Here is a 72,089-nt window from a genome sequence, read left to right as displayed (position 1 = left end):
TACCCTTTTAAAGAATTTCTCCCTTTTCCTCTTCCCCCATCCTCCTAAATCCTAATCTACACACTCTTCTAACCTCACCGTCACTTATTTACTTCTTTATAAATTTAAAAGACTTTTATACCCTTCTAGATGTATATGTGGTTCCCTCTTTAACCCATATCTGATGAGAGAGTAGGGATCTAGCACTACCAGTCCTCCACTCCCATCTGATTTCTCTGTATCAGTTCTTCCTCTTGTGCCTCATTTGTATGAGACAACTGCTTTTTTACCTTTTCCTACACAATTTTGCTCTTTAGAATCACCCCATCATACTCAGCTCATCCCCAACCTTTCTTTCAAATTACCCAAGTACTAATGACAGTCTTAAGAATACCGATTACATTTCCACATATAAAAAGTGAACAGTTTGATCTTATTGAATGCCTCATAATTGGTCTTTGATGTTTACCTTATATTTCTCCTGGATCTTATATGTCAAGTTTTTCATTAAGTTCTGGTCTTTTCATGACAAAAACCTGAAAGTATGCCAATTTATTGAATATCCTTTTTTTTAAAATTTCAGGATTATACTTAACTTTGCTGGGTAAGTTGTTTTGCTCATTGATACAAAGTTTTCTAAGACCTGTGGTCTTCTAATGTAGCAGATGCTAGGTCTTGTGTAATTCTAATTGTGTCTCTGCAGTATTTGAATTTTTTTCTTGTTGTTCATAATATTTTCTCCTTAACCTGGGGTTTTTGAAATTTTGCTTTGATATTCCTGTAGGTTTTCCCCCTGGGATTTCTTTCAGCTGGTGATCAGTGGATTTTTTTTATGTTTCTATTTCTATTTCTACTTTCCCTTCTTGTTCTAAAACCCCAATTTTCTGTAATTATTTCTTGTAATATTGTATCAAGATTCTTTTTTGATCATAGCTTTCAGACAGTCTAATAATTCTTATATGTTCTCTTCTTGATCTGTTCTCCAGATCAATTGTTTTTCTTATGAGATGTTTCACATTTTCTTCTATTTTTTGGTAATGTCTTGATATTGTATAATGTCATTCACTTCCCCTTGCCCAATTCTAGTTTTCAAGGAGTCATTTTCTTCCTTAAGATTTAGGATCTCTTTTTCCAGTTGATTGTCTTTCTTTTCATAATTTTCTTGGTTTTCTTGGACTGTTTTTATTTTTTTTCTAATTTTTCCTCAATTTCTCTTGTTTGATTTTTAAGTTCTTTTTCAGTTCTTCTAAGAACTCTTTTGGGGCCTGTAATAATTTGACATTGTTCTTTGGAGTAGGACAGTCTTTTTTTTTTCCTTCAATATCTTCTTCTGAAAATGAACTGAACTCTATCCCCATAGTAGCTGTCTGTGGTTGGGCTCTTTCTCCTTTACTTACTCATTTTTATTTTATTTTGTTTTGTTTTTAATTTATAGCAGCTTGTTATTATAGTCACCTCTAGTTCTAGAGTGTGGGGGAATGGTGTCTCTGGCCTGAGGTCCTGCTTATTTTTATTTTCTGACTTTTGTCCAGGGCTCAAACTCAGCACTCCTCTCCCCATCCAAGCCACAGTTAGGGCCCCCAGCCACACTATGCTGGAAATACACTTGCTCCATGAGGACCCTATAGTGATGTAACCTTCAGTTCTCCCCTCTGGCCCGGAACCCAAATCAGGAACTCAGTTCTCCTATAATGCCCACATTCAGCAGTGTCATGGCCACAATCAGCAGCATCCTGTCCCACTGCTTCTGCACTGACCAGGCCTGTGCTAGTTCCTTCTTGCCTTCAGTCCTGGACTGCATCTTGGCAGTACAGTTGTGGCAGGTGACCTTCTGCAGCAAAGAGTCCTTCAATCTTCCACTGCTCATATGTCTGACCCCCTCCCTCCCCCCACACTGCTGTGTATTTCCAACAGCAGGCTCCTTAACCTATTTTACCTGGACCATTAGACCCATCCCCCACCCCATTTTACTCTCCCTGTCTTAAAAAAAAAAAGTGCTATCTTCAGCAAGTCAACCAGGATATTTTTTGAACACATTATCCTGATCTCCATTCTAGCATAAGTATTATAAGTATTAGCCTTTCATTCCTTTCTCCATAAAGCATCTCAAAATAGTCTATCACGTGGACAGATAAATATCATAATTCTCCTAAGTACACAGTTATACAGATCCAACAAATAATTTTTTTTTCTTTTACTGAAGATTGCTATTTGCTTAGTACTCAACATGATTTTGTCTAGGTGCTTGAATTTATCCAACTTCTCCCAGTCACAGAAATAATAGTTGAATTCAGATCCTAACTCCAAATATGGCTAGCCCTCTTTTTAATGTACCAGGCTGATTCCCATCTTGGAAGATCATGCATATCAATTTTTTTTTAAATCAGAGAATTGACATTTAACTTGAACCCCCTTTGTCTTCTATGCTTTTTTTACAAATCCCATACTTAAGTCAAGTCACTTACTCCCATGTTATAAAGTGTGCATTTTATCTAATATAATTAGATAAAGTGTGCATATTATCTAATGTAATACCTTGTATATTTCTACATTGAAACATTTTTAAAAATTCAAGGAATACTTAAATTCTAATTATAATAGCAGGCACAATAAAACTGTCCTAAATAATTCCATTGGCATTCTCAATAAATATACTCATTTTCATCCTTGTTTTCCTTAGTAAAAATATTTTCCTCTTCTGGGTCAGGACAGTTAATCAGATGGTTAATAAAGAATCATTCATTGAGTTAGTACTATGTGCCCTGCACAGCAGTGTGCAGTTGGGAAAACCAATGAACAGAATAACTTTATGTAAAACCAATCTACCTATGATTTCATTTCATAGAATCATGAATTTAGAAGTACAAATGACCTTAGAGGCCCAATCACTTTATTTTACAGATGAGATATTTGAAAAAGTAAACAATAGAGTTAGAATTTTAATGTAAAGTCCTCTGACTTCAAATACAGTGTTCTTTCTACCACATCATACTTTTTAAAAGCTATTTAAGCTATTTAAGCTATATAAATTAAGCTATTTTAAGCTATATTCCCTCTTTGAGCCAATACTGATGAGAGTAAGGTTCAAGTGATACCTATCAACCACCCTCCCATATTTCCCTCCACTGTAATAGATTTTTTGCACCTCTTCATGTGAAATAATTTACCCCATTCTCCCTCTCCTTCCTTTGGCACCCAGTGTACTCCTCTTTCTCCTCAATTTTTTGTCATTCCCTCTAATTTACCTTATAATCAGACTCTCTCTCTCTCTCTGTATGCATGTATATAGTATATATGTATATATATTGTATATATATATTTATATGTATATATGCTATAAACATATATATATATATATATATATTTCTTCTAGCTATACTATCAGTGCTACAATTTTTAAGAATTACAAGTATCATCTTCCCATGCAGGGATGTAAACAATTCAGCTCCATTGAATCCCTTATGTTTTCTTTTCCCCTTTTACCTTTTTATGCTTCCCTTGGCTCTTAATATTGAAAAGCAAATTTTTTGTTCAATTCTAATCTTCTCCTCATGAAATCTTGAAATCCTTCTATTTCATTGAATGATCATTTTTTCCTTTAAAGTATTCTGCTTAATTTTGCCAGGTAGGTGATTCTTAATTGTAGTTCTAGCTCCTTTACCTTCCAGAATATCATGTTCCATGACCTCTGATCTTTTAATGTTGCAGCTGCTAAGTCCTATGCAATCCTGATTGTGGCTCCCCAATATTTGAATTGTTTCTTTATGGTCACTTGCAAAACTGATAGTTTTGTAATTTGGCTATGATGTTCCTTGGAGTTTTTATTTTGGGATCTCTTTCCTGGATGGTTGGTAGACTCTTTCAATGCCTATTTTCCCCTCTGGTTCCAGAATATTAGGGCAGTTTTTCTTAAAAGATGCTGTCCAGGTCCTCCTTTTGATTATGACTTTCACCTAGGTAGTCCAATGATTCTGACATTGTCTCTCCTGAATCTATTTTTCAGATCAGTTGTTTTTCCCATGAGATATTTTACATTTTCTTCTATTTTTTCATTCTTTTTAATTTATTTGATTGATTCTTGATGTCTTATAGAGTCATTAGTTTCCACTTGCCCAATTCTAACTTAAAAGGAGTTGTTTTCCTCAGTTAGCTTTTGTATTTCCTTTTCCATTTGGCCAATTCTATTTTTTTAAATAGTTCTTTCCTTTTTCCAAGCTGTTGACTCTTTTTTCATGATTCCGTTGCATCACTCTCATTATTTTCCCCATTTTTTCTTCTACTTCTCTTATATTACTTTTAAGTTCATTTTTGAGCTCTTCCATGAGGTCTTTCTGGGCTTGAGACCACTTCCTGTTTTTCTTTGGGGTTTTCTCATATATGTTTTCACGCTGTTATCTTCTTCTGAGTTTGTGTCTTGATCTTCCCTGTCATCATAAGTTTCTATGGTCAGATTCTTTTTGTTTTTTACTCATCTTTTTTGACCTTTCTCCTTACTTTTAATTTGCAGCTCTGCTACAGAGGTGGAAGGGGCACTATCTCAGACTTCTTATGCCAGTGACTATAAGCACTATGGTGCTGCACTGATATTGTCCTGCGGCCCATGAGAGACTCTCACATCTGGGGTGTGCTGAGACTGATAAGATGTTTCTGCATTTCCCCAGGGCTACACCAAAATACAGTGGATGCCTGGCCCCTGGAGGTTTCCTGTTTGCCTGGGGTTATGCTGAAGCATGTGGCAGTTCTCAGAGGTAGAGTCTGCCAGTTCCCCTGGCTATGCTGAGACACGTGGGGGCAGAAAGTGTGTGGGGAGAGTGGTCCTGGTGTTGATATTTGCCTGTTTTACAACACTGGGGCTGAAGATCTCCCCTCCAGAGTTGTTTTTAAAAGACACTTACAAAGAGAAAACCTAACTCTATTGATTAGGAAGATAGGGAAGACCTATAGGAAAACATGTACAAGATGGCATAGTAATGAGGTGTGGAAGAGTTGCAATCTGCATCCCTGGTGGGATTCACCCATAAAAGCAAAGTTGTACCAAGATGCACACCAACATGTGTATAGGTATATATGTATGTATGTATATAAATATGCCCATCTATATTTAGTAGGCAAAATGAAAATATATATTTATTAATCCCAAAGTATCCCAAGCGCATATACACTTTGCATTTATTATATATGGTGTAAGTTAGTAGTCTCAGTCTAATTTCTGCTATACTTCTTTCCAGTTCTCCCAGCAATTCATGTGAAACATTGAGTTCTTTCCTGGGTAATTTTGGTATTCAGACTTATCAAACAAAAGATATTTAAGATAAATTATTTCTGATCCTTCCTTGTATAATCTATTCTGTTGATCTATTGTTTTAAGCAGTATCAAATAGTTTTGTTGATTTGTCTTTGATGCCTTGTCAGGTAATTTGGGCTTTTCAAGCACTTTCATTCCTTTTTTAAAATTATGTCTTTTCATAGTCTAGATCATTTGTTCCTCTTTTAAATTTTGTTATTATTTTATCTATCTCTGAAAAGTATCCCCTTGGTAGCTTGATTGGTATAATACTAAAATTACAAATTAATTTTAGTAGCATTGTCATTTTTATTCCATTGTTATGGCCTTGTCACAAACACAGAGTGTTTCCCTCCCCTCAATGATTTGATTTTTCTTTGTTTTTAAGCAGCATTTTGTAATTATCTCTCTAAAGGTGTTGAGTATACTTAAAGGCAACTAGATGATGTAATGGATAGAATGATTACTCTCAGGAATGATTACTCTAGTCAGGAAGACCAGATTTCAAATCTGGCCTTATAAACTTACTAGCTATGTGACCTTGGGCAAGTTGATTAACCTTTGTCTCCCTCAGTTTGCTTCCTCACATAATTGTGAGAATCAAAATGAGATTGTATTTGTAAAGTGCTTAGCATAGTGCCTGGCACATAGTGGGTGCTTAACAATGACTTATTACTTTCTCTTCTTTACTTCCTGTTTGTTAGATTGATCACCAGATATTTAATACCTTTCATTGATATTTTGAAAGGGACTTCTGAGTTTCATTACAGCAATAAGGAACTGTTAATGATTTGTGAGTGTATTTTGTGATCAGTCACTTTGCTGAAGCTATAAATTGCTTCAATTTCTTTACTATCCATTACTTCCTAAATAAATCAATATATTTTCAGTGAATAGGCATAGTTTTATAAGCCCATTGTCTTTCTATACCTTTTCTTTCTTTGTTTTATTGCTGTTGATAGAATTTTTACATCAATTTCAAATGACAGCAGGAATAGCCCTAGCTTAATCTTACATTTTGAGGAAAGTTTTAATATTTACACATTAAATATATTGCCAGCTTTTAGGTAAATATTTTCTATAACATTTTAAATAGGTATCTTTGCTTATGAAGTATGGTTTTATAGCATAAATGTATTTGCTTTATTAAAGACTTTTTTCTTCATACATATGTTGATTCAATCATAAAGTTCTAGAAATGTCTGTGTTTCATCACTTTAGTATTTTGTTTTTAATCCCTTTCCTCTTTTAAGTCATTACTTTGTTCTTACGATTTCTTTTGTTTGAATTAGTTTGATGCTCATTTATTCCAACAGGCTTTCTTTGCTCCCCCAGTTTCATTTACCTACTTTTGTTTAAATTTTTTTTCTTTACATTTTACAAAAATTATTAATTTGTTTTTCCTTATTTCTTAATATATTTCTATCCTTTTTTGTCTCATTTCTTTCTATTTCTTCACCATTTATTTTATTTTTGTACCTTTCTTTCTAACTTCTTTCTTTGCTTTTCCACCTTTTTCATTAGCTCTTTTTTTCCCTTTAGACTATTATAAATTTTGCTTTCTAATTTGTGGGAGAATAAATTAATAATTAACAGACTGGTTATTCATAATTTTATTTTTAAAAATAAATTAATACTTTTTGGCCTACACTTCTAGAACCATATTATTTTATCAATAGATGAGGAAAGAGGCTTTTAATAAACTAAAACATGCTTTAAAAAACTGCATCATAAGCAAAAATATATTTTTTGAAAAAGTTTAGAATATATTTATCTAAAACTAACATTATATTCTATACACCACCTGCCTCTAGGAACACATAAATTGCTTTTCTTGGAATGGTATACTTCCCATGGAGGCAGAATATCTTCTACAAGAAGATATCCTTCTAATATATAAACTTTTTCAAAAAAGGGAGTATAAGCTAGAATATAACTTTCTGAAAGTGGTCTGGAGTTTCCTATGAATACTCCACTCTCTCTAGAGAATACATTATGTCTTTAATAGACATTAATTGACTTCCCTAATACAGTGTTTTTAAAGAGACCTTTCTATTTGTCTGAGACTTTATTCCTTTCTTGCTTATGTGTTGGAATTTTCTTTTTTTTCTTTACTTTTTCTTTACATTTATATTCTTTACATTCTTTCCCTTTATATTTTCTTGTGTTTATTATGATCTTGACAAACATCAATACATATGAGTGTGTTATACACATATGAATGTCGATATACAAAGAACTGAAAAGAAGTATTATATGAAATTGTGACAATTTTTTAAGCAAACAATAATTTTAAGATAGTAATACTAACACACATGTTGTGTCCTTGAATTTTACACAAGATTTCTCTGAATCTTTCCATTTCTTCATTTTTAATAGTGCAATAGTATTACATCATATTTGTATATCATAATTTGTTTATTCATTCTCCTCCTAATGGATGCCCATTTTATTCTCAATTTTTAGACAAAACAAAAAGTGTTGCAATAAACATTTGGTACATATGGGACCTCCCAAAGTCTCTCCAACATTGTCATTTTCCTTTTTGTCACCTTTGCCAATCTGATGGTTTGAATTAGAATCTCAGCATTATTTTCAATTCAATTTCTTTTTTTATTATTGATTTGAAGATTTTTTTCATAGTTGTTCATAGTTTATATTTCTTCTTTTGAAAACTGCCTATTATATGCTTTGATCTTTTATTTATATGACCATTAGAGAATTTCTCTCATTCTTATATATTTATTTCTCTAGGTATCAGAAATTTAAAAAATTGCTGCAAAATTTTTTTTTGCAGTTCATTATTTTCTTTTGAATTTAAAGTGCTTTAATTTTGTGTGAATTTTTGAATGTGTGCAATCAAAGTTGTGCATTTTATATCCTATGATCATCACATTGTTTTGTAAAAACCTACCCACAGCTGTAAAGGATATTCCCTTCAATGTTGTTTAATTTTTTTCCTCTTATTAATGAATTTATTTTAGTTTTCAGCAATCACTTCCATAGACTTTTGAGTTTTAAATTTTCTCACCCTTCCTTTCTACCTCCCTCCCCAACATGGCATAAATTCTCATACAGGATCTACATACACATTCCTATTAAACATATTGTTGTAAAGAAGAAATAAAACCAATAGGCGGAATCACAAGAAAGAAGAAAATAGTATGCTTTGATCTGCATTCAAACTCCATAGTTCTTTCTCTGGATGTGGATAGTATTTCCCATCATGAGACTATTGGACATGTCTTATATCCTTGTATTGTTGAGAAGAGCTAAATCTATCAGGGTTAGTCATCACACAACATGGCTGTTACTGTGTACAATGTTCTCCTGGTTCTGTTCATTTCACTTTGTATCAGTTCATGTAAGTCTGTCCAGGTTTTTCTGAAGTCCGCCTGCTCATCATTTCTTACAGCACAATAGTATTCATTATATTCATATACCACAACTTGTTCAGCCATTCCCCAATTGATAAACATCTCCTCAATTTCCAATTCTTTGCCACCACAGAAACAGTTGCTATACATATTTTTGTATATGTGGGTCCTTTGCCCATTTGTATGATCTCAGTCCTAGAAGTGCTATTGCTGGGTATGCACATTTTTATAGCCCTTGGTACATAGCTCCAAATTGCTGTCCAAAATGGTTGGATCATTTCACAACTCCACCAATAATGCATTAGTGTTCCAATTTTCCCACATCTTCTCCAACATTTATCATTTTCCTGTTTTGTCATGTTAGCCAATCTGATAGGTGTGATGTGGTACCTCAGAGTCATTTTGATTTGCACTTCTCTAATCAATAAAGATTCAGAGTATTTTTTTCATATGACTATAGATAGCTCTAATTTCTTCATCTGAAAACTGCTTGTTCATATCCTTTGATCATTTATCAACCTGGGAATGACTTGTATTTTTTATAAATTTGACTGAGCTCTCTATATATTTTAGAAATGAGTCCCTTATCAGAGACATTGCTTGTAAAAAGCATTTCCCAGCTTTCTGCTTCCCTTCTAATCTTGGTTGCATTGACTTTGCAAAACTTTTGAATTTAATATAGTCAAAATTATCCATTTTGCATTTCATAATTTTCTCTATCTCTTGTTTGGTAGCTTGTTCAATTTCTTTTTCTTAGGTGGGGTTATTTAAGCATTTTACTTCATCTTCTGTTAATCTGGACAATTTATATTTGTTGTAAATATTCATCCGTTTCACTAATATTGTCAAATTTATTTGCATACAGTTGGGCAAAATAGTTCCTAATTATTGTTTTGATTTCTTCTTCCTTGGTGGTGGATTATCTCTTTTCATTTTTGATACTGGTAGTTTGGCTTTTTTCTTTCTTTTTTTTTAATTAAATTAACCAAAGGTTTATCTATTTTATTGTTTTTTTTTCCATAAAACCAGATCTTAGTTTCATTTATTAGTTCTATAGTTTTCTTAATTTCACTTTTATAAACCTCTCCTTTGATTTTCAGTATTTCTAATTTGGTATTTAATTGGTGATTTTTAATTTGTTCTTTTTCTAGTTTTTTTTAGCTGCATGCCCAATTCATTGATCTCCTCTTTCTCTATTTTATTCATGTAGTGGTATAAAACTTCCCCTAAGGCAGCTAGGTGACACAGTGGATAGAGCACCGGCCCTGGATTCAGAAGGACCTGAGTTCAAATCCGGTCTCAGACACATAACACTTACTAGCTGTGTGACCCTGGGCAAGTCACTTAAACCCATTGCCTAGCCAAAAACAAAACAAAACAAAACAAAAATTTCCCCTAAGAAATACTTTCACTGCATCCCATAAGTTTGGTATGTTGTCTCATTATTGTCATTCTCTTGGAAGAAGTTATTGATTGTTTCTGTGATTTGTTGTTTGACCCATTCATTCTTTAGGATTAGATTATTCAGTTTGCAATTAATTTTTAGTCTATCTTTCCATGGCCTTTTATTACACATAATTTTTATTTCATCATGTTCTAAAAAGGATGCATTTAACATTTCTGCCTCTCTGCATTAGATTGTGAGGTTTTTATGCCCTAGTACATGGTCAATTTTTGTGTATGTATCATGTACCACTGGGAAAAAAAATATATTCTTTTCTATCTCCATTCAATTTTCTCCAGAGGTCTACCATATCTAACTTTTCCAAAATTCTATTCACCTCTTTAATGTCTTTCTTACTTATTTTGTGGTTAGATTTATCTAGTTCAGAGAGGGAGACTGTCTATTTCTTTCTGTAACTCCCTGAACTCCTCTGAGAATTTGAATGTTATACCATTTGGTGCATATATGTTTAGTAATGATATTACTTAATTGTCTATGGTGCCTTTTAGCAGAATGTAGTTTCCTTCCTTATCTCTTTTGGTAAGATCTATTTTTACTTTTGCTTTGTCTGAGATCAGGATTGATACTCCTGCTTTTTTTTTTACTTCCGCTGAAGCATAATATATTCTACTCCAGCCTTTTACCTTTACCCGGTGTGTATCCCTCTCTTTCAAATATGTCTCTTGTAAACAATATATTGTAGGATTATAGTTTTTAATCCATTCTGCTATCTGCTTCCATTTTATGGGAGAGTTCATTCCATTCACATGCACAGTTATGATTACTATTTGGTCTTTCTCTCCCTCCCCTTCCCCCCCCCCCCCCCCCCCATTTATGCTTTCCTTTCTCCATTTCCCTCCTCACTAGTGTTTTGCTTTTGACCACCACCTTCCTTGGTTCCTCCCTTCTATTAGCCCCCTCCCTTTTCTTTCCCTTCACTTCCTTCTATGCACCCACTCCCATTCCCTTTTTTTTTGTTAGGCAATGGGTTTAGGTGACTTGCCAAGGGTCATACAGCTAGTAAGTGTCAAGTGTCTGGTCGGAGACTGAATTTGAACTCAGGTCCTCCTGACTCCAGGGCCTGTGCTCACCCCATCCCTTTTCTTTTCCTTCTCCCCTCCTACTTCCTGTAGGGTAAGTTAGATTTCCATACCTAACTGATTATGTTATTCCTTCTTTGAACCAAATCTGATGAGGGTAAGGTTCAAACAATGCTCATCTCCCTCCTTTCTTTCCCTCTACTGTAATAGGTTTTTGTACCTTTTCATGTAATATAATTTACCCTTGTCAGCCTCCTCCTTTCCTTTTCTCCCAGTACATTCCCTTAATTAGATCCATTTAATCCATTTATTTAGATGCACTTAACTCACTTAATTAAATTTTTATCATTACATCAAAGTCAACTTACACCTAGCCCCTCTGTCTAAGTACAACCCTTTTTAAATGGTGTAATAACAATACAATTCTCAAGAGTTACAAGTGTCATCTTCCCTTGTAGGGATATAAACAATGTGCCCTTATTAATAACATGGTATTTTTTGTGTTTGTTTTTTCTGTCCTGTTTACCTTTTTATGCCTCTCTTGAGTCTCGAATTTGAAGATTGAATTTTCTGTTGAGCTCTGGTCTTTTCATCAGGAAGGTCTGGAAGTCTCCTATTTCGCTGAATATCCATCTCCTCTCCTGAAAAACTATGCTCAATTTTGCTGAGTAGTTGATCCTTAGTTGTAATTCAAGCTTCTTTGCCTTACAGAATATTGAATTCCACTCCCTATGATCTTTTAATGTAGAAGCTACACGGTCCTGTGTAATCCTGACTGTGGTTCCATGATATTTATATTGTTTCTTTCTTGCTGCTTACATTATTTTCTCTTTGATCCAGTAATTTTGGAATTTGGCTACTAATTTCCTTGGCATTTTCAATTTGGCTCTCTTTCAGAAGGTGATTGCTGGATTCTTTCAATGACTATTTTACTCTCTGGTTCTAGGAACTCAGGGCAGTTTTTCTTGATGATTTCCTGAAAGATGCTGTCCAGGCTCTTTTTTTCATGGTTTTCAAGTAGATGAATGATTTTCAAATTGTCTCTCCTGGATCTATTTTCCAGGTCAGTTGTTTTACCAATGAGGTATTTTATGTTTTCATCTATTTTTCATTCTTTTGTTTCTGTTTGACTGATTCTCACTGTCTCATAGAGTCATTAGCTTCCACTTTCTCAATTCTAACTTTTAATGCATTATTTTCTTCTATTAGATTTTGTACTTCCTTTTCCATTTGGCCCAGTTAACTCTTTTTAAAGAGTTCTTTTCCTCAGTGAGTTTTTGTGCCTACTTTTCCATTTGGCCAATTCTGCTTTTTAAGGAGTTTTTTTTTTTCCTTCTTTGTACTTTTTTTTTTCCATTTGGCCAATTATATTTTTTATGGACTTGTTTTCTTCAGTGTACTTTTTTCCAATTTGGACAATTATATTTTTTAAGGATTTTTTTTCTACAGTTAATTTTTGTCCTTCCTTTTCCATGCTGTTGACTCTCTCTTGCATATCTCTCATTTCTTTTCCTAATTTTTCTTCTACCTCTCTTACTTGACTTTTAAAATCCTTCTTCAGCTCTTCTAAGAAGGCTTTTTAGGCTTTGGAGCGGTTCATATTCCCTTCTGAGGTTTTGGATGTGGATATATTAACAATGTTGTCCACTTCTGATTTTCGATCTTCCCTGTCCACATAATAAGAATCTATGGTCATTGTATGTTTCTTTTTGCTCATGGTGTTTGCTTATTTCCACCTTTAAAAAAAAATTGAGCTCTCCTAATGGAAAGTAGAGGGCACTGACTCAAGCTTCTTGTGCTGGGAACCCAGGGCCTGGTCATTGGCTTTGTGTGCTGGTTCCTCAAATACTGGTAATTGGAGGCTGTAGGGTTCTGGCAGCTTACCTGATGTTGGGCTGGAATCAGCAACACTGGAGCTCTAGGGGTATAGGTGGAAAGTCTGGCCCCTGGAGGATGCCTGCCCACCTGAGACTTGCACTCCTTTCATTGGCTCCTACTCAGTCAGACCTTGCACTCCTTTCTTTGGTTCCTCCACTCACCTGGGCCTTGCACAGGGATGTTTTGCTGCTGGAGAATGTCTTTCAGCCTGGAGTTTTACCTCTTGGAGGTGTGCTTCCCAGAGTTTTCCTGAGTCACTGGGACACTTGGGTTCCAGAGAACACCCATGGCACATGGTGGTTTTCCAAGCCAGTTTACACCAATTTTCCTGCCCATACTGAGGCACTTGGGGTCCTGGTGTTGGTACTTGCATGCTCCACCACCCTGGGGTTCAGGATCTTCTCCTGTTATGCTGAAGTGAAGCTTTCCACTAGCTTATTGGGATGCCTCTCATTCTGTACTGCTCCCCCTCTCCCAGAGCAAAAGGGGCCTTTCCTGTTAATCCTCCAAGCTTCCTAGGCAACAAGACTGCCTCACCCATCTTTCTGCTGGTTCAGCTTTTCCAGGGTCTTTCCTGGGGCAATATTTTCTGAGTTTTCAGAGGTCAATAAAGGAGTATGAGAGTGACTTACTTCTTACTCCACCATCTTGGCTCCCGGAAGTGGAACCAGTAGTGCTTTTTTTAAGATCAAGTTTGGTGAATCCCTTTAATTTGTATTGAATATAACCTTTTATATCTAGGTCAGGCATCAGTTTGGAGCTTATTATTGTACATGGTATGAAATTCTAAATCTAAATCATGCCAGGCTACTTTCCAGTTTACCCTGGAGTTTTTCCCCTAAAGAGTTAGTTCTATCCAGTCATTGGGATTCTTGAGTATATCACGCATTATATTACTTAATTGATTGCTTCTAGCTTTAAACAACTATTCTGTTCCAATGTTCCTTTTTTCTTTCTTTTTTTAACCTATGCCAAATAATTTTGGTGATTACTGTTTCCCAATATACTTCGAGAGCTACTGTCTGTCCCCCTTCCTTTAACTCTTTTTTTTCATTATCTCCCTTGAGATTATTGACCTGTTCCTCCAGATGAATTTTGTTATTATTTTACTTTTTATTTTACTTTTGTTATTATTTTTAAAAAATTTTTGTTAGTTTTATTGGCATGGAATGGAATCTATAAATTAAATTAGAAATATTTCATCTTATTATGCTTTTATGGACCAATAATGATCAATTAATATCACTTTTTTTGTCTTCTTAAATTTCTCTAAAAAATTGTGGGTTTTTTGGGAGGTTGTTATTTATGTATTGCTTGTGTGTGTACTGTTAAGTAGATTCCTAGTTATTTTACATATTCTATATTCATTTTTAATGAGATTTATTTTTATTTTGTTGGTACTATGTAAAAATGTTGGTAATTGTTGTTTATCTTATATTCTGCTACTGGATGGATGAAATCATTTCAGTTATGTCAGTTGAATATTTAGGGTACTCTGTGAAAAAAAAACAAGGGATAATGTTGTTTTCTTCTATGGCTATTCTATCAACTTCTTTTTTTCTTTTATTGACATATCTAGCATTTCTAGAACTATATCAAATAAAAATCATGACAATGGTAACAAAATCTTGCTATGCCCCTATCTTATTGGAAAGGCCTATAGAGTTTCTTCACCTAGTTCCTGATTTTAATTAAATACCATAGTAAGGAATGCTGCATTTATTCCAATGCTTATTCATGTTTTTAACAGAAATGTATGCTATATTTTATCAAAAAACTGTTTCTTCATCTCCTACCTGTCTAACCACTCCTAATTTGTCTCTTTTGCTAGATCTTTATCCAGGTCACTCTTGTTGACTGGGTATGTCTCTGAGGTCCTGTTCTGTGCTCTCTTCTCCTGCCATATGATTTGTTTGATGATTTCATTGTATTTGATGGATTTAATTATCATCTTTAAGCAGATGACTCTCAAATCTGTTTATACAGCCTTAACCTCTCTCCTGACCTCCATCACATCTCCAACTGCCTTCTCAAACTGGATATCCCAGAAATATCTTCAACTCAATATGTTTCAAAGCTCTTTTCACCAAAATCCTATCCTTTCTCAAACCTCCCTATCACTCTCGAGGGCACCTCTATCCAACCAGAGACAAGCTCAGAGACAATGTGTCATCCTGTTCTCCTCACTGTCATCTTCTACATGCAATCTATTGCCAACTTCTAGTGATTCTACCTGCAAAATATCTCTCATATCTGCCTCTTTCTTTCCTTTGACAGTGCCACCATCATGGTACAGGTCTTCATTAGCTCAGATCTAAACAAGCTAGAATTTTCTGCTTGGTTTCTGTGTTTATTTGTTTTCCTTCCCTTGCTCTGTTAGGCTCCAGTCAATTATTATAATTGACACTGCTCTCAGAATTCCTTCAGGGTCTTTTATAGCATATGTCTGTTCATTGAGCTGGGCTATCTCCTAGTGCGGCTCAAGTCTTCTGGGCCATATACTGGCCCACACAATCCCCCCACTCAATGCTCAGTGAAGTATGAGGGCTGGTTCTGTCTCCTGCCCATGTTGCAACAAACCAAGACTCTTACTGGAAAAATATCTTACTAAAGCCTTAGTTGATAGAGTCTACCTTGGCTTTAACCTCCTTCTCAGAGTGCCCATAGGCCTCTAATCTGTAAGACCAGGATGGTTTCAAGCCCCACTCAGAGGGCCTACAGATTTCAGCATGTAGTTCAATACAGGTTTCTGTCTCCCTTGTCCCACATCTTCTTTAAGCATAGGCTTCTAGTCATCTTCCTATGAAGTCCTGGATTAGATGCAGCCACTTACTATAATTTCTTTTTGGTGTTCTTGATCATTGCTTTCTGCTGCCCTTTCAGCTATATTTTCTGAGGTATATTTAGGGGACTTTTCATGTCACCATCTTAAGCAACAGTTCCATTCTAGTCTTTTCTTGATGCTTTTTATCTTGATATCTTTAGTATTTAAGACTTTTTCACATCCTTATTATTAATTTTCTTTCCTCTCCCTGTTTGTTGGCAATTACACATTCCTGAGGCTGGGCTACAAAGTTGCCTGAGCCTACTTGCTTTGAAGTTAAAAAGTTTGCTAGCCTGAATCTGTCCCAACCCTCAGTGGAGGAAAGGGAAAAGATTAGCTTCAATCTGTCAGATTGATTTCAGTTCTTTTTCCTTGAAGTCTGGCACTGCCAGCCACTCTGAAAGGCTACCTGGTTCCTTCTTCCTTTTATTAATAAGGCTGGTGAGAATTAATGCCTACCACTTCTTGTGGTATAAGTTGGAGTGCATGAGTTACTGAAATATTGAGGAAAGGGAGGGCCTACCCTAGGTTCAGGCCCAGAAAGAGGCAGCACATGATCCATCTTCCCATTTCCTCTACATTCCTTTACTTCTAGTACCAGAGCAGAACCAGTGACTGCCATCTAATGAAGAAAAAAGGGTGTAAGGGGCATTCATTCTGGGTCACTACAGAAGCAGGAGGACCCTTGGCTAAGCTCAAGCCCTATACAAGCCTGTGTTCGCTTTTGCTCTTGTTTCTAGCAAGTGAAGGATAGTAAAGAAGAGGTGCTAAGTGAGCTTTTGAAATATTAGAGTTCTCCAACATTAATTTGTCAATGACTTCTTTTTCTTATTAGGAAATTCATCTTCTATAGATTTAGCTATAATTGTTCTACAGATGACATATAATTCCTTTGGGGAAGATGGTTTGGATAAAAGGACTCATCTGCCGTCTTGTTGGTTATGTGATCTTGAAGTCAATTTTCATTTAATTTTGACTGTATTTGGGGAGGAAGTTTTTAGTCTGAGTTTTGCCAAATGACTGGTTTATTCATACCAGACCATCAGTCTTGGCTGTTGGAAAAGTTATGATTATCTCCTTGGCACAGACCTTCAGAAACTAGTCTACAGTAAATTCATAGCAAGAGCTAGGCCTGTCTTCCAGGCTTGCAGTAGAGCCCTTCCTATTTCAGAACAAGATGTACTTGTTTCTAAATAAATCTTATGCTGAAGAAATCCATATGCTGAAGATATCACTTCAAGAATTTGAATGAGGCATATGATTATTAGTACAACACTATAAAGAGGTGCCAAATAAGTATATCTTGAGGCAATTGTATTTCCAGACCGTTAGAGTCTAATGTTAGGTCCATACAGAATGTCTCCAAATCTTAGAAGAAACTCAATAGCTGAATCTTTGTGTTCTTTCACCTTTTTCTTCCCGAATCATTATAAAATCCACCCTGGAATTGTTAATACATTCTGTTAGGAACATAACTATGCCAATTTCTTCCTTTCAGACTGTGATATGTTATGAAAAGAATTTGTAGTAAGGTGATTTTTTTCCTACAAGAAATACCAGGAAACATAGTCACAAAGTTTTGAACCTGTCTATGCCTTGGGCTTTTTTTCTGATGACTGAAACATGTGTAAAAGCCCAAGAGCCTTTTAAATTTTTGTCACCTCTAGATCATAAACTCCAGCTCCTTCTCCTCCAAGAAAAATGCCATGAAATGATCATCATTGAGACCTGCTGTTTTCAAAATCTAAGGGTTTCCATTATTTTATATACATTGAACAACTAAAGTGCTAATGTTATGAGGTTAGAGAACATTTCAACAGGTCACAGAAAAGACTACATGCATTTAAGATATTTAATAATAATAATAATAATAGTAATAATAATATTTTCTTTAACATTTTAGACATATTAAGATTCCCACTCCTTAAAATACTATCTTAAAATTATTGGTCTCATTTGTGATGTAATATTGTTTTATATAAACATTTGTGTTAACCCCAAAGTAGCAGCAATTAAGTATGTGCATAAATTTTATAATGTATTTTGAGGTGAGAGATGCTATAAGCTGTACCAAAAGTCAAATCTAAAAGTTTAATTTGTTTTAAAATATTTCAGTAGTGTAGCATTGGCCCTGTGATTTCATTAGCATGGCAAACTCCTTGGTTGAGGAAACTCTTTCTTCTAATGAAGTTTGGAATCTGCAACTTTTAGTGTTAGAGAATTGCCTACAACACTGAGAGATTAAGTAAGCCCAAGAGTCACATATCCAGTTTATGTAAGAAGCTCGACTTGAATCCAGATCCTCTTCATTCCAAAGGTACCTTTTTTCCACTGTATCAAACTACCTCTCTCCATCAGTATAAAATGTTTTGATTTATTGGAATCTAATATGTGTTTCATTAAATCCACAGTTCTTTTCATTTCCTCTCTCCCTTATCTTTGACTAATATTTTGGAAAATCACTTAACCAAAATTTCATTGAAAATAAAACTTTTTTTATGACTAAATCACGTATTTAGGATATGTACCCATAAAGGCTTAAACTACTGTTAAGAAAGAAACACATGGTATGATATATTTACTTAACTAAAAAAAAGCAAAAAATATTAATATTTACTTTAAAAAATCTGTGCCTCACTAACAAACAAAAAGATAAAATTAAAACACCTTTAAGCTACTGTCTTATACTTGACAAATTTCTGGTGGAACTGCAAAGTAGCAGAATCTTTTAGAACATTCTTAGAGTTTTTCTGTAAAGGTGGCAAAAATAATTATGCACTTTGACCCAATAACACCACTACTGAGAATATGCTCTGAAAGCATTATTTTTAACATGGAAAAGCTAAATCACTGAAACAGAGAACCTGACACTTTTATAGGCAATTAATTTCTTTATAAGTTCAATGTTTGTCAAATATGATTAAATGCCTGCTATATGCAATGTCCTCTGCCTAGGCTATTAAGATATCCCGAGTAAGGTTAAATTTATTCATATAATACGTAGTTGTCATGTTTTATGTAAAATCATAAGGACACTTTAGCACACATCTATTCCTAATCTTATTTTATATGTAAGGAAAAGGATGCCCAGAAAGGTTAAAAAAAGAAAAAAAAGACCTGGAGAATCAAAAGAACTGGGTCAGAATTCTGGCTTTTCTGCTTTCTACTTTTGTGTAACTTTATCAGGTCACTCATATTCTCACTGGGCCCCAGTTTCCTTATCTGTAAAATGAATAAAATGAGGAAGTTGTACAATGTTTCATTAGCATCATATAATCCTAGATCTATCTACAGAAGGAAGGAACCTTATAACCCAGCTAGTCCAATTCCTATTATTTTACAAATGAGGAAGTGGGGAACCAGGGAATATAAATAACTTGTGCAAAATTATGCAGATAGTAAGCATCACAGGTGGGATTGGAACCTAAGTCTTCTGACTCAAGGGAAAAAAAAATGGTTCCTTGTAGCTCCAAAATCTATGATTCTGAGTGACATGAATACCAGAGGAAGGAATAGAATCTATTTTTCTTTATTACATAAATATAGACATATATGTACACACACACACACATATATGAACTTAGACCCATCCTCTGTGATTCCAACCCTAGAGATGAGTCTCTAGTTTATGTGCACTGATAGTGAATGTCTTTTCGGGCCACTAGATAGTGCTCTTGTTCTTGGCAACTTGTGATTCTATAGCCTCTATTTCTTAAAAAAAAAACAAGGAATGAATCTTTTCTTAAACCAATCAACTCTATTTGGGAATAATACAATTCAGTTTCTCCACCAGAGCCAGGACACAGATGCCTCGTGACATGGAGATGTCACTAAATTCTTGAAGGCAATACTAAAGAAAAACAGGCTTTTTTTTTTTTTTACAAATCATGGGACCATTGATTTAGAGCTAGAAGAGACCTTAGAAATTATAAATACCAAGTACCTCAATCTACAAAGAGGTCAGGTAGACCTGGGTTCAAATCCCATGTCAAATGTTTAATAGCTATGGGCAAGAAATCTGACATCTCTAAAATCAAGTTTCTTTACTTGTAACATTAGGACAATTATATCTTTAATTTCTAATATCTAATAATTATATCTCCATATTATTATTATATGTTACATACTTTACATTACATATATTTTATATGATATTATGCATATACATAATATTATATATTTTTATATCTTATAAGGAAATAACAAACCACTCCAATATTTTTGCCAAGAAAACCCCAAGTGCAGTCATGAAGAGGTCAGAAATGATTGAACAACAGTAGCTTATATCCAATAAGGCAATTAATAGAATCATATATTTAGAGCTAGAGCTTAAAAATAATTTAATCTAACATCCTCTTTTTACACATGAGGAAACTGACACCTAAGGATAACTGACTTAGCCAAAAATCACTAAGGTTGTATGAACCGGAATCTAAAGCCATATACTCTGATTATAAGTCAATATTTTTTCTCCTTCTCCAATAAGGGTTATAGGAGATGGACCTAAGTTTAAATCCCATATCAAATCATTTTAACATCTTTGGGTCTCAACTTCCTCATTTATAAAATGAAGGAGTTAGACTAACCATCCTGTAAAGTCCTTTCTAGCTCTAAATCCAAATCTAGGATTACTACATAATGAACAAAAGTGTAATAGCAAAGATAAGTAGAATGTATCTTAGGGAGAAATGAGTTGAATCTATAAGGCATGGGGCAGGCATAATGCCTAAGGTGTTTCATCCTGGTTCTCTTTTAGCTTGTGTCATTATGATTGTGAATAAGGGTGCATTATCATCTCTATTGATACGGATTCGTGTTTTGTGCTGCTCTAGAACTCACACAGCACAGACCAGAATTGAGGAAATAAATAACAGTGAGAATTGTGGTCAGATATAGCCTAATATCTCCAGTCGTTTTCCAGTCATGTCCAACTCTTCATGAATCCATTTGGGGTTTTCATGGCAAAGATACTGGAGTGGTTTGCAATTTCCTTCTCCAGCTCATTTTGCAAATGAGGAAACTGAGGCAAACAGCGTTAAGTGACTTGCCTAGGGCCACACAACTAGTAAGTGTCTGAGGCCAGATTTGAACTTAGGAAGATGAATCTTCCTGACTTCAAGCGTGCCACTTACCTGCCCTCTAACATGGGCTATCTGAATTGTACTTCCACTGCATTACCCTTTATAAAGTCAACAATACAGCTAACCTGGCCTATTTACTGTTCCCTGGACTCTGCTATCTATATCCTTTCTCTATCCTCTTTTCTCATGTTACCTCTCAGAATTTTTAGCCTGCTTCCTATGGAAATGTTTTCCTTATCTGCCTACTCTCTCCCTCCTCAAATGACTTTGTATTACCTTATCTATTTGCATAGGAGTCCAAAGGTGCCCTTAGGTAATACTGAAAAAATTTCCAGTGTATCTTGGCAATGGATTCTATGTCTATAGTTCCAGAATGAGCCTAATGAAATTAGGAGAGACTCATAGTTAGGGACATCGTCAAAACAATTTAGGGAATTCTACCCACTAAAGATTGTTGACAGCATCAGTGGAAGAAAACCTATTGATAAAAGTATCTATCTCTCAACATATTAAGGAAAGAAGCATGATTTTGTAAACTGGTTATAATAATTTTAATTATCAGTTCACCAATAAGGGCAGTGCATTAAAAATCAAAATATCTATGTTTTATCAGGATATTTTCTTCCTGACATAATTATATATACATTATTTAATATACTTTCAGATAACTGTATTAGTACCTATGATATCAGCTTCTTTATGCCAGAACTTTGCCTACAGTTGGTTCTGTCTCCTTGGCTGCCCCGCTACTACTTTGCGAAGTTTGAGACAGTGTCCATAACTAAATCTTTCAAACCTTCAGGCCAGAACTGTACATTAGCAAATTATTGCTTATTTTTCCCTCATCATAGGCTGGACTCATTGCTGAGAGAGTGAAAGAGACAGAGAAAGAAACAGAGAGAGAAGAGAAACAAATAGAAAGATGGAGGGAGGAGGAAGAGGGAGAGGAAGAGAAGTGGTAGAGAGGGAAGGAGAGAAAGAGAGAAAGAAAAAGAAAGAGAAAAGGGGGAAATAAAGACTTTTTTCATTGCCATTTCTACAACTAAAACAACCATTTGTGAGCCTTTAACTTCCTTTGCAGTATGTTCACCTTGATCCAGTCAAGAAAACAAATTATCTAGGACAAAATGTAGAATCATAGATTTTAAACCTGGAAGGAACCATCTAACTCCTTAAGCTCTTTTGCTTTGCACATGTTTGGACAAGTCCAAGGTGTTTAAATTAAGGGCACTCACTGTAGTAGTTGGAATGAGTCTCTGTATGTGAGTATGAAGTGTTTTAAAATGAGAAGGGAACTTATCCTACCCATTTCAATTTGGCAGCAAATGACTCTCTAGACAAGTGATTATGTGGTAACCCAGTATTCATACTAGAGAGGGGAAAAGGAGAAAAACCCCACACAAAAGACTTAGTTTTCAAAAAAGAAAAAAAGATTATTAGAGGATATTATTTATAATTGGCTAGAGATGAGAGGGCAGTGTCATAGTCCTCCAGGTTGGCTTCCAGATCAGGGTAATGACATGGCCATTCCCTCCAAGATGATTTCCTAGCTTTCCCTTTTGTATAGGAAAAATTCAGTGTCTGATTCATACTAGAGATACTTCTTCCCTTTCAGGAATTCCAGGCTGGTGATTCCTAGAGAACAAAATATTATTTACTATATTGGCTTCTATATCTATGTTTTAGAATCTTTTAGTATATAAGTAGGTTGAAAGAGATGAATTAGATAGATAGATAGATAGAGCATTTATTAAACACTGTTCCATGCATTTTATTAAGTTTTGTGGGTATAAACACATGCAAGCAAGACGGTTTCTGTGTTCAAGTTTGCATTTTAACAGGGGAATTCAATACAGAAAGTGTAGCTGGAACGAGGGGAGGGTATCTGTACACTGGCATATCTTGCAGTGGTCTAGGAAGTCACCTGTTGGCTTAGGCCCCAGCAAAATTAAGCAAAAACTGACCTATTAGGGTGCACCAAACCAGAGGCAGGGTCCAGGTGACTGGCGGGGAAGAGGTAAAGATGATGGTCAAAAGCATGACATGGGGTAGTCCTAGAAGATTAAAATGTAGAATTGGCATTTTTCCTTATTAACTCAACTGGCTAACAAGGGGGTTATGGAAGATCTAAACTATGATTCAGGTACTGTGGACTATTCAGGTCCAGAGAGATATTTATCTATGAAATTATATTTATAGAAACAAGAGAAGATCTTCTTAGCTGGTTTCAAAAGTGATTGCTAGAAGATATCAAAATTACATGGGCATATAAAGTGGTGGCCAATTAGGAATTGCTTGGGGAATTCCAGAAAGATAGTGTTGGTGCATCCTTTCAGTAAGAATAAAGTTACTTATAACTTTTTTCCTTGAAATTTTACATATGGATGCTAATAAGGTTTAGAGGAAGTGGGATGGGCAGGGCAAGTAGGGAAAATTTTCCCAAAATCCAAAATACTACCAAGGAGAGAAATCCCTTAGTTAAGAAATATAGCTCTGTATAAATATGCATAGACATTTATCTATTGTATAGCAAACAATGTAATTTAATTTAGATTCCCCAGAGAAAGTTTAGCACTTATAGTTTCAAAATTCTGAGAAAACCTATCCTTATACATATCATGAGAAAAGGCCATCGAAACCACAAACCAGACAATATGAAATGAACTGTGGTAATCATATTTGAGCATGCCCCACAACAATATTCTGCTGCAAAAATAATACATTTTGTTTATTTCAGCTGATTTGGAAACTGACTGTGAATATTAATACCTCCCAGTTTCTAAAATCAACAAAGTAAAAGTATGAATCATCATTTGAACAAATGACCAGATTTTCTTAAAATGAGTATAGCAACAGAACGATTCTGAAAATTTTCTGAATCTCATTTTTAGTAAGATTAATCAGTGCAATTAGAACTACCAATGAATTCAATTTTGTATTGGGACTCTATGTAAAGAAAAACAACAACAACAACAACAACAACAAAAATACCTTACCTGAAGTTGTTTTTAAATAAGTTCATGAGACATTTTACATCTGTACATGTAGATATGTATGCCCTCTAGGCTACACTTCTCTTCCCAACTCACACTAATAGATTGGCTCCAAGGGGGAATAATTCCTCCACATTCAGGGTATTTTGTGAGTCTGAACTCTTAAAATAATAAATCATGAGACCCCCCACTAGTATATTTACCTTTAATAATCAGTCAAAAGATGTAATTAATTCAAAGCAAAGACATTTACTGAGAACATCATATGAACAATACTTGTAAAATGCTTCCTTCTATAAGTCTGGAGTACATTCTTCCACAAACTCACAAAAGGAAAGGTACACATATAGAGTATACTAGTAGAGAGGTTCACACTTAGGGAATAAATTTGACCTATTCAAGGTTATTCTGACCTCTGATGATACAGGGCCTAATGTTCTTTCTCTTTTTGATAAGAAGAGGTCACAGTAATACTCATAAAGTGCTGCTCCAAGACCAGCATAGTCTATCCACTATCCTACCCCCCCACTCTTAAATAAGAATGATCCTTCCCTAAATTTTTATATAACATAGGTACAGGTTGTATGTACTTAATGAGTATCACAATGATCCTTAGGACATTACAGTAGTGCACTCAGCCCACTGTACCTGCATGCCATCTTCCTGAAGCCCATAGCTAGGCAGCTTGTTATTTTATTAACCATTTAGACAAGGTAAAATATAATTTGTCCACTGGTAGGGCTATACTCAAGCCACCAACTTGGTCTCATCAAAATCAATACACAAGAGTTCCCCTCTCACATCAAATACTATATCATGAAATGTGGACAGCCTGGTTTGGGAGAAAAATAAACAAATCAACCAACCCTACTATCCAGATTCAAAACTGGACAGGGACAGGGATTGGACCTTTGATTTCATTAGTAGAGGGAAATCCCAAGTGAGGAAACTCCCTTTTTACCAATTGTAAGTCAATACTTTCTCTTCAACTAATAGTCTTAGAAAGCTGTCTAGGATAATGAGAGGTTAAGTGATTTGCCCAAATCACACAGCAAGTACACGCCAGAGGCAGGGCAGAACTTGAACCCAGGTCTTCCTGGTTGCAAATACAAGTTTCTCCCATTGTGTCATAATGTCTCTAGCATATGGCTTCAGATTTTCTTTAAAAAAGAGAAGAGAAAGAAGAGGAAAGAGAAGGGAAGGGAAAGCAAGACCCGGCAATGCCTATATTGTTCATTGTACAAAATGATAAGTAACAGAAAATAGCCTCCAACCATCTTCCTACCTTATCCTTCTGAGCATTCCAAGATTTCCTGGGTTGTGGAAAGATTAGAAGAAGGATTTGTGTCAGATTAGGTTTTCAAAATCTTCCAGCTTCTTTCTCCCCACCCCTCCACCCTCACCTCTGAATTTCACCTTCAATCTTGAGTCGAATCTTCAAGATCAATCCCTGCTTTCTGGTCAAAGGAAGGAAGAGGAGATCCTCTTCGCCAACTTCTATTCCATATTTTCCTCTGGAGTTCTCACTCTCAGAAGAAGTCATCCTTCCCTGTCCTCTTTGAGAGCTTCTTGATGCTAATTTACACTCCCCCAAACTCAGGGAAAAGGGAAGGGTGATCTTTTCATTTTCCTCCAAGAGTTGTATTGTTTCATAGACACCTCAAATTCATTGTGTCCAAAATAGAACTCATCTCTCTCTTCCTGTTTGAAGGCATGACCAATTCTCCCAGGGATGTAGTCTCATGCATCTTTGACTCTTCCCTCTCCTTCACCCTCCTTATCCCATCAGTTGTCAAGTCTTATTAATTATAACTCACAGCAGCTTTTACTACATCCACCCCCTCTCTCTATTAACATGGCCACTATATTGATTCAGGGCTATTCAAATATTGCTTATATTAGCATATGCATAAGTAGAGTAGGGTGATCTAGCCTTTCCTTCCAGGCTGCTGAAATTTAGGGAGTGCTAAAAGCATATCAAAAGGTAAAAACAACTGAATTTAGCACCTAATTAATAAAATAATTAGCCCTGATCAGCAACTCTCCACTTGGTCCTATTCTTCTCTTTCCCTGGCCATCAACCTTCCCAAGAACAATCTCATACTGCCTCTAGTTTTCTATTTTCTACTTCACATGGTATCCAATACCTCTTCTGTTCTTTCAGTGATGTCTTATATCCTAATGTCTTAGGTCTCTTTCTGTGCTCTCTTCTTTCCCCTATCTGACCCACATCAACTTCATCTTTGATCTTGGAACTTTTTGTGTGCTTATACCAGGTCAAAGCATTTTTAGCTATCGATCCCTGGAATAGTCAACTAATTAATTGGTCTTCCTACCTCTAATATCTTTACCTTTCTGATTCATCTTCCGTGTAAATTTCAAAATTGTCTTCCTGAGATATGTCTGATCATGTGGCTACCCTACTCAAAACTCCTCAGTAGTTCCTATTTCTCCAAGGTTAAAATACAAATCCTTCAGTCTGGTATTTAAAGCCACTCATAGTTTACATTTAATTTAGCTTTCTGGACATTACTTTTTGGACTTGATATTTCTCCCTTTCCTACACTCCAAGCTTCAGTCAAACTGGGTTGTTTGCTCTTCCCTGAACTTTACTTCTAGCTTTCATTTCTATGCCTTCACATGCATAGGAGGCTTGGCATTGGCTCTATTATCATTTCTGCCTTTCAAAATCCTTATTTTGAAGGTTTAGATTAAATATCACCACTTATGTGAATCCTTTGTGAATCTCCTAGATCAAGGGTGGGGAACCTGCTGCCTCAAGGCCACATGTGGCCTTCTAGGTCCTTGGGTGTGGCTTTTTGTCTGAGTCCAAGTTCAACAGAACAAATCCCTTTATTAAGGGGATTTGTTTTGTGAAGTTTAGATTCCCTCAAAGTGCTGCACTTGAGAACCTAGAGGGTCACATGTGGCTTGGAGGCCACAGGTTGCCTACCCCTGTCTTATATACTGCCCTTCCCCTCAAGGTGCTTATGGTCTGGTCAGGAAACTAGTAACACATGAATCAATGGTAGACAATATAAGACATTATGTAATTAAGTATTAAAATGTAAATTACATATAATAAATGCTATAGCATTTTATATAAAGGAAAGATTAATGAGGGCTGGAATAATTAACAAATGCTGAATAGGGAAAGTGAAACCTGAGTTGTGCCTTGAGTGACATGTAGGATTTAAATAGGTGCAAGACCCTCCTACACTCATCTGAGTGGAGTACAAGAACATGTGACACAAGGGGACAAAATTGGATCATCAGGGCTCAGGGGTCCAGGAGGAGTGTATATGGTAACTATATTCCCCCATGTCTTCTTGTTTTCATGCCAGCCTGGTCACTGACCCACAAGTTGGATAATTAAATTCATTGATTGCTATGGTAACCTGGGAAAAAATGGCAACTTCTAGACCCAATCTCTTCACTGGAAATGAGCCAAGTTTCCAACACACAAGCCAACACTTGCCCCATGAGGGAGATGCTCAGGTTTCAAATCTATACAGGAAAGGGAACAAGGCTAGAGAGTAGTCATAGCTGAAGGAATGCAAAATGAGCCTCTGAATCTGTGACAAATTAGGTTGGCATATTGCCAACAGATAACATAATGATTGTGAAGGATGCTAATAAGCTTCACTGCAAACAAAATATGTACCTCATTGTACCAGGACTCATATCATCTGATCTACCATAGGATTCAAAATAGAAGTGCTTAGATGTGTGGTGTCATTCAGAAGAGCAGTAGAGTTTTAGAGATGTTTAGACAGGTGGGCATGTGTATTCCTGAAGCCATGAAAGGAAGCAGTTAAATTAAATTGGTGGTGTGAGGTAGCATATTTCTGGTGGAAAGAGGACCGCTGCAGCATAACTCTTCACAGTGTAATTGAGCTTTTCATGAACATCGTTTCCCTAAATCTTCCCAATTATAGATCCTAGAGGAAACTAGTGATGAACTTGCTGGACAAGGAAAGGAATTTACCCTTTTTGGAAAAAAGAAAGTAGTTATTTGACCAGTTATGAGTCATGAAATAAAACTACCCAGTTTAATTGGTAGAAATCCCAATATCTAAAGATAGTGAAACGCTTGAATGAACTGAAAATTACTCCTTTTCTATGCAGAGAATCCTATCAAAAGTTTTTCATCTATCCAGCAATATAGACATCTGTTAAACTGCTTGCCCTTTTTTCTAATTCAATAAACATTTATTAAACCCTTACCATGTGCCTGTGTGCAAAGCACTGCTCTGGCTGCTGAGAGTAGAAAAGCTAGATGCTCTCAAAAAAGTTTTATTTGACTGGGGCAATATAACTTGGATACTTTTAAAAAATATACAAAGTATAATCAGAGAAATTAAAGAGTGAGAAAATTAAATGATTAGGAGAATTTGGGAAAGGTCTTATGTAAGAAGTGCTACTAGTAAGTAACACTTTAAACAAAACTAGGGATTCTACCAGAGAAAGATGAGGAAGGTGCATACTAAACGTGATAGACAATTTTTGCAAAGGCACAAATGTAGAAGATGAAATTTCATGTATGTTTCTAAAACTCTAACAAGTTGGTATTAAATACCTGGTCTTTGCTTATATCAGGCAAAACTATATAGTGACAAGAGTGGAAATAAGAGCTAACATTTATATAGATAACAATAAGGTGTGTAAAGCACTTTACATACATTATCTCACATGATCCTCATATCATGCCTGTGAGATAAGTGTTATTATTATCCCCATTTTACAGATGAGGAAAAAGAGCCTGAAAGAAGAATAATGACTTGCTCAGGGTTACAAAGATAGCAAGTCTCTGAGAAAAGACTTGAACTCAGTTCTGTCCTGATTTGAAGTCTAATTCCACCACGTCAAGAAGCCTCTAAATAAAATTTTTTATTATAACTATGTAACCCTACATGTATAATTTCCTTTTGTATCTTCATTTGTGCACCGTTAATCTCTTGTCTATGTATAAGTATATCAGGAAAGTGAGTGTGAAAATGAAGTGATTTCTTTCAAGCAACCAAGTAGGGGAATGCACTTAATTTGTATGTGGAGAAGATTTTTAGACAGAAGCCATTATTGGTCCAAATGTCCTTCTCCATGAATATGAGAAGTCAGAACCTGTGGTTTTTGTTTTCTTTCTGTCTCCTTCACTGGGCTGCCATTGCACACAGCCACAGAATGCCTAATGCTATCATTTGTTTTACATTTGTTTGGCTTCCTGCTGTTGAATGAACAATCATTGTTTACACATTAGCAGCAGTTGTAAAGTCTTCTGACTTTTTCTTCCTTTCAAACTGGCAAATGAGAAGCATTTTCTATTGGTTGCTCTGGCATTTTTGTAGTAGCTAGGACATTCACAGTGCAAACCACTGTTATTCATACTGCTATAATTCCTTTGCAGTTATGTCATTACTAGCAATCATAGCAGGCTTGTAGTACAATACCTTATTTGGGAATGTCATGTGAGATGCCCAGAGCAATACAAAAAATAAAGGCCAACTTGTCTGGCCAAAGAGGGATTTATAGCAAGCCCCTGGCAGAGTGATCTGCTGGAAAATAGTATGTGTTTCAGCTTAGTGGATCATAGAGGCACCAAATGGAGCAGGTGCATTGAGTGCTTCAGGGGAGAGGTATTCTATATAAATGATAAATAAAAGAAATAATATATATGTGGCATGATTCTTAAATGTATAATCAAAAATGCTTTTCTTCCCAGAATTCTTATCAAAGTTTTGGTTGTGTAGGTTTTATTCCAAAATTCATAGAAGTAACTATTTTGCTTATTAAAATGTTTACTAATATCTTACAATCAAGGAACACAAAAGCTAAAACTTAACTAGAATTCTAACCTCTCATTCCAAAACAAGAAAAAAGGGCAACAAAATAAAAATTATATAAATATAGACTTACATGGTTTTTTTTTTGTTTGTTTTTTTCGCTTCCTTACAATTCTCACCTAAGGCTTATTTTGAAGCCTTTTATCTTCAAAGGTATAAGTGGTATTTTAGCTTTAATTTTCAATACTCCATAGACCCCAAGCTGTTGGATGGCTAGTGGAACAATTACCTGTTTAGGGAATTATGGGACAAAGGGCCTGGAACCCAGGAGAGCATGAAGTATAACCTAAAATCTCCAGACGCTTTACAACCAGAAGCTTCCTTCAGTTCCTCTGAACTGAAATAATGTCTCTAAACTTGATTCCAGTCCCCATTCTTTAGGGAAGATCTGGAATTTCTGGGGAAACAATATAATATATTGTGGAGTGCCTGGAACTAAGATGATACATGGCTTCAATTCCAGTATTTGCTACTACTAGGTAGCCAAATTATTTAATATTTCTAGACCCAGTTTCCTTATCTGTAAAATCAGGATAATAATGCCTAACCTGCTTATTATGGTTGCTACAAGGGTAAATCAACTGAGAAAGCTTTTTGAAAAGTTAAAAGCACTATAGAAACACCAACTAGTATTGATTTTTAATCCCTTGAGTTGCTGGGCTCTGAAGAACAGCATCCATGATGGCAAAAAACAGTAGCAGAAATCCCAGAATCCTTGCTCAGTTATCAGGTTCCAGTATGTACCGAGCTGTCTTCTAGTATTGAGTTGTACCTTATTCTGTCCCAAAAGAGAGATAGTCATTGACCATTTCAGATCCCTTGAAGGATGCAAAATTGTTGGTCCATTATATATTACAGCTTGAATAAACTAGAGGAATGTGGAAGTAAAGTAAATAATGTTTAGAACCAAGTTGAAAGGGTAGACTCCATGCAAACGAGAATGCTCTTCAAAACCAACTCTGTCATTCAGTTTCCTTCATCCCTTCTAGTCCTCAACATTAAACCTCTAGGGGATTATGTCATTCTATGCATGTTGTTATTTTGAGTCAAAGCCAGACATTGCATCAGAAAAATGATATGGAAAGTATTTATGTGGTAGACAATTGTAAAAACATTTTTAAAAAATACTATCAAGCTAAAAAAAAATAATTTTAACAGACAGAAACATTCTTAACTTTTTCTCTAGTTCTGCTATGTGTTTTCCCAGCCTTTCACTGGAGATGTGGCTTCATCAGCCATTTTAGGACCAGGCCATAATTACTGTTTCACAAGTGACAAACTCAGTTAATGATCTAAATGTTTTGCCAATGTGAAGTCAGACAACCCCTTTGATTGGTATTTATCCTGAAATGATTGGTTGTTTTTGAATGAATTGAGTGAATTAACAGTTGTTTTGCCATCAGAAACATCTTTCTTGGAAGAATGTGGATTAATTTGTATTTATAAATAGTGCCAAGATAGATAGACATGGAACTGGTTAGAACAGTCTTATTTTTTTAAGGGTAATATCTCTCACTCATATTATGGGACACTAATCCTAAACATTCTTTAATGCAAAAGCTATTTCCATCCCATAACTGGGAGAAGGCTTAACCTGTTATTTAACTTTTCAGTATGAACTTTAGTAGATTGTTAGTCTTCTCAAGACTTTAAAACAATATAGAAAGTCACAGATGAAATGGAAATCCATAGTTGAATTCATAGTTAATGTTGTGAATCACATTTATATTATATTTTCTATCTTCATATAAGCTTAGCTTGGCAGGCCAAGTAGTTGTATATTTCTTGATCCATTTCAATCTTGCAGTGAAAACATAGTGAAGTGAACTTAAATACTTTACATGCCACATTTCTGACAACATACAAGCACATAAAAGGGCTTATCCAAGGGCACTGAAATACTATTCCTATTCCTTCTGCTCGTTCCTTATCCCAGAAAAAAATTCATGGAACACATGGGCCTATGCTGCCCCTGTCAATATAGTATGAATTTTGGAGAAAGAAGATTAAGCCTACCATTTAAGAAATGATTTGGAATTGCTTTGCAAAGATAGTAATGACTGAATTAATAGTATTAAATAATACTGTTAACACAATATTTATTAATAACTGAATTAACACATGGTCTCTACTCATTAGATTTTCTTGATTTAAAAGACACAATTTAGCCATTCATATAATTACTTTCAGTGTTCAAAGATGATTGTGTGTGAATAATTGTATTTTAAGAAATATCTGAGTGACTGCTTGGTCACAAACTTATATTCTAGTTATCTTTAATAGCATTACAAAACAAGCATATTTAATATTCAACAGGGACCCCTCCTCCTCATCCCTTTTCTGTGTGATCTTATAGTCATTCCCAGGTTGCTTGGAAAATATCCACCTAGGCAATTAGGTGGGGCAGTGGATAGAGAGCTGACACTGGACTGAGGAAGACCTGAGTCCAAACCCTGCCTTAGATACTCCCTAGGTGTGTAACCTTGGGCAAGACACCTAACAACCTGTTTACTTCAAGTTTCCTCATCTGTAAAATGAAGATGATAATAGTACTTACTTTCCAGAGTTGTCATAAGGAATAAATGAGATAATTATTTCTAAAGTGCTTTGAAAACGTGAGTACTATGTAAATGTTAGCTGTAATAATATCTTTCCATGTTCCTGTCTTCTCATGTGTCATCGATTTTTTTTTTTTAAATATATATAATCAATTGAATGCACTTACTGCTACCTGCAGGATTTGGTATCTGACAGTGAGAAGAAGAAGGTTCTCAGATATCCTGAAACTTTTACCTTTCAGCTCTCTGCAGCTCTGGAATATTAGTCAAAACTCTGCTTCATTATGTCCTCACAGAAGCATGTGCAATGCATTTTATTAGAATGGGTATCCAAGGAATTTTTTTAGAGGTAAACTTTTATTGAATCCTCCATCATACAAGCTATTACTTTTATCCGTCATATTTTAGAGACTAAAACTTAACTAAACTTATTTTTTTATATTTTATAATAACACCTTATTTTAAAAATACAACCTTAAGAAATAAAATACAAAATATCTATTTTCCTCTCCCTATTAGAGCATGTTCACCCTGTTATAAGTCTGTGCTCACAGACAGTCTTTCCCTCCTTTGTCGTATTGTTGCCCCCCAGCTCCTCCATGCAGCAGCCACGGAAAATTTGTGTCCATTCCTTAGGGCTATAAAACAGCAGAGCTCTGATAATGGTTACAGTAGATTACTATGCTGTATAATTTTAGTGGCATAAAACCTTGTCATTTTAAGGTGGTACTGATAAAATGGAAAAAAAAAGAAACAAAGGGTTTGTACTATGTAGAATTGTATACAAAAAGCTCAATTCCATGGTCTCAGTCTGAAAAACTCAACTATTTTTCAAAAGAAATAGTAAAGAGAAAGCGGGCAGAAGGGTAAGCACAGAATTATCATAAGATAAAACCCTCAACAATCCAAAATATTTTTGAAAGTAGGAGAGTAGCATGTTTTTCAAGTAGAATGTAAACTCTTTGAGGACAGGAATGGTTTCTTTTTGGTCTTTGTATTCCTGGCACTTAACACGATGCCTGGCACAATGTTGAGGTATAATAAATGTTGAATTGCTGAACTGAACGTGAGTAGGTGGGTTTTTGTAGGCCCTGAACTTGATCTGGACCTTGATATCCCATACAGATTCTACGCCATATGCTAGTCTTCCAGAAGATATTATGGCTTTCTCTCATTATATTTCTTTGACAGAAAATACCTTGAAAGTCTATTGCTTAACCAGTAAAATCATTTTAACCTGGATTGTCCACCCATAATATTGACTGGAACATATAACATTTTCTCAAGATAATTCTTAATTTCTTCATCTAAAGTTGTACACTATCCACCAAAGAAAAAAAATTCTCTGTCACTCAGTATGTACACTCCAGAAAAGTACCATTGGCATTAAACAAATTAGTGAGTCACGGTTTCCAAAAGTTATAATGATGTTATCAACTTATTTAATATTTGTATTTTTTCAAGAGGTAATAAGGTTGTTTGGCTTGAACTTCTATATTTATTTCTGTTTCTTTCAAAATGTCCAAAAATTTAGTAAATAAATAAAATATTCATTCAATAGAAATTAGTAAAAATGCAGCCATTAGTTTTAATACAAAACTTACAGTGCATTTTAATGATTCTTTTTTTTTCAAAACAGTCAAACCTCTTGAGTAACCAGAATCTGGATCTTCAAAATAAACATTTTATTAAAGTCACTCATCGTAGATCTTGACTTACCTACAGATCTCAAATCTCTCATTTGATTTCAAGAAAAGTTCTATCATTTAACATGGTGAAAAAAAAAGTTTGGAAGCAATGCTGCTTCCCTCTTTCACAGTGAGAAGATATCCACTATCCAATCAGCCTTTGATAAGATTTCAACACCAACTCAAAGCAATTTAAAAGTCAACAACTTGCAACTATTCATGCAGAGTCAGATTTTAATTAACAAGGGATGGATTATGTGCTTGATATAGAGAAATCTCTACAATGAATATTAAATGGCAGGCTAGTTTACCCAGGCTACTTTGTGGATAACTTTCTCTACTTTCACATCAAGGATTATTAACTGACCAAAAGGTTAATATAAGGAAAACATAATTTAAAAGACAAATTGACTGCAAAAAAACAAAAACACTTTGCATCCTAAATTCATATGTGAATGACTCAAAGATCAAACTGGAAAAATAAGGCTTTAAGATATGTATATATATACATATATATGTATATATGTATATATATGTACATATGTGTGTATATGCATATATGTATGTATGTAACATATCTATATCTATCTATCTACATATCTATTTAAAAGTCTAAATACAATGGAAGGCTGGAAATATTAGTGGCTAAAGTAACAAATCCATGGAAGCAGTAAAAATTCTTTACTTCCATTTGGGGGCAGCAATATGCATGATATATTAAAAATTATTGATCACTTTTAAATATTCAAGAAAAGATAAATTTTGACATTTGATAGATTGGTATTTTTATCATGATAATTTTTTACAAATAGTTAAAATGGATAGACATTTTGGTGAGTGAACCAATCAACATGCATTTATTAAGTGCCTATCATGTGCCAGCCACTGTGCTAAGTCCTAGAGATATAAAGGTCAAATAATTAAACCTGCTCTAAGGACTTATAGGGAAGATAACATGCAAACAATTATGTGCAAACAGAAAACCACAGAGAATAAGCATGAGCATTAAGGCAGATCAGAAAAGGTTTCTTGGATGAGGTGTGATTTAGCTAGAACTTGAAGGAAGGCAGGAAAGCCAGAATGAGGAAATGGGTAGAGATGAAATTCTAAGCATGGGGGACAACCAGTGAAAATACATGAAGTTGGGAAATGAAGTGTCTTGTGAGAGGGAATGCAAGAAAGTGGTCACATTATGAAGAACTCTAAAAATCAAACACAGAATTGTCTCTTTGATCTAGACAGACATTGGAGTTTATTGAAAAAGAAAAGAGGGTGAAATGGTCAGGCCAGCATTTGGGAAGATTGAGGATGGACTTGAGACAGGAAGACCAACAAAAGGTCTATAGCAATTGACTAGGAGAAAGGTGATGAGGATCTAGATTAGGGTGTTGGAAATGTCAGAGAAGTGAAGGAAGCATATATGAGATGTTCCAAAGGTAAAATTGACTGGACTTTTTATATATTGGCAATAGATATGTAATGAGTTAACTATATTCTATATTGATATCTTGTGTTTTGACAATATATTCTTTTCTAAATATTGTGTCTCTACCCCTACCAAGCAAACCTTCCATTGTAATAAGATGCTGTTGTTTTTTAAGAAAAATAAAATCAATTCAACAAAATCAAACAGTCCATGACCCATGGTTAACAATATTCCACACTCATAGTTCTCCATATCGGCATTGAAGAGAGGAAGGGCAATTTTTCAACTCATCTCCAGATTGAAGAGCGATTACTACAACTGCACAAAATTGATTTTGTTGTTGTTGTTCTTTCCATTTACGTTGTTGTAGTCACTATACATACTTTTCTCCCTGGGATCTGCACACTTTATCTACATAAGTTCATATATCTTCCCTTGTGTCCATGAATTTTTTGTATTTGTCATTTCTTATGAAGCAATTATATGTCATTGCATTCATTTACTGAAATATTTTTATTCATTCCCCCAAATTATTGGCACTTTGCTAACAGATTAAATATTAATGCAAATAAGTCTCTAGGTATGTCCCTTATCTTAAATGTTGATAACAAGGGAGACCAACACATCTAAAATTGATTCCTGTTGCCCTTTTCAAATATAAAAGTAGTCTAGACAAGACATGGGCATGACCCTGAATGACATTATATTCTTCTCTATTTCATTTTATTATAGACTCATAGAACTTTAAAGTATGCACACCATACTGTACATACAGGATAGCAAGGTATATATGTATGTATTTGTGTGTAAGTATGTGTATTTATACACCTACTAACTGAACAACCCTATGCAAGTAATTTAATATCTCTGTGCCTCAGTTTCCTCACCTGTAAAATAAAGGGATTAGACTTAATGACCGCTATGTTCCATATACATACATACACATATATACACAGACCTACACACATGCATATGTATATACATATACGTATATGTTATGTATGCGTATTATATACATGTGTGTTTATTATGTTGTCTGAATGCCTCACTATGCCAATGGATCTCTAATGTTATTGCTACAGACATTCTTTTCAATAAAGCAGATTGCAGTCCATCCATATTTACCAATCCTATGTCACAAATCAAGCACAAGAAGTGCATTTGGTATGCTAGGGCACTTCTTTGTACTCTTTTGACATTACATGGACAACAGTTCAAGAAGTTCATTGGCTATCCCTTGCTCTGGGTATATAATTGGCCTACCTTTTTGTTTCCTGGGGTGGGGGGGGGTTCTCTGATAACATCTTTTACACAAGTTCTATGTAATTCTTTGTTTTTAATAAATTATAGCCAGCTAGTATTGACCATGTTCCTCTCCATTGCCTTTTGGGCCATCCTCCATTTCAAATTTTTGGAGACAGTAGTATTCCATGATTTAAGCCTGTCATTGAAAGAATATAGGTGTTTAAAGGATGGTGTTTTTTTATGTAGAAGCTTGCATGATGCACACATAGTCAATCAACAAACATTTATTAACTAGTAAGCACTACAGGAAAAACAAAAACATAGTCCCTGCTCTCAGTGAGCTCTCATTCTGTTTGGAAAACATTTTAAAAACTTGGTACATACAAGATATATTGTTGTTCATCGTTTGTTTTTGAAGAGGACCAATGATATCCTGATGCTAGGGGCAGGGCAGTGTGTTTGGCTGTGATTGACCAGTTCAATACAAATTCTGAAGGAACAAGGTATATACAGAATAGATAGAATGTAAGCGCTAATTCAAGGGTGGGGAACGTGCAGCCTCGAGGCCACATGTGGTCTTCTAGGACCTCAGGTACGGCCTTTTGACTGAGTCCAAGTTTTACAGAACAAATGCTTTTTTGTTCTATGAAGTTTGGATTCAGTCAAAAGGCCACACTTGAGGACCTAGAGGGCCACATGTGGCCTCGAGGCTGCAGGTTCCCCATCCCTGCATTAGAGTAACACCTGGGTGCCTGAGAAAGGACTCCTGCAGAAAGTGAAATTTTAATGAGTCTTGAGGAAGGCCAGGTGAACTAAGAGACAGTGGTGAAGTGGAAGAGCTTTCCAGGCATGGGGAACAGCCAGTGAAAAGACATTGAGATGAGGAATGATCAAGTGTAATGTTCAAGGAACAGCAAATAGGCTAGTGTGGTTGAACTATAGAAGTCATGGAAAGGAGTCAAGTTTAAGAAAATTGGAGTAATAGTTTATGAACAGCCTTAAATGCCAAAATAGGGAGCCACTGAAATTTGTTGAATAGGGGTGTGACAAGGTAATATCTAGGATTTAGGAAAAATCACCAGCCAGCTAAGTGAAGGATAGATTGGAATGGGGAGAAATGTGAGTTACCAATTAGAAGGCTATGGCAATAATCCAGGCAAACTTTTTTTTTTGGTTGTTATTGAGTCTGACTCTTCATTACCCCATTTGGGGTTTTCTTGGCAAAGATGCTGGAGTGGTTTGCCATTTCCTTTTCTATCTCACTTCACAGATGAAGAATTGAGGCAGACAGGGTTAAGTCACTTGCCCAGGGTCATACAACTAGTAAGTGTCTGAGGCCAGATTTAAATTTATGAGGATGAGTTTTCTTGATTCTAAACCCAGTGCTGTAGCCACTGCACCACCTAAATACTAAGAGTTAACTAGGGCATGAATTAAGTTAGTTCCTGTTTGAGTTGAGAGGAGGGATAGTATACAAGAGGTACCGTGAAGAAATCACAATATATGGAGACACATTAGATATGTAGGGTGAGTGAGTGGGCATGAGGAGTCAAGGATGACACTGAGGTTATGATTGAGAGGTTTGTGATGCTTTTGACAATAATTGGAAAGTTTGTAAGAGAAGAGATTTTGGTAGAAAAAATAATGAGTTCTGAAAAAAACCTGTGTTTAAATTTTACCTCATATACTTACTAGCTGAGTGACCTTGGGAAAGTAATTTAATTTCTCTGTGCCTCAGTTTCCTTATCTGTAAAATGAGAGGATTGGACTCAATAGACTCTATGGTCCCTTCTAGCTTAAAACATATGATTCATGATCCAATACTAATTGAGATGCCCAAAAGATGTTCAGTTAAAGATATCCAGAAGATGGTTGGTGGTGCAAGACTGTAGCTCCCTAGAGAGACTAAGGCTAGATTTATAAACATGGGAATCATCTACATAGAGTGATAATTCAATCCATAAAAGCAGATGAGATAATCAAGGGAAAGGATATAGAGTCAGAAAAGAAAAAGGCAGGACAGAGACTTGGGAAAACAAAATACAAGTATTCTGGGCATGGGGGACAGCCAAAGAAAGTACTCTGAACTGAGAGATGGAGTTTCTTGTTCACAGAATAACCAGGAGGCTAATGTCGATGGATTGAAGAGTACATGACAGGGTGTAAGGTATAAGAAGACTGGAAAGGTAGGAGATTGCTAGGATATGAATGGGTTTGAATGCCAAACAGAGAATTTTGTATTTTATCTTAGAAGTGATGGGACACTATTAAAGTTTACTAAATGACATGATCAGACCTGTGCTTTAGGAAAACCACTTTTAGTGACTCAGTGGAAGATGGATTGGCGTAGTGGGAGAGACATGAGACAGGCTATTGCAATATTCCAGGTATGAGTTGATAAAGGCCTGAACCAAATTAGTGGCAGTGTCAGAGGAGAGAAAGGGGCATAATTGAAAAATGTCATAAGAAGAAAATCAACAGGCCTTGGCAACAAATTGAATGTGAGGATAGTGATAGTAAAAGTGGATAGAGATAGTGAAAAGTGGAAGTATAAAAAATGAGAGATTTGAAAGATGGTGATGCCCTTTATATTAACCAGGAAAAGAAGGAGGGGTTAGGGAAGATTTAAAGTGAAAGATAATGAGTTTAATTTTGAATGTGTTGGGTTTAAAATGTCTACTAGACATCCAGTTCATGATGTCTGAAAGGTAGTTGGAGATGTGAGACTGTAGGTCAGGAGAGAGGTTGAGGCAGGAGAAGTAGATTTGAGAATTATCAACATAAAAATGGTAACTGGGCACTGATGAGATCACCAAGTAAAGTAGTATAGAGGGAGAAGAGAAGAGGGCCTAGGGCAGAGCCCAGAAGAATACCCATGGTTGGAGAGTATGATCTGGAAGATGATCCCACAAAGACTGAGAAGAAGTGGTCAGATGGATAGGAGAAGAACCAGGAAAGAATGGTTCCTTCATCCTGAAAAGCCTAAAGAGAAAAGACTATCATGGAGGAGAGAGTGATCAGTAGTGTCAAAGCTACAGAGAAGTTGAGAATGAGTATTGAGAAAAGCCCATTGGTTTGGGCAACCAAGAGATAACTGGTAACATTGAAGAGAATGGTTTCCATGGAATGATAAGATTGGAAGCTAGATTGTAAGTAGTTAAGAAGAGGAGAAAAAAATGAAGGCACCTAATTGTAGACTTGGACATATTTGTGACTAACAGAGAAGAAGCTAGTAGATAGGGAGAGACTAAAGATAAGAAAGAGAGAAAAGCCAATTCTTCATCTCAGACAGGAATGAAGGAAGAGATAGTGCATGAAGGTGTGCAAGCCATGTGAGATAAAGAAAATGGGAGAAGGAAGAGCTCACAGCACATTGCCTCATTTTCTTTGGTAAAGTATAAGGGTTGGAGAGTGAGTGTCATGTAAGACTTCAGGAGATGAGAAAGTTTGAACTGTCACTGTAGAAAGTAGGATTGTGGATAGAGTAGGGAAGAATAGGATGCTTGCTTTACTGAATTGAGGGACTAGTTAAAATGAGATAATATGAATTTTTAGTGGACCCAGGGTGCTTGTTTTTCTGATTTCCAACAGCCCCATTAAGCAACACGTGAATGAATGAAGGAGATAAATATTGGAAGTAATGTAGGTTTGGTGTTTGGCAAGCTGTAATTGGTGGTAAGATAAGGAGATAAGGAATATGAATATAGAAGATAATGTACTTTTTCATGGGACTAGGATATGGAAGGGAAGAGACTGTAGTTGGTATAGAAAGTTGGCGTGGGGAAAAAACTAGGGGGAAAAAACTAGAGGGTGAAGAAAATGGAGGTCCTGGTCAGGATGAGGAACAGGATTAGGAAAATGTGGAATGATAGAAGACTATGATCAGGTGAAAGAGCATCACAGTTACTGAACATGGAATTGAACACTGTGAGTAGTGATAATATCAAAGATGGGACTATGTCTTTGTGTATCTCTAGTGGTGTGGATTAATAGCTGGATTGCATGAAAAAAAATTGAATAATGTAAACCTCAGGAGGAAGATAGTTTGCTGAGTAAAGGTAATAGAAGGAAAGTCAGGAAATAGCAATAGAGAACAGGGATTATTATTCCCCCTCATCAAAAATGAGCGGGGTTAGCAAAAGGGGGCTATGAAAGAAAGTATAGTCAGAGCTGGAAAGGGTGGCTAAAGAATCAGTATCATTTGCTGGGAACCAGATCTGAATGAGAAGACACATGGAGTGAGAAAGAAAAATATTTAAGGTGAAAAGAAGTTTGTTAATTATTCAACAGTCTTTCCAGAGGCACTGGAATGATCAGGCAGAAATGGATATGAGACATTGAGGACATAGGGTTGAGATGGATGGGAGTTAAAAAATGGACAGTTAGGAATCGTGAGTTAGGTATGTACATCCCTAGCTAGGATTTCAGAATCATGGAAATGCAGAGATTTAAGCATGTAGAAGCATGCACAACTTTTAGAATCAAGACCAAGCAGAGTATTAATGATTAGAGAAAATTGAGGGAGGGCATGTGATTAGATTGTGCAAGGTCTTCCCTTCTGGTTCAGTCTTTTGGTTGGTGTTGAGGTTGCATGCTATGAGGGCTAAGGACCTGGCAGCCAGGCACTAGAGATATTCTGGGGCATTTAAACACACACACACACATACACACACACACACACACACACACACACATATTTTCCACAGTAATTTCTGTGGTTAAGTGGAGATCATGACAGTAACCAATAAACAGACTCTGCAAGAAGTCCTCTACCAGTAACTCACTAGTAATTATGAGTAGTTTTTTTTCATAATGCATTTAGATTGATACTATGCAAGAAATAACATTTCTATTTCAAATAATATTTTTCCTTTATTAATCTAACAGACAATCTGTAAATGTAAGTTTTCCCTGTTTCTATGAAGCTTTTTTGTTTATGTAGTGAAATTTTTCATACGTAGTAAAATGACAAATATCAAAAGGCAGATGGTTTGAGTTGTCCTTCAAAAGTAATACAGTATTCTTCCAGACAAATTTTACTTTAATGTAAATCTATTTCCCCAAAGCAGACACTATTAATTCTACCAGATTATATAATGGTTCTATGTTAGAGGGACATAAATTAACAAAATAATTTTATTGCATCAGCTCTAGAAAAATTAGTCTGAACAAATATGAAAGATCACAAGTTAAATTAATCACTTTCAGGAGTTTTTACCTACTTGAGCTACATTTTAGTGTTAGAAAATCTATTTTCCAATAAAAATTCAAAATGAATGAAGTTTTGACAGTTCCCTAAAATTACTAATTGTGCAATCATGGGTGAGCCATGTAAACATTTTGAAGCCTGAAACCTCTCTGAATCTTATATGTAAAATAAGGTTAATGATACTTGCTAGCACACAAAGTCATTGTGGGGAAAAAAAAGTATCAGTAAACTTTGAAGTTTTTGCAAATGTAAACTACTAATAGCTTGTGTATATCATGAATTATGTACCTAAATAAATGTTCATATTAAAGATAGACTTCTTTTGAAGCCTGATAATGAATTATAGTCTCACATGCTATCAAAGCCAAAAGAAATCTCAAGGACAATCTAATGAAATCTCTATTTGACCAAAAATTCTTTTTACAATTTCACCACTTTGGGGCATTACAATCAATCAAATAAATAAGGAAAATGATCCTTTTTTCTTCCTGAGTCTTCTCCGTTACTAAATATTGCTGGTTCCTTTGACCAGTCCATGTGCAAGCTTGACTCCCCTTAAATCCCCTCACCTGATTTCCCTTCTATGAATAAGTCTCAGTTTGCCATTATCTTTCCTAAAACAAAATTTTCCAAATGCAGTCTGAGAGGAAATAAAGCAATAAGTCTAGTAACTTGCTCTTTGTGGAAATTACATCTTTGTTTGGCAATATGAAGACTACATTTTTTTGTTTGACATTTTGCACTAGTTGAATATATGTCTGCAGTAACATTAAGCTCCCACATCTTATCCAAATGAACCATACAAACACTATCTTGTATGTACGGTAACTTTTTTGAACTCACACAGAGAATTAACTTTATATTTGTCTCTATTAAATTTCATCTTACTCATTCAGTCTTTGTTCTAGCCCACCAAGATCTTTGTTTGGATACTTATTTTGTTGACTGCACAATTTTCCATCCAATAGCACAATTCCTGGCACATAAATAACACCTAGTAAGTGCTACTTGATTGACTGACTGAATCAAGCCCACTGATGCCAAATGTAGAATTTAATAAATAATTGTAGCATAAATGAATCAAATTAAACAACCATTTTAAAATTTCCTCCGTATTCAAGGCACTATACTTGATACTGAAAATAAAAACACAAACAAGAAATGGTCCCTGCCATCACAGAACATATTTCCCAGTGTTTCTGTTCACCATGAAGTCTCAGAAATAATGGAACATGGTCTTACACTGACATTAACAAGTTTCTTAAGTTCTATTGTTTCTTATTGCCCCTTGTCTAGTCTATTTAATTGATCTACCCCTCTGTTTTTAAATTAAGAAATGATCGTTTTGATCAATGTTACTTAGTACTGTAATTTGATACATTATCCTCTTTGATGTTCTATATCCTTTATTTTTTCAAATGAATTTTGTTATTATTTTATCAAGTTTTATAATGAGTCTGAAAAATTGATTGATGTACATCAAATGTATAAATTAACTTTGGTAGTATTGTCATTTGCACTATAGCAGTATAACCTTGGCATGAGCACTGAATAATCCAGCAACTATAAAGTTATTTTTTATTTCTTTAAGGATCATTCTGTAGTGGAATCTATAAAAATATTTTGTGTGCTGTAGTGGATTGACCTATAGATATTACAAGCATTTTGTAGAAATTTGGCATGAGGTTCCTTTTCTTTCATTGCTTTTTTGACTTCGTTATTGTTATAGAGAAGAACCATTGATTTTTGAGGGTTTATTTTGTAGCCTGCAATTTTTTGAAGCTATTATCTCAATAAGCATCTTTCCTGAATATATAGTATTTTCTAGGTATACTGTCATATCATCACTAAATAGAGATAATTTTAACTTTTCTTTACCTATTTTTATACCTTTAATTTCTTTCTCTTGTCATATTACTATTGCTAGCATTTCCAGCACCACATCAAATAGTAGTGGGGAGAGGGGAATCCTTGCTTTTATCCCTGTATTCATTAGGAAAATTTCATAATGCAAACAATGTGCATTTCTACTTTTCTATCACCTAACAAACAAACTTAAACTATCAGAGGTAAATGTGTTAGTATCTTTCCTGGCCCAGTTCTATAGTTCAAAGAAATAAGACTGCTAGATGTATCCGAATTTGAAATTCTCTTTACTTTCTTAGTACATTTCCCGTTCTAAAATTGTTTGCTTATAATGTAGATAAATGTTATGGTGAAGAAATTAAAAGGTAAGTAGTAGAGGGCAAATAATACAGTATTTACCAAGTTGGGGAGGGAAATAAACCATTCCCTCTGAAAAATAGGACATGTAAATTATGTTATGTATAATATAACATTAAGAGAGACAGTGTAGTGTAGTAGATGGAGAATTGGTCATCTGGGAGTCAAGATTACCTGCATTCAAGTCCTGTCTTTGATACATTCAAGTAATGTTACCTTCTTCAAATCACATGACTTTTCATTGCCCTAAGACAAATCTCTAAGATTATAGATTGGCTATTTGAAAATCTGCATCAGGAGAGAACATTTCCACACAAGGACTTCCTTAATTATAGTTATCTAAAGTCCTAAGTTCAATTCTGTATTGTTTGACCTTGGTCAAGTCATTTAATTTTTTGGAACCTTCCCCTCTCCACCTGTAAAAAACATTTAATGATACTCACCTCATCCAAATCACAGGACTTTTATAAGGATTAAATTGGAAATTTCAAATATTTGAAAATTATAAAGTACCATACAAATGTTATTATATTATTATTATTATGCTTTAACACATCAATAGATCTAGAATCTCATCAAGGTGGAATTCTGTTCAGTGGCAGAACTTAAAAAATCCATAGGTTTTCATCTTTCATGATCCTTTTCCATGCCCTCTCATCCTATGAGTAAAATATGAGGGTACAAATAGAAAGCAAGCCAGGCCTTGCATATAAAGAGTTTCCATTCTTATACGTGAAGGGAGATGATACATATAGATTTCAACTGCAAATAAGACAGAGGGAACTCATGGTCCTTAGGGTGTAGCAGGAATGCAGATGGTGATGCATCTTCTTTATTGTTTTTTCCACTCGTAGAAGTTATATCCATTTCTGATGTAAAGCTATATGGCAATGAAGAGAACTTTATTGATGAGAATTTTTTTTTCTGGGTTTTTAATCATTGTGGATACTGAGGAGGAAGTTACTGCACCGACAAAAGAAAGTTGTTTTTCAGTCCTGTCAAACTCTTTGTGAACCCATTTTGGGTGTTCTTGGCAAAGATACTAGAGCGGTTCGCCATTTCCTTCTCTACCTCACTTTAAAGATGAGGAACTGAGGCAAATAGGGTTAAGTGACTTGCCCAGGATCACACAGCTAGTAAGTGTCTGAGGCCAGATTTTAATCCAGGAAGATGAGTCTTCCTGGCTACGGGCCCAGAACTCTACCCATTGCACCACCTAGCTACCCATATCGTGGCTATTACATGAGTGAATGAATTCCCTTTTCTCATTTTTATTCTCTTTCTGGAGTTTGATATTGATTTAGGCCTTTGTCCTAATTAGTCACTGCCTACACAGAGACAGCTAATGGATTCAGAAATGACTTCATCACGAATAATAAGTTGTCTTCTGGTTGGTTTGTTTCTTCGTAGTTTTTGTTTGTTTGTTTTGTTTTGTTTTGTTCTTTTAAATGTAGTCAGCAGAGTTAGTCCTGAGTTCAAGGCCTGCCTCTAATACTTGATGGCAGTGTGACCTAGAAAAGTCACTTAACCTTAAAATGCTATAAGTAATTCTCTAAGATTTTAAATTGCAGAAAAGATGCTGAGATGTACTGGTAGTCGAAGTTTACTTACCTGAGAGTTATCTAATCAATGAAAAACATAGCCACTATCTTATTAAAACCAAATTACCTAAAGCAGTCAAGTGGTACAGCAGATAGAGTGCTGAACTTGGAGTTTGGGAGAACTAAGTTCAAATCCTGTGTTGGACATTTGTTATCTCTGTGACCCTGGGAAAGTCACTTAATCTCCTAGGTAGTTTCCTCATTTGCCCAATGAAGGGGGTTTAAGCTCAACGGCCTCTCTAAATTTATGGTCCTTAGAAAATATGATAGCTGGCCTTTTATATCTCTTTCTATATTTTATTGGACAATTACAAATCACACACTTGATACTTTGCAAAATGAATTCTCAATGATTCAACATGAATAACAATTGAATTAATGTTTGTTCTTTAAACAAAAATAAAAACCTAATAGTAACACCCACTTAATTTCTTTGTTTTTGGTATAATACTATAATACTAAATAATAAAATTACAATTAATAGCCAGATATGGTGGCACCCATCTGTATTCCCAGCTGGTGAATGACTTGAACTTGGGAGTTCTGAGGTATAGTAAGTTGTGTTGATTGGATGTCAGTATTAAGTTTAGCATCAATATGGTAAAGGGTATAGGGAGGCAGGCATCAGATTGCCTAAGAAAGGCCAAGCCAGCAGAGGCTGGAAATAGAGTAGGTGAAAGTTTCCATGGCAATCAGTATGGTTATCCGGCCCACAAGTAGCCCCTGCATTTGTAGCCTGGAAGAGATAGAAAGATCCAGTCTTTAAAATAAATCAAGAAAATAAACTTATAAGTGATTACTATTATAGTTTTATCATTATGCAAAAAATTGACATGAAATTTCTTCGTGTTATTTTTCAAGCCCAAATCCATTTTATTAGTGTCATGATGAATATAATTTTCATCATTTCTGTCTGTGATCTTTAATTGAATGTTCTACATGTGTCTAGTAATTTGGTATATTATTTTTGGAAGGAATTGAATGTAAGCTATCATGGGTAGAGTACCAGGCCTAGAGGCGGGAAGGATCATACTCATAAGTTTTTATCTGGCTTCAGATTTTTACCAGATGTGTGACCCTGGCCAAGTCACTTAACCTTTTTTGCCTCAGTTCCTAACTGTAAAATGAGCTGGAGAAGAAAATGGCAAAAATCTTTGCCAAGAAAACCCCAAATGGGATCGTGACTGAAAAATGACTGATCAACAACATAGTTGAAAAAAGAAATTACAGAAATTTACATAGAGTTTTTCTCTTGAAGAGATAGTTTTATGATTCTTTTAGACTTTCTGTCAAATTCTATATACAAAACTAGAAAATGGAAAAATAACAGAAAGATGATCCAAACAATGTGTTATATCCCTTTAATTATTAGGGTTATTTTTACTTTTATATATGTATGTATATATATATGTATATATATATATTTCATTTTCTAGTGTCAGTACATTTATGGAGTATCATTTTATGGGTAGTGCATATATGTGATTCTGAACTCACAAGTGGGTGTTGTTCATACATGCATCAGAAATACATCCCTGAGGAATGAAGTCACAAACTCAACACATTATTATTAGAAGTTGTTATAGTAGTAATATTAGAACTGCATGATCCAGAAACAAAAAAAAATCCAATCTGAAAGTGATTTTTAAGATTGCCAGGCATCTTGATCTGTGTTAGGCAGGCACATAGTACTATGTAATGTAATTCAGGGTTGGTTAGATTCATTGGGTCTTCATACCCTATTTCTGTGGGTCAATCTGAAAAGATTTTTGAGGGCAGATCTTATAACTATGGCATGAGGGAGAATGTTAGTTATGTAGGGCATCCACAAATGTAAGCAGCACCACTCAGTAAAATCCACAAAGGATCCATTTTATCAACTGTCAAAGGAACCATTGTGGCATGGGGACACCAGAGAGGAGCTGTCAATTCTATTATTAAATTGGCATTCCACACATGCTGCTTCAAGAAGAGAACTCATAATCAAGTTAGTCTCATTCCTTTCTTCCCTCTTCACTTCATGTCATCATTTAGACTCTCTTTTCTCATCTTTTCAGATACCAGTTGATGTTAAAATGTTGGACAAGTGAGCCCTACAAGAGACCATCCTTCTGGTTCATTGACAGCTGTTTGGAACACCTGGAAAAGAGGTCTACAGACATCCCTGGTGCTTTAGGATACTACAATGATAACTACAGAGAGTATGACATCTCCCAGGGTATTGTCAATCAAGCATTTGAAGGTAACAGCAACTCTCAAAATGGAATTTAAGCAAGACAACAGATAGTATGATAATCCTATTTGTGAAGAGGAAGAAGAAGCCTTTGTCTTAGTCTGTAGAGAACAACACACCAGTTGGAATGTTTTTGACAATTAAAAGCAAAGGGCACATGCTTCAGGCCAAACCTAATAGCAATTGATACAAACTGTATGCTAAGTCCCTCAAGGGTCCCATTGTTCTTCTAGTCACTGGAATTGTAAGTGCCAAATGGACTTTCCCTGAAGAGGGTGTCCCATCACCCTTGTTTGTTTGCTTAATACAAAACACATGACTATAGATTTCAGCAGTCCTGATTTCCCAGGTATCCTGTCTCACCATGCTGTCCTGCTGTGAGTTCTCTGTAAGGATGACAAACCAAGGGGAGCAACTATCTTTTGTCCTCAGGGTGTCTTGTTTAGGATATCCTGTGATTGACAGTGGTTGGGAAGAATGACAAGAAGATATTTTACATCTGTTTAGTGCCTTGAAGTTTCTCCATTCCTTCCCACATCAGCCATTGTCATTCTTTGGTCCAACAAGAATACCTACTGCTGCCAATGCAGATGCCAGAACACTGAGGGGCTACAATGCTATGCAGCTATCATTATATGAGAAATAATTAGTGGATTAGGGTCATTGTATTGAGGAATGCAATGGTGCCATAGTTGTTGCAGAATAAATATCCTTATGATTCCTAACATGAGATTTAATTTTTATAGTACTATGTGTCTTAAGATGACCTTAAGGGTATATATTTTCAATATTTCAATCCATAGACTAAAAGATCTCTTGAATATTCTATTTCACTTTAGTTGAATTTTTGTATTCTTTTTTAACTAAAATGAGTTCATTGATAAAGTTGTATAACTATCTACACCAAGGAGTGTACAGGTAAATATTTAACATTGTCTCTCCCATCTGCCCCCCAAAATGTATGCAGGATACCCTTTTGAATTTAATCTGTATTATTAACAATTTCTTAAGTCTACACCATACACAAAATAATAATACAAGATGTAAATGCTCACACTGAAAAATTTAATAATTGGTTCTCCTGAGCAGGTTTAAACAAGCTCCAGCATGCCACTGCATATAGCTATGAGTATGCAGAATCAGTGACAGTGTTATATTTTCAAAATGTTCCCCTCTTTGGTATATACAGCCAGAAGTATCAAATTCCATTGGTTGCTAATCACTAATATTGTGGGGGGGATTTAATTTTGCTATTAATGGAATGAAAATTTAAGACCTTTAGGTATACAATCAGGAAACATATAACATAAGATCTCTGGATGATATGTGTGTGTGTGTGTGTGTGTGTGTATTAAATGAGTATATACACTCAAAAAAAACTAAGAGTTTTGTCCTACAACATTTTGCAATATATTTTACCACCATTTACAACTTTATCAGTATAAATGGTTGTTGTGATTTAATTAAAAAAACTTCCTATCATTCATTGGCTTCAATGCAGTGAGATTTTCAAACTTCTCCATACTAAACCAATGTTATACGGTTAGCATGACATCTTAAAGAATAATAGGCCTTCATAGATCGGACATATCTGGGACATGGAGAGTGAGGGGAAATATGATATATCAATGGATGGAAAAATGACTACTAAAACATAATAAATACTTTAAAGTGAAATACCCAAGTCAGTTATGACTTAGTACTCCAAACTTTACTTGTGCAATTATTCTTTCAAATTAGGTAAAGAAATACATTTAATGATAAAAGAAATCTTTATATTTAGCACAAACCAATCCATAAATAATCAACACCAGTACTTCTCTGTAAACCTTTATGAATTCCTTTGAAGGATGTACTTGAATAATGATTAGTGTTCTTTTTTTTTTTCACTTTTGAACTGATATAAGTGGAGTAGACATAATAAATTATGTGATAATTTATGTAGCAACAATACAATATTGCCAGTTCTCTTGTGGACTCTTTTCCTCAATATTTTAATACTTATTTTTAAAAGTTTTTTATCTTAAAAATATCTATGAACATGAACATGAAAGAATGGATCTTTTCTGATTCTCTTTAAATAACAAAAACTCATCAAAATTTTTATTACTTTTAGGATAAGTATGAATATGAGAAGTTTTAGATTTTTTTCAAGTGTTAAATTGAGGGGCTTAAATTGAGGGGTTAAATTTTCAAGTGTTAAATTCACTACTAAATGAGGGGCAGCTAGGTGACTCAGTGGATAGAGTACTGGGCCTGAAGTCAGGAAGATTCATCTTGAGTTCAAATCCAGCCTCTGGCATTTACTAACTGTGTGACCCTGGGCAATTCACTTAACCCTATTTGCCTCACTTACTCATTTGTAAAATGAACTGGAAAAGGAAATGGCAAACCACTCTAATATCTTTGTCATGAAAACCCCTAATAGGGTCATGAAGAGTCAGACATGACTGAAGAACAACAACTATTAAGTGAACACTGTTGTTCTCCCACCTTCTCTCCCATCAGCTCAATGTCTGTCTTGACTTCAATGAACAGAAATAATAGTATTAATCAGGAATAATAAAGAGAAAATCCAAATATATTTCCATTTTTTCATCAATGCATTTTGTAGTAGTGATTATTTTGAATATATCATAGGGATTTTTTGCAAGCTTCTGGATTCTTTCTTCCATGTTAACAGTGCAATTGTAACTTGTAGTTGCTTCTAAATATACACACAAAAGAGATAAATAAAAAAATCGACTAGACCTGGAAAAGTTTCCTTTGAGTTGTCAATTTGTGGATTTGGATATGATTTCACTGTACCTGGTACTATATTTAAAGTTGAAAATTCTCAAGTGATTAATCCATTCCATGACTCATCCCATTCTCTCTCCTCCCTCAGAAAAAAAAATATGAAAAATTTAACATTAGGAATCATGGTTTGTATCTTATCTGATATTAAGTTGAAATCCCCTGCTGCTTTGTCTTTCTATTGTTTTTGAAATAATCAGCCAATACTAAGTCATTCCTACCATCTGCCTTCTCTGCTCCTATAATGATGCTATTGAGATTTGCTGGGGGAAGTTATTTACAGCTTTGCTGATTATTACCAATTCATAGTAACTAAACTGGATCCTCATTATTTCATATCAATATTTTTATTCATCTATAACCAGCTTTCTATCACATTCTCTACAATGGGAAGATTGAGATCCATCATGAACTATCTCATCACCTATCCTCCAGACATCAAAAGCCATCCTTACCAATCCATTCCTCCTTATCCTGAAATTCACAAGATGAAGTAGCTCAATTCATTGCCAGAACTAATTCCTCCACTTGTGCCCTTGATCTCATCCTTTCCTATTTCTTTCAGGAGATTGACTAAACAAAAATTTCCTCTTTGCCTCATCTAAAATTTCTTAATTTTTACTTCTCATATCCAAGTGCTTACAAGCATGCTCAGATTTCCCATCCCAACCTACCCCCTTTAACCTTGCTCTTTCTCCCAGCTATTGTCCTGTATCTCTCTTCTTCTTCACTGCTGAATGTCTAAGACCGCTGGCCTATATCCACTACCTCTGCTTCCTTACCACACACAAGTTCCTCAGTAACCTGCAACCTGGCTTCCAACCACACCATTACTGAAATTGTCAACTCCAAAGCCATCAGTGATCTCTTTACTATCAAACCCAATTCTCTTTTTAAAAATTTCTCACACATATTTAGAAAGAAATTAAAAGATTTGCCAACTTATTCAATATAGAATGAGTGAGAATGAGGAGTCAGGGATGGCACTGAGACTCCAAACTTAGGTGACTGAAAAGATAGAGAATTTGGTAATTTTGGAGAGAGATCTTTCATGTGAATACTGATGTCAGAAGTTTAAATGATGAAAATGTAAAAACAAGCAAGAGGAAAGGAAATGGAGGCATCAAATATAGTTATGTTTTTCAAGAAGAGATAGAAGAGGAGAGATAGAATATAGCTAACTTAGAAGGTGTGAGAACTAGTTAGGGTTTTTGTTTTGTTTTGTTTTTTAAGGATGTTAGAAACTTGGCTCTATTTGTATGCAGCAGAAAAGAAACTAGTGGGTAGGAGAAATTAATGATTAGAGGAGAAAATGATAACAAGAATGATTTTCAGGAGAAAATGGGATGTGATCAAGGATATATGAATACAGTTTGACCTTGGCAAGGAAAGGGGCTTCAGTTGAAATGATGATGCAGGGGCAAGGAGATGGGACAGGGGTGGGAGGGAGATAGGATGAAGAGAAGACCAAATTCATAGTAAATTGCCTCAGTGTTTTCAGGGATTGGGGAAGAGGGTGATTCAAGGGTAAGGTTTAAGGAAAGACTAGAGGTTTCAAACAGTCTTTGTGGTGGGATGAATATATCCCGATTGAAATAATAACAACAACAAAAAAGGAATTGATACATAAAACTAGATTTTTTTTAATTTAATGAAATATAGTTAGCTGACCTGTTTGGGGTTTTTTGTTTTGTTTTGTTTTGTTTTTTGAAGAGATGGAAAAAAGCAAATTGTATCAAGAATGAGAGAGAAGTTCTCAACAAATAAAGAAAATATAAAGAAAACTACCAAAAATTATTTCATCTAATTATATGTTATATAAAAAAAGATAAATGAAGTGGACATTTGATTTATTCAATGCAGGAATATCCTCAGGAAGAAAGTTCCCTTTATCAAAGCAAATCAGTAATTGTTTCTACTCTGTAATTTAAAATCTTAAATATATTCTTGGGGCACTAAGAAGTCTGGAGTATCACACAGCAAGTATACAGCAGAGAAAGGATTCGAACCTAGTCATCCTGACTGCTGCCTTTCTCATAAATAGTAAATTTCTCAGTCAACTATGTATTAATCTTCTATATTCCAGAAACTGTGCTAAATATTGGTCATACAAACACAAAAGTGAAACAGTGCCTAATAAATGTTTGTTGAATTGGGTTCATATAGCCCACATTCTAGCCAAAGCAGCTGTTTCCCAGTCCTAACCTTTTACTTTCTTTTTCCATGAATTCATGCAGGCTATATGCTATGGCTGGTACAAAGTACCTCTTCATCTCTGCCTTTTGATATCCTCTGAAGGCCCATCCTAAGTTTTATTTCACCCATGAAGTCTTCCCTTAAGCTCGTCTTCTCTCCCAATTCATAGGATTGTAACTCTAAAGCTGGAAGGAACTGTAAATAACATCTAGTCCAACCAATTCATCTTTTTTAATAGTTAAGCAAGCAGAGATCCAGGTAGGTTAAATGACTTTTCCCAAGGTCACTCAGGTAGTATGCTCTAGAGATGCTATTAAAACTTAGTTCCTCTGATTCCAGATTCAGTTCTCTTTCCCTGTTCCAATTAGTTTTTCCAACTCAAATTCTCTTAAAACATGTCATTTCTCCTCCCCTCCCCCACTAGCACATTATTGTATCATATTAAATTTTAAGCTCATTAAGGATTGGGCCTGTGCTGTAATTTTGTTGTTGTTATTTCGCTAGTGACTAATAAATGTTCTTGCACACAGCAGATAACTTAGTAAATAAGTGTTGAGTTGAATTGAATCCTTCCCCAAAGTCTTTTCCAGTATAAAAATTATGTAATTATATAATTGTAATGGATTTTATTTAACTGAAAGAGGAAGAACCTACCCCCCCCCCTCGGGCTGTTAGAAGGATAAAATAAGATATTTTAAAGTTCTTTGCAAACCACAGAAAATTATATGAAGTCTAGCTATTATTATTATTATTAAGTTTGAGAATGTTGTTTTTATATAATGACAATGTTTTTGAAATGTCAGTTAATTTTCTCTTAATGTGTGTATTTGTTTTTTTAAATATTAAGAAACTATGACTTCATTCATAAGTGCTCATCTCTTTGAAGCAAAAATTGTAAGTTTATAATATACATGAAGATAATAAAATTACTTATAAAATAATTTAATAACAATCACTACACTTTTGTTGAGGAAAGGAAGTGAGTTTTATTCATGTGCAGTGCAGCTTAATCAATCATATTAGGAAAATATAGAAAGTATAGGCATGTAAGCATACCCACATGCAAACACACATTAAAAGTGGTTCTGTTCTGTTCTGAGAAAAAAAATGCACATCTAACAAACTTCAAAACTATTCAATTACTTTCACCAGCAAAAGAGATTAGGATGAAGATTTTTCACCTTTGTGACATCCTTTTGTAAAATTAACTTAGACTTCTATAGAATATTATTTCAAATGTTAGGCTATAACTTGTAAAGTTGAAATGCACCTCTAAAAAGTAATTATCTCTTCTATCAGTGCCAGAAGTTTTTATTAATGTAAATAAGATATTACTATATTGAATGGCCAAATTTATTTCTAACTACATATATAAGGCTATATATTATCTGCAGAGATATATTCAACACATTTTTAAGGTACTGAGGAAGATGCAGAAATAAGTAAAACAGAGCCCCTAATCTAAAAGTGGAAATAACATTTTGTAAATATCATATAAAGATATATTTTTCATAAGAAGTTTAAAAAATTCCATGGAGCTTCCAAAGTGGGAGAAATCATTTATGGGTGTGTGTATTTTGGGCATCAGAGGGAATAATTATTGATAGTTGAATTCTTTTAATTTGTTCTCTTTTAAGGATCCCCATTCTTCCACAAAACTATGCTATGCTAGTTTAGAATTTAGCTATGCATGTTGAAATGTCATGTTACCCATTGACTCAACTCAATAAATTCTGGATCAATAGGAATCTAACCTAGAGAATGTTTTATATGTTCCAAATACTTTGTTAATAAGAAAAGAGATCTATTACAATGTTATAGCACACTAACACTATAAATGTTACCCTCTCTATGACAATATAGAAAATAATTCACTATTTATATGAGGGGTTTTTTTGGGGGGGAAGAGGTCATAATTATTTACCACAAGGATGCTCCCCAAATCAATAATTATGGTGTTATTAATCTTCACAATTAAAGCCTTATTGTCCTAAGGCACTTTGAGAGAACAGATCTCAGAAACTTTAAATGATAATTCAGAATACTACTACCAATATTCTTTCCTATATCCAGCCTAAAAGTGTCATTGTTAGTACAGATGTGAGTTAGGGAAAAGAGAGACAGCAATGGAGTAAGAGAATTTGAATATTTTGATGATATGAAGAAGGAAAAAATATATAATACACAAGAAGTGTGGGAGAGTATGTTATAGGTAAGGGCCAACAGAAATTTTACTTTCTGAATAGTATTGTCCCAATAAAATTTTCTTCTTAATTATTTAAAGTTTGAGTGTGCCAAGTACTGTACTAGGTATTGGGAGCAAAAGAACAAAAATCAAAGTGTCTGCCTTCAAGTAATTTATATTCTGACAGGGAGTAAGCAAATACATAAATAAGTGTGTGTATGTGTGTATGTGTATGTGTATCCAAAATAAATGCAAGGTAAATTGGGTGGGAATGGAGGGAATGGAAACAGATACACATAAAAGACTTCTTATAGAAGGTAACCTTGAACTGAGATTTTTGGGTGACAAGAAATTTTAAGAGGTGGTGAAGTAGGAGTGCATTCCAAGCATGGGGAACAGCAAGGGAAGTACCAGAGATGAGAGATAAGATGATGAGTGTCACTTATTAAACGCAACACGAAAATCAGCTTGGCTAGACACAGAATGCAAGAAGGGAAGAAATAAATAATACGGTTGGAAAAGTAGTTTGGGGGCAGGTTGTGAAGGTCTTCAAAGTCAAAAAAATAGCTTACATTTTATCCTAAATGTTATTGAGAGGCACCAGAGTTTATTGAGTAGGAGAGTGACAAGATCAAAGCTTCACTTTCGGGGAATCACTTTTACAGCTATATGGAAGATGGATCAGTTAATTGGGGACTGCTGAATAACCCAGAAGAGAGATAATAGAGACCTGAACTAACGTGATGGTTGTGAAAGTATTGAAAAGGGGTTTAGATATATGTATATGAACATTCTCGAAGAGTCTTATATAATTTGCATCCATTCCTAAAGCTAGGGGATGCCCCTCCCAACTAAGGTCAGGACTCCCGCACTTGTTCCCTTCCTTGCAAGCCATTTCCCTCATTTTGAAATTAAACTTCTGTTTGATTCCTGACTCTCCTGTCTCTAGCCTGCTTTGTTCATTTCCAGCCACCCACAGGTTAGCATCTGGTTTGTCTGATTGGCATAAAAATGAATAACTAACATTTATATAGTACCAACTATATGCTAGACACTGATAAGTTTGATCTTCACAACAACTTAGGGAGGTAAGAGTTATTATTATCCCCATTTTACAAATGAAGAAACTGAGGCAAATAGAAGTTAAGTGACTTGTACAAGCCTAGTTAACAAGTGTCAGAGACTGGATTTAAACTCAGATCTTACTTACTCCAGGCCCAGCACTCTATCCACTGACTACCTAGCTGCTCCTAAGAGACACTCAGATGTTAAAGTCTTACAATATAAAGAAGTGTTTAAACTTTATTTATCTCTTTATGAGGTGTAAATTCACCATTCAAAACAGATGGAATGAGAGCATAGATAGCTACTGTGTGGAAAGGATTGACCCCATCCCTGATGGGTCTTTACTTTCTTTGTAGAGTCAGTCAAGAAACAGTTCTTAAGAAGGATGACCATGAGCAATAGGAAAGAGGGACAACCCTGGTCTTTGGGAGCAGAGCTACAAAAATAAACTGATTTGTTCACTACCCAATGTGGTCTCCTGACTTGAATGACCAGAGCATCCTGAGAGCAGCCCCCCGCTTTGACTCTATATTTAATCCATAGATTGTATTTTCTGCTTTTTAAATAGCCAATGGGGCCATCCTTTGCTAGCCAATGTCTAGCTTCCCTTCAATTCCATCAGTTTTAATTGGAGTTTTTACAACTCATAAAGAGATAATATGGGAAAGCTACACTTCATATTTCATTTAAAACCTTAACATTTCATTGTCTTTGTTACCAGTCCATTAATTTATGTGATTACCTCAAAAGGGCTGTGGAGAAATCAGGTGATAGGGATTTCCTTATTAACTCTACCCCTCCTCACTACTACTCCAGAATAATCTGAGTGATTGTGGTGCTAACAACCATGAGCATAATGAGATTTGAAAGGAATTTACTCATCTCATTACAAATATGAATTATGGAGGAGTTCCTGTGAAAATAAAATGAAGTAATCAAAAAGAAAGAAAGAGAAAGAAAGAAAAAAGAAAGAAAGAAAAAGACAAGAGAATCAGTTGTTCTGATAACTGAATATGGCTGAGGATCTGACTCATAAAATAATGAAAACAGCACTGTAACTAAAAGCTAGTTCACAAAATTATTCTAAAATGCTTCCTTTGGAAAAAAGCCACCATATAAGTGAAATTGATTGGAGAAACAACAGAAAGCAGAAGCAGTTTAACAGGCAACAACCTAGAAGCAATTTAGCAGAGAAGATGGCAGTACCAGGAAGTGGCAAGAATCAACTTCACACGTAGAAAGCTCTTCTAGGTGCCCTAGGAATCTGAGCAATTTGGACAAGAAATGTTCACTCTACCACAAAGGGCACACAAATTTGTGGGAGAGGCTATACTTGTGTGTATTAAGAGAAGATTTTCTTTCATAATTTATTCTGCAATTTAATTTTACTAAATGTCTTTTACTGATGGTTTAATGTATAAATTCTGTTTTGATCTATAAATGAATACGGAAGAAGGCTTGAATCAGAAGTTTAGACAAGATGATGACCCAAAGACTATTTCAAACCTGAGAGTAGCCCAGTTCAGATGGCAATATTGAGGAAGCCTCATTGAGGATACACAACACAAGCATATATTAAATGTCTATTATATACAGAATACTAATTAGTCCCTTGAAACATTAAAAGTGACTCCAAATATTGTATATGATAAAAAAGTAAGAGACATATTTAAAAAACCTTTGCAGGTTATAATATAGGGAAGAATCTTATCTGGGTTCAAAAAAGCAACTTCATAAATATGACAGGGGAGCCATGGCAGAATAGCAATTTTTCTGAAGATATGAGGTTTTAAGGAATGAAAGTATGATTAGAGTCATCAATGGGACTGCCATTTGCAAAACTGAGCTATTCATATCTGTCCTTTTAGGTCACGGAGGTCTTATGAAAATCAAATGAGATAACATATTAAAAAAAAGTTCTGTAAATGGCAAAATTCTATTAAAAAATAAGCTAGTACTAACTGGAATGAAGAGTTAAAGTTCAAAGCAACTAGGGAAAGAAAAATCATTTAATTAGGATGGGTTTAGGTGCTTGGGAGCATTGTTATCAATAGCTAAATCTGTGCCTGTGAGTTCTGAAGAAAGTAATGACATGATGAACTAGAATAAATGAAAAACAATTCCATGAGACATGTATCTCACTGTTAAGTGATAAGAATGAGTTGGGATGCAACACATTACAATGAAAACCAAAGTGCCTTTAGTCACTCATGTTACTGAAATTTCTTACTTTGTTTTTATTTCTACCTTTGCCCATCCCCACCCTTACTCCCAATATGCTCTTTTCTGTATCCCACTAGTATGTTTTTATTTTTTTCTTTATTTTATTTTTCTTTTTAAAAAGAATACCACAGCATGGGTTATTTTTATCAAGGGTTACAGTCTATTTCTCAGTGTGCCAACTCTGCAAGCACAATCTTTCTCTTCTTTTTGAAGAATTTAATCTGCCTTTGAATAATTAATACTGTAATCATTAAAGGCTTTCTTGTTTCTTGCCAAATTGCCTTGAAAATAATAAAACCACAGAACTGTCTTTTTCATTCTTGTGCCTTAATAAAATACAATTAAAACTAAATAAAAACTATGATTTTCCATTCGTCAAATTCTGCACATCCGAAGGGAGGTAACAGCAGTATTACAGACAGGCCAATTAAATAGTCCTGATATATTTAAACTATTTAATCAGTGAAGATGTGGCTGTAATTTTGTAGTTACCATTCCAAAGATGCCCATAGCTTCTTAGAATGAAACTTTGCTTCTCATTTTGTTATAACTATGTTATGTTATCACCCAGAGCAAGGAGTTCTTTTTTCCTATTGCATTTGTGAAATATTATGATGATTTTCTTTGATGTTCCCTACATGACTATTTTTGTTCCTCCACATTAAGCATACATCTGTTTCTGCTGTGCCCAAATCTCCTTCCCCCCTCCCCCACGAGGATAGTTATATTAAATACTATGAAGCAAACTACATTTAAAATAACTTAATCACAATAACAAAAATAAATCAGTAAGATAGGCAAAGTGATATCAAAGATAAAACTAGGTGGGGGGGGGGGGAGAGAAAAGGAAAACCAGACTGAGGTTAGGTGGCTTTTTTCTCTGCTTCCTCTGTCCACAGTTGATTCTGCTCTGGGGATCCACAAGGAACATGCCCATCAGGTAGATATTTCTCAGCTGAAAGTAGAAAAGGAATAATGACATGGGATGGATATGCATGTAGAAGAGAAAAGAGACATATGAAGAATGTATTCTTTGATAATTATTGAAAGCCATATTTAGAAACATTTGTAATAAATGAAGTCAAGACTTACCACCCATGTAGATCAATGGCACCCTTTCCATTCATTCCCACCTCACCAAGTTATTGAAAAATATTGTGCTTGATTTTTTTGAAGCTGTCCATATGTGATATTTGTCAGGAACATTTTTAATGATTATCTTGTGTGGTATAAATTATCCTAGTAAATTAACATGTATTTTGTAAAACCCTGTATGCTGTTCAGTTATAGAAATTCACCAAATTGGCATAGAAATCCAGACCAGAAAATTTATTTTTGAAATATTAAAAGGGACTCAGCTCATGGAACATAGAATTTTTTCAACCCCAAAATAATAGTTCCTAAAAGTAGGAAAAGTACTCAGGAATATTTGTTTTGTGGTTTGTTTTGATTCATTTCTGAATGGTACTTACCCTTGCTTAATAAGATATTTAAAATTCCAACATGAAAGCTCTAGTTCATATTTTAAGCGCAATAAATCTCACTTACAGTTCTCCATTGAGACAGATAGCTGGCAAAGTCTGAAGGGTCAGCAGAAACTCAACTGATGGCTCTTTTATTTTTTTGAATTGGAGCTTTTCTTGCCAGAAAAAATAGGCAGTGCCATAATGGAAATCCAATCTTCCTTAAAATTAAGGTGAGGATCTACACAGTAGAATAAACAAGATTTAAGAAATATGCTTTATCATTATTGTATAATCAAGTGATATACTTAATTTTGTTGTTGCTTTTTCCATGTTTTTGATTGTTATTTTGATTCTTCCATGAAATAGGAAAAACTGCCAAGTTCGTGGCAGGGCAGGATTTTTTTTTTCATTTTTAATCTAGGTTATAGAAATGCTGTAAGTTTCATTTCTTTTAAGTGCAGCTACTAATTAAAAAATATTATTGACAGATTGGGGAAAGATTATAAGATATTTATAATCTAATTAAAATATTTCCACTTCTTTAATAACCAATAACCAATAATTAAAACTGCTCTCTTTGTGTCTCTTTCTGGCTTTCTCTTCCTCCATTAATCTCTCTCTCTCTCTCTCTCTCTCTCTTTCTATCTCTCACACACAAACACACACACACACAAATGTGCAATTAAAACTTTCCATGTTAATGCAAAAATAAGAAACATATTACAACTTACATATTGTTGCCTCTCCATCTGACTAGAATTCTGCAAAGACTGGCTAAACTACACTAATGCCAGCTTGAGCCTCTTTGTATCATTTGTATTCTGTTACAGAAGCTATTCTTTTACACACTCTGAGGCTATGTCTACATGTACACCTGCTTGTTGGAGTTGATATGTTAATCCAGTCAAAATATTCTAACTACATGTCAAAACAGAGAAAATACAGAATATTAGAGGACAGGACCATAGAGATAATTTAGTCTTGAGAAAACAGTATGATTGAATGAATGGAGTGTAGTACTTGGAGACCAGATACCCATTAGCTGTTTGACCCTGGACAATTCACAGCCTCTCTCAGCCTCAGCTTCCTCATCTATAAAATGGACATGATAATAACATGTACAGCATAAGATTGTTGCAAGGATTAAATGAGGTAATTTATATGAAGCTCTATTTAAATGTTAAAGCATTATATTAACGTGAGATATTAATGAGTGTTAAACTTTCTCATTTTATAGATGAAGAAACTGAGATTTACAACATTTAAACAAATTTTCTAAGATCATTCAACCAATAAAAATCAGATGTGAGATGCAAACTGCTATTTATTGACTTTCTGTTCACAGTACTTTCTGTGGAAAACTCCCCCTTTTCCTCTTAGATCTATCAGCTTCACATTGTTTTTGTTTTGTTTTGTTTTGGGGGGAATGTAAGGATTACAGCACTATGTTACTGTGATAGGACCATTGTTTCTTTGATGCAGCTTCTTCCCTATCATCCACAACATTGAGAGGCTCTACCTAAAAAAGGGCAAAGATCCCTGAGGGTCCTGATTGGCCACATTTCCCTAATTCAGATTCTTGATCATCTAGGGGCATAAATAGTCCTAGCCAGATGGAGTCTTGGCATCTCAGACATGGTGAGTGCTTAAGACCTCTTGAACCACCATACCTTAAGGAACTACTGATCAGATGATATAGAAGTGGGAGGTCATTGAAAGAAGCTAAATGAGCTAAATGAAGCTAAATGTATCCTTGTTACATATTTTTGCTGTATTAGGGCAAAGTAAATCTCCTTTTGTAAATATTCAATGACTTGTGAGAGCCTTAATTCATCCCAACTTCAACATCAAAATTATTTTGTTTTCCCCTTTGTACTTTGGAATTACACTAACCAGTGATTTTATTTTAAAGAGACTATAGACTGAATTTTGTTGAACATTCAACTGTTTTTTTTAAGACCGTTTATTTGTTCCCCCATGAAAGCTCTTACATGTCTCATCATACCATGGAGGTATCTTTAATTTTCAAAGGTTAGACCAATAGTATACAAGTTCTGGCAGATTCTGTCATACTGAAAGATTGTGAGTCTTGGCCTGGTAAAAGACTGTGCTTAAAATTAGAGTGTCATTAAAGCTAAGGTTAGAAAGTGGGATGATAAAGAAGTCTTTGGTCACAGCAATCATGTATAAAGAGAAATTTTAAAAGGCCTTCAATCCTGTGTGGCCTTCCCCAACAATAGTAGTGAAAGGACTGCAAAGAAGAAAAATGGAGCTAAAAAATACAGTTTTTAGACCATCTAAATATACAGTTTTAGACCTGTCCTTCTGTATCCTTTCTTGAGATTCCTTTTGCTCTCTCTCTTTTTTTTTTTGGCAGGCAATCAGGGTTAAGTGACTTGCCCAGGGTCCCTTTTGTTCTCTTCTGCATATTTTTGTAATATTTCATTGATACTGTTTTCTTTCTTGACTTTTTTTGTTTTTCCTTCTTTCCCTCTGTCTCTTTGTGGAGTAACCTACCCGTAGTTGGTTTTTGCTTTTTGCTATGGTCCTAATATCAGAGAGTCACTGTCTTTAGATCTTCTCGAGCCCTGAGGCACATTGAATCCTTTTTCATTCCATAGTCACCTACTAGGGATTGGTGGAGTTCCCTACCATGACACAGAAAGTCCAGGACCAAGATGGAGTTGACTTCAGGCCCACTGAGTGGGCCTGCAAAGAGAACCAGCAGGTTTCCTGCCATTTCATAATGTTTTCCTGGACCAAGTGGATGAGCTTACTGGAGTTAGTTTTTTTGTTTTTTTGTTTTTTGTTTTTTGTTTTTTATATTATTGACTGTTTCATCTGTTGTTCTTTTTGATCTTTCTTGGGATATACCTCGGGGGAGATGGACTTGGCTGGAAATTTTCACATAACTTTCTCTGCCAGGATTTCTAGAAATGCTGATTTTTCCCTTTTTAAAATAGTTACAAAACTGTGAATTTCTATTACAGAATTGTTTTTTTAAGAAAGTGTAATGTAGTAAAAGAAAAAAAAGGTTCCCCACTTGTTTCGGTCCCCTACTAATTTTTTTTCTCTTTTGTTTTATTGATAATCTTTTCTTTTTTTCTTTTTTTAAGTGTACATTGCCCACCAACTCTTGCCCCACCCTACCCCCAACTTTCCTCCTTCTAAATAGAGGCCCTCCCTTATGACAAATAAGGAAAGTCAGGAAATCATACTTATACCACAATTATGTTTGAAAATATATAGTATGTCTCACTCTAGTATGTTCACCTCTAGTCAATCATTTCTCTACCAAGAGGTAGGAGGCATGATGGTCAATGAATTTCTAGCAAAATGTGTGTAGAGAAAAAATGGATAGTATCATGCTGGTGAGCAGGGCACTGATTACTTGATCTTTGCTGACACCTCCTCTAATGTGGATTGTGATCTTTCCCAGATCCCTTCAGGGCTAACTTTCTAGTCAATACCCTCAACTCCAACCCTAGGGGAAATGGTTTTCTTTTCAAACCTCACCCAGATAGAACAATAATTTTCTCAGAAATGTTAACTCTGACTTGTTAACTCTCACCACAACAAACCACCAACTATTCCCCCCACCCAGATACAAATCTCCATTCATATATTCTTTTTTCTGCTTTTGGGAAATGATTAATGTTTGAATCAATAATTCTTTTTTGTTCAGTTTGAACCACCGACTGGAAAGGTCCTAACAATTATACGAAATTTAAATATGAAATACGTAGATCAGCAGTGCAATAGTTAACTATGTTTTAAATTTTAGATAACCAATTTAAAAACATAATAAACTCTTAAAGAATGACAATACAGAAAAGGAGAAAGAGAGGAGAGAGGAAAAAAAAAAGAAGACAGAGCTCCAGAAATACAGAGACAGAGACTCAGAGATAGAGACAGTCTTAATATCTCAGCATTCACTCTCCTGACTGTTTGTTCATAGTGACAGCTTACCTCCACTTCATCCACTCCTGCTTCATTACAGCCACACTTTTCCCTCCCTCTCCCCTGTGGTCTGTGATTTGTCCTTTATTCTCAAAAAGGACCGTGACATCAGGGATATAATGACATGACTTGCAATTGAATTTTATTTGAGTAAGGGAGGGCTGTGCAAAATTACCAGCCTCACTTTCTCCTCTGGAGCCATCTGGGTCTAGTGACCAGATATCCAGGAATGGAAAGGACTTAGTTCTCCAATACCTCAAGAAGATAAGCAGTGGAGAATTTCTGTCTGCCATCCACAAAATCAATTTACTTATTGATCAGAGATCTTAAGGCTTCTAAAGTTGTTTTATTTTATGTCATAGTCATTTTATGGATTATTCACCTGGCTCTGCATTACTTCTCAGATTTCTCTGAATTCATTCTCTTGTCATTTTGGTTTGATAATATTCCATTATATTCAAAATTTGTTAAGCCATTCCCCAAGCAATGGGTACCCACTTTGTGTCACATTCTTTGCTACAACAAAAATTAATGCTATGAATATTTTTGTACATGTGGATCCATCCCCTCTTTTTTGACCTCTTGGGTTATATGCCTTGTAGTGGCAGTACTACTTCAAAGAGTATGCATAATTTAATGACATTTCAGGTATAGTTATAAACTACTTTCCAGAATGGTTCAATAAATTCATAGCTCCAACAAGAGCTCACTTGTGGACTTGTTTGTTCCATAGCCATTCTGAGAATATTTGTTTTCCATTTTTGTTATCTTTGCCAATTTGATGAGTAGAACCTCAAAGTTGTTTTAATTTACATTGCTTTTATTAGTAAAAATTTGGAACATTTTTACATGATTTTTTTATTCCATGAATATTTTCTACAAGAAGATAAAAGGTACTGGATGTGGCAAGCACTTAATTTTACAAAAAAATAAATAAATTGATTCTATTTTAGTCAGGAACTGGTTGCTGATTTGTAAGTCATTTATAAATCAGCTATCTGTATGCAGCCAAATAATCAACTAATTTGAGCAAAGGTCAATGTCAAAATCAAACAAAATAATAAAGATACGATAAGGATAAGAAGATATTATATACCATTTCAAAAGCTTGTAAGTGACCTATTCTAATTATATATTGACTCAGTAAAAAGGGAAATGAGTGAAAGTAAAGACATTGACCCTGATTAGCATAATTTCTTCCTTAAGTTTAATCCATATCAAGTACTCATCAATGGCCTTAAATAGAAAATACTGTTCTTGAAAATCAGATTGATATGATAGTCAATGGCAAAATCAATTAGAAGTACAAATTCATTTGTAAAATATAGTGGAAGAGTCAGAAGATTATGTCATGCTAGGGCAATACCCTAGCAAAACAGTGGTATGAAGTTAGGGAGAAAACAAATTTTCAGAATCCAAGTGATCCAAAAGCATTTATATACAAGGATAACAAATGTAAAGGACATTGGAAAAAATATTTTGAGAATTGCTATAGTAATCTATTCTTTTTTTTAATGACAGTGGGATCACTATATGTGGGCATAATACCTCACTACTAATTGAGTACATGGAAAACTAGAGATGGCACTTGACAATATGCAGGTGGGAAATATGAGAATGAGACCAAGTACACACCTATGCTATCCCTGCTGGAGATTGCTTGATTTTGAAAGGACCAAGAGATAAATTTTCAAGTTAGCGTAAAAGGGTGAAAATACCAGATAACTGGTGGAAAAATCATGGCCAATACTTTTATCACCAGCAAAACCATCACCACCCCAAGGTTACAGAACCTTCATTGGACACTTCTGATACATATGCATACTTTTTCATCCCTACAAAATCTCTTTGTTTTAAAATGATAAGTTGTGATGTATGATTGTGATGGGAATATTGCTGTGCTATAAGAAAAATGAGCTCAGCAATTTTAGAAAAAAAAATGGAAAGATTTGCACATAATAATAAAGAGCAAAATGGGTAGACCCAAGAGAACATTGTATACAGTAACAGCAACATTATTTTAAGAACAACTGAGCGAATAAATTATTTTGTCTATTATGAATACCCAAATGATGAAAGACACTGTCTGCATCCAGAAAAAGAACTGATAAATAGAAGTATGTATAGAATAACTTTACATATGTATGTATTTATATATTTACATACATACATATACACATACGTACACATTTGTGTCTAATGGTAGACATCTCTAGGGTCAGGGGGAGAAAAAAATTTACATGATAATTTTCTTGTATCTTTGAAAGGAATAGCAAGTTGTGAATAGTAGATTTGTAGTTTCATGTACCATCATCTTTTTTATTGTACTGTTACTGAAATGCTTGTTTTATTCCATAAATTAAAAATAAAATTAAAAATTAAAATAAGACAAAGAGTTTTATATTTAGAATTCAGGATCCAACTGAATATGAAGGAAGTTATTTCTGCTTCCTTGGGGCATTTCCTTTCTCAGTCTAAATTCTCATAATTCTCTCTTATACTTGAGACTGGGAATAACCAGACTTGGAGAAAAATTATACTTGATTCCCAGGAAGCATTTTCATCCAAGACCCTACATTTCCTTGGTTACTGATTCACAGACCCCCATCCAATTTGAATATAATGGATCTTGGTGCAGGTCAAAGCTGAGTATTTGTAATGGCCATGATCCATCTCCTGCCAAACTTGTAACTTCAAAACAGAATAGCCACTGTCCTGAAGAAAGACTAAAAATAGGAAAATCCTTTGTGATTCATTTGTTAGAACTGGTTTCAAGGAAGGACACTGCTCTTTCCACTATGCGGTTTGGCCCTTGAGGAAGGTGAGGAACTCTACACCCTTGCCTCAATCAACATAACTCTTTAATAGGTTGGTCCCTGTTCTTCCAGGGTTTCCCCCCAAAACTAAAAACTGCTCTGTTCTTTGATGAGCAATTTGGGGCATGAAGAGATAAGGAAAACAGCAAAAGTGACAGTAGTCATGTGCATACCAAATATGGAGACAACCAGAAAGCAAAAAGTATCTGGAAACTTAAGAAACTAAAGAGAGTCAACCAGACCCTAAAATCCCATCTCTATTCCCCAAAAACATAAAAATCCCCACCTGTGTCTCAAAGGGCTTTTTAATCATGTTTATTAGAAATACTGCAGAGTCATTTGGGTATTGGGGAAAAGGAGTCTGGTTGATAGTTTATTAATATAGAAAGTCTTTTGATTAATATAGAAAGTCACTTTCATCCTACCAGCTAAGCCTATATCCCTTCTTTCCCTTCCCCCTCCACATACTGTAGAGTAGATGCGTAAAGCAGCTCCTAAACAAGCCGTGGAGAAGTAGGGTATGACTAGGGTTGGGGTGGAGGGAGGAGGGGAGGTGGAGAAATAAATACACTAAAAATTCTCAAATGTTGGGTCCATCCTGTCCCATAATGGCAAGAATATCAGAAAGATTCCTTCAGTGTCTTTCTCTTTGCTGCTCCCACACTGGATGTTATAAGGAGGGGAGGAGGAAGCCAAACTATTTCCTTTATTAAAGCAAAAAAAAAACAGTTATGAAAAAATACAGCTGAAATATTTGGTTCCTCCCAGGATTGAGAGAACAAGGTGGTTAATTGATTGTTACAGCTATTTCCTCTGTATTTAAAATGGGGTAGGTGGGGCTGGGGAAACTATGTGGCTCTATACCTGTGGTTGAGGGATAGAGGACATGGAAAATGGTGGGTATGAGCAGGAAGCAAAATCTACAAGCAACTATTGAAGAGATAGTTGAAGTGAGCAGGACCTGAACTTCATGCAGGAAAGAGTACTAGGAGATAAAATGAGTAATGGAATCTGAAGATGGCTACTGTCCAGTGTTTGCTAATCAGGACGCATATCTTTGTCTTTATATTCCCATCATCTCCAGAAAAATTTCAGAATTTTGGTCCTCAGTCTGCTGTCAGCTGAATTGACAGCTCTTCCAGTATAACACTATATAGCTGATTAGTTTCTAACTGCTAGAGGAACATCTTTCTCTGCAATTCTAAGAATTGAATACTGAAGATTTTATGCAGATAAAAAACACTTTAAGCTCAAATTATAAATCATGGAAGATTCAGTGTGGCAAAAATAAGTGAAACCTGTGGGATCTGTTGAAGTTATCAATCAACTCCCACACATTACTGACAAGGTGACTTGTTTCCATGTTTCCTAGCAGTTTCTTTGCATACCCATACATAGGGAAATAGTGAATAAAATGCCAGGCCTGGAGTCAGGAAGACTCATTTTCTTGAGTTCAAATATGGTTTCAGACACTTACTCTCACATACACCAAATATATGCACAGGTGAGTTATTAACAAGTGGATAATTTTTTTTTCTCTACATGCATGTATATGTAGAAGAATTTAAATTCACCGATTAAGACAATTTAAAAAGAAACATGTAAGTTGTTGTTTATAGGCCCTAGTAATAAATTTCATGATCTATTTCTCTTACTATATTCAATTATATGTCCCTCCTATGATTCAAGGAACTTAAAAAAGTTTATTTTTATGAAGAAATGTTTCTATGTTCGAATTTAAATGTCTTCAAAACTTGACATACATACTATAAAAAATTGATTTTACCTACTAAAGTTAATAACTTACTCGACAAAATGAAATAATCCTTTAATACAATAAACAGTAAGAAGCATAATCCAAAGGGTACATAACTCAAGAATGAATGTTTCAATTAAAATGAAAGTTATCGTTGCCAGCAGTAAATGGTTCTGGAATAGGCCGTCTCTCTTTTTCAAGGAGAAAAATTACCAAAAAGCATAAAGATAAAATTGTGAAGATGTACAATGAACAAAAGGAAAACAAGTGAATCCCTGATGGGAAGAACTCTGTGACCTCTAGTCCCTGACCTTCAAGCCCAGATGTGTGGTATACCTTGACACTATGCGTATGTCTAGGACAGGCAGCAGCTGTTTCTGAACAACTGCAATTTACTTCAACACTGAGAAAAAAATAAAAATGTTCTTTAGAAAACATTTTCAGAACTAGGTCATTAAAATTGTGTCAGTTTGTGAGTCAAGAAATAAGGAACATGATGGAAAACACACAAATCTTGATGGGGGCGGGGAATAGAACCATAACTACATATTTCCTATAACCTAGGAATAGAAGAAATCGACTCCCTCTCATTTGAATATATATCTTAAGTGCCATCTTTTCTAATCTATTATCTTCTGATTTCCTTTTTTTTGTGCTCCTGTGTATTTGTTACATTATTTAGAATAACCATCATTAAAAAAAAAACACTTTAAATGGAGTAGCTTTTGTCTTAAAGTGAATGTGTATAATATCTATTTGCTAAAGACTCAACTTAAACTTGTCAGAGTATTATAGGCACCATCCTCAATATATCTTTCAATTCTAAGGATCAAAGGATAGATTCCTCCCAGTTAGTATCCAACCTACCTTTTCACTTTCTCTATTGGTCTCAGATTGACATAAATTTAAAAAAAAAAAATAGAAAAGAAAAGGAAAGGAAAAAAAAGGCAATATTCCTGGGGCACTTTGACACCTTTTGAAATGCTAATTAACTATCAGACAGAGTTTACACCTACTCAATACCTACCCCAGGCAATTTTGCATATTTGATGCACTGAGATTCTAAACCAAGAAGGTGTGAGCCCAGATTGAGACAAAGTGTGAAAACAGGCTGCTCTCCAGGTCCTTTTGAAATTCCTACTCAAGATTCCCTAGAAGAGAGAGAGGCACAGAGAGAGCGGGAGAGAGAGAGAGAGAGAGAGAGAGAGAGAGAGAGAGAGAGAGAGAGAGATTGATTTACATTTAGGGAAAGAGAATTGTCCTGATAGCCACAAAACAAATCTCTACTTTTGAATAAGATCATAGCACAGAGCTCAGAACAGGTAATTTATAAGGTCTTTTGAAAAAATTCCTACCTTTGGCCTTGTTATCATAAACAGGCAATATTTCCTAAAATATTTTAAGAGTTAGCAAGGGAATCTTGAAGTAAATATGACACTGAAATTCCTTTTTAATCATTTTCACCCATAAAGAACCCTCTTTTCCCCTAGGTTCAGACATACAGGAAGGTCATATTTAACTTGAAAATGAAAAACTTCTTCTATAGTGTGCTATTACCATTTAGTGGCCTTCATAAAGGCAATGTAGGTCTATTTTGTCACCTTTAGGATTTACAAAACAAATAATAGGTAGGTATGATGGATTTTGTATGAGTTATTTGGCCTTAAAGTGATTTTGCCTTGTCCTAGCAACCTACCTCTTTAGTTTAAGTTTTATGAACACATTTAGAAATTATTTTTACATGGTATAAAAAGAAAAATAATCAAAATCTAAGGGCTGCTTCAGAACTTGAGGGAATAAAATTAATATTTCATATTCAGATGGTATTTTGAGGTTTACAAATCCTTTCCTCAAAAAAAATCTTAGAGGTATGTAGTATAAATACTGTTCTCACACCATTTTGCAATTGAGGAATCCAAGGCTTATTATTTGTCTACATTACACAGCTAGTAAGTGGCCTGAATATGACATTCTAATTCCAGAAGGAAGGGAGGGAGGGAGGGAGGAAGAGTTGGAAGGAAGGAAGGAGAATGGTGAGATCATTGACTGGTTATAATAAAAGTCAAAATTAACACCAGGGTAGGAGAAAAGATAGAGATGAGAAGACACTTTAGGTGATACTGGAATTCCAATCCAATCTAGTAAAATATATATATGTATATATATATATATATATATATATATATATGTGTGTGTATGTTGCTATTGAAAACTGTCATTGGATATAAACAAATATGCCAGCTCTGATTATAAACATTTCCTTTGAAAATTTAGCAATGCAAAGTAGTTCCCATAATAAGGATGGATGTACAATGTCAACTTGTGACACTAAATGTGAGTCATGGTCCATTGATGGATATATATGTATATATGTCCACATACATAAACATATATACACACACACATGTATGTGTGTTATATAAATTTCATCCGGAAGCCCACTATATATATGAATACATATATATGCATTGGTATGTGTATAAATCTATAAAGATATATATTCATATGTGTGTGTATTTGTATTTGCTCCATCGGTACTTTTTCTTGTATATATATGGAAATTAGCAATAACTTCTTCCCAGAACTAGAGAGGGCTCAAAATCATTTAGAAAAGTGTACATATGGAAGACCATAACTCTTCCATGACTGGCATCAGGAAGACCTGATTTCAAATCCTACCTTAAACATTTACTGGCTATATTACTATTAGCAAGTCACTTAATCTCTATCTGCCTCAGTTTTCTCAATTGTAAAATGGACAGCTAGGTGCACAATGGATAGAGTGCCAGATCCAGAGTCAGGAGGAGTCATCTTCCTGAGTTCAAATCTGACCTCAGACATTTGCTAGTTTTGTGACCCTAAGCAAGTCACTTAATTATGTTTGCCTGAGTTTCCTCATCTATAAAATGAGCTGGAGAAGGAAATGGTAAACTACTCCAATATCTTTCCAAGAAAACCTAAATGGTATCACAAATCATTGCATACAACTGAAATGACTAAAAAACAACAAAATGGAGATAATATCACCTACCTTACAGAGTTGTTGTGAGGGTCAAAGAAATAATAATTATGAAGTAATTAATTAGTATGTGCCTTGCATATAGTAGAAGCATAATAAATGCTTGTTCCTCCCTGACTCCAAAGCCCAACTTTTCAACAGCAATATTCTTCCAGTGATATCCTGTCTGTATATCATGGAACACCATTTTAATTTATAAGATTTAAAACTGTAGGTGACCCACAAAACAATAAAAAGATGCATGATAGATTCAAGTATTCTATAGCATATTATTAGCAATGACTTACATGTGAGATATAATATAAAAGATATTATCAAGTAAATGTATGATCAGAAAAAGGTGAACTGGTCAAGTGAGAAAAATGGTCATGTAGCAAGAATGAAAGATAATATATGGTTAACTCAAGTACTATACTTGTATCTAAGAAATATTAAAAGACCTAAGGAAAAGTTTTCAACATGGTGAATTATGAAAATATATGGACAATAATTAAATGGAATTGTGGCTGCACTGATAGAGAATGTACTCAAATTCATCTGTGTGACACAATTCCGAATAATCTAGAAAGTAACATTTTTCCAGGAGGATTCAAGTCTACCATGGCTAGTAGACTTGGAGATCAAAACAAATGTAATTCTACAAACTTCTCATAGGTCACTGCTATCATTGACGCATAAAAAGTC

This window comes from Vombatus ursinus, unplaced genomic scaffold (assembly GCF_900497805.2).
Source record: "Vombatus ursinus unplaced genomic scaffold, bare-nosed wombat genome assembly UNPS02014805.1, whole genome shotgun sequence".
Taxonomy (NCBI): Eukaryota; Metazoa; Chordata; class Mammalia; order Diprotodontia; family Vombatidae; genus Vombatus; species Vombatus ursinus.
This window is presented reverse-complemented; position numbering follows the sequence as displayed.